The sequence below is a fragment of the Rutidosis leptorrhynchoides genome, chromosome 6, assembly GCF_046630445.1.
Source record: "Rutidosis leptorrhynchoides isolate AG116_Rl617_1_P2 chromosome 6, CSIRO_AGI_Rlap_v1, whole genome shotgun sequence".
In the NCBI taxonomy this organism is placed as follows: domain Eukaryota; kingdom Viridiplantae; phylum Streptophyta; class Magnoliopsida; order Asterales; family Asteraceae; genus Rutidosis; species Rutidosis leptorrhynchoides.
In genome coordinates, this window is record NC_092338.1 from 374,117,394 (window position 1) to 374,189,482 (window position 72,089).

Below are 72,089 nucleotides of genomic sequence, written 5' to 3' on the forward strand. Positions count from 1 at the left end.
ACTTTATAGATTTTGCCCACGTTTCGAATAGCCAAAAGATGTAGCAGGGAGCCAGAACCCTTTAAATCGGAAGCTCACAACTCAGCCACTAATAAATCCAACTATTACTACGAACCAGAAAATTTTGGATGTCTATCAATTTAATCACATAAAAAAAAAATTTCGTCAAAGTTTAAAGAAATTTTAAAGAAGAAATAGAAAATTCTATGTCCTAAAAACTAGAGCGTCGAGAAATAAGAAAGAAAAAGAGCGCGTCGAAAAACGTCGAAAAATAAAAGATCGAAAAATAATAAAAAGAACGTAGCGCGTTGAAACTTAAAAGTCTAAAAACTAAGAATTAAAAGTTGCGTCTAAAAGTATTAAAGCTTAAAAGGAATACTATATCCAAAACGGCAATAACTTAAAAGGTACTAAAATTTATAAAACGGCGTCACAAAATTCTAAAGCACCTAAATCTTAGTCTAAAGAAAAAGTACTTAAGGGATTTTACGGCAAAGCCTAAAAATCTAGAAATAAAAAGAACTACGGCAAAATAATAGACTTAAAACTAATTACGAGCGAAAAATATAAAATATTACGAATAAACGATTAAAAAGATACAAAATTTAAAAATAAAGCTTAAATTTATAAAAATACAATTTTTATAAAAATATTATTTTTATATTATTTATTTTATAAAAGTAATAAGCTTATATATTTAATAAAACTAATTTTAACTTAAAATACAAATTAATTAAAAACTAAAACTAAATAATTAAATAAGTAACCATAATTAGGGTTTTAATTAATAATAATAATAATTACTCCGTAATTAATGCAGAAGTGGTTCAACTCTGGCATGTCAGATCAGGCCATGCGATCGCATGGTCTTTGCGTTAAAAATCCATGCGGTCGCATGGAGTAGGGTTTCGGGCCAGAATCTGGGCTGCTACAGTGTAGCCCGATTACTTTTATATATATATATATATATATATATATATATATATATATATATATATATATATATATATATATATATATTTTTCTGTTTTATATTTAATTTTCTGTTTTTATAAAATATTTATATAAATAAAAACTTATATTTTAGGAACTAAAATAAAAATAAAGAAACTTTATAATTTTATATATATATTTAACAAACTATTAAAAATATATATTTTTTTTGTTTTTCTTTTTATATTTTTGTATTTTTAATAATTAAAACGTATTTTTACAAAAGCGTATTTTTACAAAAGTAAACTAAGAATCTTATATATATATATATATATATATATATATATATATATATATATATATATATATATATATATATATATATATATATATATATATATATATATATAGCGTTTCGCTTCCGGCGTTTAAGCAGTTCCCCGGCAGCGGCGCCAAAAATACTTGATGTTATGCGAGGTGTATACAAAATAGTTATATTTTTACTACAAAACACTATTAAATACGATACAATTTTACACAAGTTATTTATTTATTTATTTATAGAGTGGAAATACCTAAACCTTGCTACAACACTTATAGGCAGTGTACCTAATCGTACAATAGTGTAGTTTTTAGTAAGTCTGGTTCGTCCACAGGGAACTCGCCAAGTTAAACGCTATATTTTTAAAAACTATATTTGTATAAATATATATATATATATATATATAGGAGTCGTATTATTATTATAAAATGGGGTTTTTACCGTTTAATGACCGGTTTGTCGATTTTAAAACTTTAGTCGCAGTTAAAACCTAATGTAAAATATTAAAAATAAATATAACTTAATTTTAAGCGTAAAGTAAATAACGATAATGAAATTGCGATAAATAAAAGTGCGATAAATAAAATGACAATAAATAAAATTGAGATAATTAAAAAGTACAATAATTAAAATGACAATAAATTAAAGTGCGATAATTAAAAGTGCAATTAAATATGAAATAAAAGAATTATGCTTATTTAAACTTCCGTAATCATGATGTTTGACGTGTTAATTTTAGTTTATTGCCATGGGTTAATTGTCCTTTGTCCTGGATTATTCAATATGTCCGTCTGGTTTTTGTCCATAACAGTCCATCAGTCATAAATATAAAGTGCGAGTGTCCTCGTCAAATTATCCTTATATCCGAAGTCAAATATTCCAACTAATTGGGGACTTAAACTTTAATTACACCAAGTGTCCTTGTATATAATTCACCCCTGTTTTAATAAGTCCATTAACTATTAATCCATTCCCGTGTCCGGTTAAATGAACGATTATTAGTACTTATAAATATCCCGCCCATCGTGTCCGATCGAGTGTATATGGTTATTTATAGGTACGTCCAATTGTAAATCTTTATATTAAATTAACAAACTCTCATTTAATTAAACAAATATAAAGCCCATTAATAACCCATAGTCTAATTTCCACAAGTGTCGTTCTTTTGTCCAAACCCCAATTATGGTACAAAGCCCAATTACCCTGTCTTTAATATTTAGCCCAACATCACGATTACTTCGGCTTAAATAAGCATAATAATAACTTAGCTACGAGACATTAATTTAAAAAGGTTGAACATAACTTACAATGATTAATAATAGTGTAGCGTTACACGGACAGAATTTCGACTTACACCCTTACAACATTCGCTAACATACCCTTATTATTATTAAAATTAAAATTAAAATTATAATATACATATATATATATATATATATATATATATATATATATATATATATATATATATATATATATATATATATATATACGTTGAGAGAATGAAGAAAGAAAAAGATGTCTACATTCGTCCGAAAATGCTGAAATTTATAGATGTGGCCAGGTATCTGGTGCCATCCGATCGCATGGATTTTTCACTTCCAGGCCATGCGATCGCATGGCCTGATTTTCCAGCTCACATGAGTTTGTTTGCTTCTTGCCGACGGTTTTAAATAAATATATATAATATATAAATAATTTTAAGAATTATTTATATATTATATTATATTTATGTACATAGTTGACTTGTAATTTTTGCTCCGTTGCGTCGAGCGTTGAGAGTTGACTCTGGTCCCGGTTCTGGATTTTCGAGCGTCCTTTCGTACAATTTAATATCTTGTACTTTGCGTTTTGCGTCTTGTACTCTTGTAATTTTGAGACGTTTCTCATCAATAATTTGAACCACTTTGATTGTACTTTGTACTTTTGAGCTTTTTGGTCGTTTGCGTCTTCAATTCGTCGAATCTGTCTTTTGTCTTCACTTTTTATTATACAAACGAATATCACTTGTAAATAGAACAATTGCAACTAAAAGCTTGTCTTTCTTGAGGGATAATGCTATGAAATATATGTTCGTTTTTAGCATTATCAATGCACATTAAGTTATATATATATATTGTTCGTGAATCTTCGAGAATAGTCAAAGAATAATTGATTACATGATTATAGTTCCAAAACTTTGAGACTCAACATTACAGACTTTGCTTATCGTGTTGAAAACATTAAATCATTTAAAGATAAAGTTTAAATTTGGTCAGAAATTTCTGGGTCATCACATGATGATATGTTTGACTATGAAGAAACTATGATGTGTCTTTTCTGTTAAAACTGAATATTGTTATAATGTCACGTGACATCAGATGTATTAGTTTAATGCTAGCTGTCAAATAATTTGGATATGTAATTAAATATGTTTATGTTATTGAAATGGTTTATTTAAAATTAATGCTTCCGCCACATATTTAAAAAAAAAGAATTTAGCGGTGTCACAAGTTGGTATTAGAGCTTAGTTTGGCAGCATGTGCATTGTGATTTAAATGTCATGTTCCCAAACTTAGAAGAGTCATGTCAAACATAACATGCTGGGAATGGGTTAAGTGAGTGTTAGGACAAGTTACGTGTTAGTTATTAGTACTAACAGAGTTTATACTAAGCCTTGGTGCGAGTGTTGTGGTAGTGCAGTAATGGCAGATAATGAAGCAAACGCTACAGGCCCCACTGTCCCTCGAACTGGTACTTTCAGAGCTCCCGATGAAGATGGGCATGTGTCATCGGAAGAGGAAACCTCACAAGAAGTTATAAACCTTCAGAGTTGATTACTATAACGGCTAGAAAACAGTCATTAAACAACATAAGTCTGCACTGATCCACATCCGTACGGTTACAACACTATACGTACGGTTACACATGGTATCCATACGGTTACACTGTTCTAACCCGGTTACACTCACTCAGCTGCATCCGTATAGTTGCACCTTCATCCGTACAGTTGGACTCTCTATCCGTACGGTTACAAGCTGTAACCGTACGGTTACAGTTCATCTGCAGCAACAGCAGAACTCGGGGGTTTTCGAACCAAAATCAACCAATCTCATTATTTGACCTGTTTTAATTCCAAATTTTGACACCACACGTTTAGGAAAACATCTAGGGACATAAACCCTTTTGTTTTACACCAAAACAACAACCAATTTGGCGTTTTTATTCAAAACCTAATTTTGACAAAAACTAACTTTTAACCTACAAAATCGCTGATTTAGAGCATAAATTCGAACGAGTTATTACCTTTTGTTTATCACGAAATCAGTTGAAACAATTAACACAACACAAACACAACACAAATTCAATATTTGAAGATTTAAGGGTTTGAAAGTTGATAAGGATAACTTGAAATCATTCTTTTTTTGGAAAGTGAACCAAAAGGGATAAGAACCAGCTGTCCCAAGGCTTTTATAGGTGTAAATTCAAATACCTCACGACCCACGGGTATTTACCAGTTATCTGATAACTTTCATACTTCGTTTGGTGGCCCATACGGAGTTCGTTTTAAGCAATCAAACCTGTTATGTGACCAATTTTACAAACTGGTCTTTTCCTAACCATCAGATAACGTAAAATAATAATATAAAATAAACACATAATTTAAACCTAAGGGTAAAATGGTCATCTTACATCTAGCCCGGATTTCTGTCTGTTATAATAAAGTCGTCGTAAGTTTCTTTTATGTCTTTCCTAGCTTCTCGCTAGGGAATTTTTGCTAATAAAATTCTCTTGTTCCAAAAAAAAGTGAGATGAGTCATTTATTCAGTTAAATGATGTTTCAAGCTTTATTGGAGCTATTGAAATGTAAATATTCATAATTGTCAAAATACTTTGTACGTGTCATATTATAAGTATGTCTTTCTAAAATGTTCTTCTAACATTTGTTTTAAGTTTGTCTTTCTAAAAAAAATGCTCTTCTAACATATTTACTACTTAATACTGTTTTTAGAAATTGTTGTTAATTATTTTAATGTCATATAACGAACATTTTAGGTAGCTAGAATTTACTTGAAAAACAAAAATTGTCTAGTTATACTTAACAACGAGTTTGGAGAGTGTGGAGTGCACGCTAGTAAGAATTGACTAGATATTATCGCGTCCCTGGTGGGGTCCAAGGGGCAACAATCCAAAACTCTTAGGTACTATATGTTTTATCATAAAGTTGTCTACCAGCAAATATACTGCCAAAAATCATATGGTTTCGGTTAAAGACTTATTCCGCCAAATGAAGACTTACACCCTTTTGGGTTCTCTACCGAATATACATAATTTTCCCTCCTAAAAATCAGTTACATGTTTTTCATTCACAAACACAGAATACACACGTCCTCTTTAATACCTTATATTTGTATTGTTGTATCCTGCAATCAAATAATGTTCTTGTCTTATCCTAATTAGGATTTCGCGACATTTCGAGGCTTGTAGGGTCAAAATGCTTGATTAAAAAAGTAACTTCATGATTCAAGAATCAATCGGATTATCAACTAGAACCCTGTTTTTCTAGCAATTGCTAGTCATATGTCATATGAAAATAACATTAAACAAATTGAAATTCCAGTTAATTGACTGGAAAATGGTCCGAACATAAGTTACTCGGTTTGCCAATAAAGGTAATATGGGTTTTGCTTATGCCCGAAAAAGATTATGTGTTTCAGTTTTTGCTCGAAAATGATTATGATATGAAAAATGTGAATGTGCAATTGAGGTAATATCGTCAAATTCAGTGACAAACGTTAGTCAAATTTCGTTAAGTACTCACATGTGCTTGGCATGTGAGGGACAAAATTACACGGTTGGTTCATGAACATTATTAAAAAATTAAAACAATAACAAAAAAATAATAATAAAAATAAATAGAAAATTAATAAAATTAAAAAATTATTTCTTAGTTTGATATTTTTTTAAATTTTATATTTTTAAATTTTTTTTTCTTTCTTATTTTTATTAAAACATTATAAAACATCAATATTTATTTTTAATTATTATTATTATTATTATTATTATTATTATTATTATTATTATTATTATTATTATTATTATTTATAAGGTTCAGTGACCAATCGTGTAATTTTGTCCTTCACATGCCAAACACATGCGAGCACTTAATGAAATTTGACTAGCGGTCGTTAATGAATTTGACATTATTACTTCAATGGCGCATTTTTTCTAATTACAAAAAAAAACCTTTTGGGCAAAAATTGAAACACACAATTTTTTTCAGATTTCAGTAAAACTCATATTATCTTTATTGACAAATCGTGTAACTTATATTATTTTTTCGGATCATTTGTCCTTAATTAACGAGTACAACAATTACAAATGAAATGATACTTTTAAATGGTAAATGCTGATAGAAAATGAAGTTTTTTTTTTTTTTGAAAGGCAAGAAAACTTTTATAGAACACAAAGAAAGCGTACAAGAGGGATCAAAACGAAAGCCCCCGACACAATATAACATAACAACACGAATATTACAAAGGGGTTATTTAAGATGAAGTTAACACCTTAAACCATGTTGCTTGACTTTTATGGATTTTCAGGAGTTATTTAAGCTCATGGGGGCTTGAAATTTGTATATGCTACGAGATATGCTCACATGGAGGATCTAAAAGACCATGACCCTATATATCATTTGATCACGTAATAAATACAACTTACATTTCATCGCTAACACTTTTAAATTTGAATTTGATTAAATAATAATAATAATAATAATAATAATAATAATAATAATAATAATAATAATAATAATAATAATAATAATAACAACTAATCAAGCCAAAATTGACTTGAGTGCAAAATAACGGCTCTCACATATCTAACGATCTTGGTTAGAGTTATGGGGTGAAAGGGGTTGCAGTGACGGATCTAGGATTGGTAGTCACTGGTGTCACTGTTTAAAACCTTCAAAAAATTTCTACTAGATGCTAAAAAAAAAAATTTACACTATACAGTGATGTCACTTGTTAAAAAACCTAAACAAATTTTTCACAAATCGCGTATTTTAGTGTTGTCTCGTGCAACTACTAGAACTATACTATATCCGCCCCGAGGGGTTTTCATGATTGTTTGTCTTTTATTTGAGCCTCCAACTTATAATTGTTGATGGATGAAGTTCGTGAGAACAGAGTGTCATAACGTAGAATGTTAGTATATATGTAGAATAATTATTATAGGAACTCGTGTTAATGGTACATTTATAATGTTAAATTAAATCTTGTATTATTTTTTTTTTTTTTTTTTGAAAGATCAAATAATTTTATTAAAATTTAAATAACATATACAGTATACATGAAGATTTACAAGTAAGACCCGAGAAAAGGAGAACAAAACTAAGCTAGTGAAAAATGAACAAGGCTAACCCTATAAGAAAAATACTCGAATAAGGGAGGGAGAAAAAAAAAAAACCTCCCGCCCCACTAATTGTCCTTGATAATTACTACTTGAAATACAAGCCGGGATAGAGTGTCTGATACAGTGCTGAAAGAGACAGCGACACAACATCATCCAATCATCCCATTTAGACTCAACGCTGTGACGACCTGAAAATTTCCGAACAAATTTAAACATTAATCTTTACATTATTCTGACACGATAAGCAAAGTTTGTTAAATTAAATCTCAAGGATTTTAAACTATGTTCATACATTCATTTAACCTCGACCAAATTCCAATGATTCATTAACTATTATATGAACGGACATGATTATATGTATAAGTAAATATATTATAACTTGACACATTGACAAAGTGTTTAAATAAGTAATACCTAATGAATATATTTGTTTAATAATTATCGATGGAATTAGAAGATGTTATCAAATGATTGATTTAATAGTTACATTAAATTATGATTACGAGTCTCTGTTGAGAGGTCCACTATGATTTGAGAAATCTATTCTTTTTAACCCTATTCGGAAATTGATAAAGTGATTCTACAAATAAGAACAAAGTGTCGTTAACAAGAGTTAGTTAAAAGTTAGTAAACATTCTCATTTAAACTTCAAAAGTGTGCTTTACTTTGATTAACTCGTGTCCCTTGATAAATCAATTATTTAGTTTTCATATTAAAAATATTATTTGTTAAAATAACTACTATTGTTTAAAACGAGTTAAATAAAACGAACTTTGAAATATATTTGATTTTGAAAAACTAAATAATATATCATTAGTTGAAATATTTCAAATATATTTATTATGTACAAATTTACAATTCTAAATAAAAATATATATATATTTTTTAACTTAGTCATAAAACATCCTGATTTAAAATAATATATTTTGACAAACAACGAGTTACTGATTTATAGAAGCAAATGATCAAAACGCTCAATTTTATAAGTTACATTTTTTATAAGGAAATTTATTGAAGAGTAAGTCAAATTATTAATAAGGTTACATGTCGCGTAACGTAAAAGACTAGTTTTCTAAACGTACGAAAGTGCGCTCGAAAAACCGAAAGTGGTACATGAGTCGAGTGACAACGTCCGTGTCATTTGAGTAAAAATTACATTTCTACCATGCTCGTAAATATAATATATTATATAAATAATTATATAGATTAAATAATTAATTAATTATAATAATAATAAATAAGTGTGTCGGCAGTCCTTAATGAGTGGATATGTGCTGTAAAGATGCTTCATGCGATCGCATGGTGTAGCCACACCAAATCCATGCGATCGCATGGTGAAAGGTTGGTGACTACATACTTTAAAAACCAAACTCAACTCATTCTGGTTCATTTGCATCTTCTTTCTATTACGGAGTATTATGTACATTAATTAAATTAATATTATTATTATTATTAATCTTATTATTAGTATTATTATTAGTAGTATTTAGTATTATTATTAGTACATGTTATACATAAAATACTACGACAAGGGGTACGCGCGAGTTATCTTAAAACACGTTTTGGGAGCGGGATAGGGCTAAGGAAATTATGGGTTATGGCTATGGAGGTGATGGGTATGGTTCATGGGTATGCTCGTGAGGTCAAATTTAGTGTTGTCATCTCCGTTACGTCTACGTACCTTTCCTGCAATATTGAATCTCAATATTGATACGTGAGCACTCATAACTTAACTTTTATTTATTAATAGTGTATCCCTGACTAGTGCGCGAGTATTTAGGATTATGCATGCTTGTACTTTTGATATTGCCTTTAGTTAGGTTATGATGAATCCTGAATTAGTTATATATGCGGTTGAGATAAGGTATAAGATATGCATGTCGTTGGAAAGCTAGCAAAAAATTAAGAACTTTTCCTTTAGATATCGAATGGTTTCGATGAACGGATTTGAAGTTATAGTCAATCGAATTTTTGTATTATTATTAAAAATGATTATTATTATTATCGTCGTTATTATCGTCGTTCTAGTTTTATCTTATTATTATTATTATTATTATTATTATTATTATTATTATTATTATTATTATCATCATCATCATCTTTATCAATAAAAGTATTTATCATTAAAAATTGTTATTTTTATTATTATTACTATCGTTATTATCGTTAAAGTTATAATTATTATCGAATTATTATTATTATTATTATTATTATTATTATTATTATTATTATTATTATTATTATTATCATTATTAATATATATATCATTATTTAAAAATGGCTATTGTTATTGTTATTATTATTATTATTATATTATCATTAAAATAATTATTAGTATTATCGTTAATAATGTCATAGTAATTATCATTATTAGTATTATTAAAACTAATATTAGTAACACCTAATTATTTTGATTACTATTATTATCATTATTATGAACACGATATAAAAGTCGATTAGAAGCTATTAAATGAAAAGATTAGGAAATAATGAGTATGAGTATCTTGATTTAGATAAAATTATCGTTCTTATTATGTTTATTATTACTATTATTATTAAAAGTATCGTTAGTATTAAAACTATCATTTTAACAAAAATTATCATTTTAATAAAAATGTCATTGTTACTATAAAATATCATTATTATTATCATTTTAAATAAAATTATTATTTTAAAAATAATATTAAAAAGTATTGTAAATATTAAAGTTATCATAATTAGAATTATCGTTTTATCATAATGTCATCTTAGTAATTATAAATATGGATATTTTTATAATAATAATTATTATTACAAAATAATACAACTTTTACTTACTATTATTATAGATATTATTTTATCAAATAAATATGTGATACAAACATATTTTACTACGTGTAATAAATTACTTTAATAATACCTATCATATTATCTTTATGATATTAAATGAACTCTATAAATTTTATTACTTAATATATATAAAAGTATATTTTATTATATAAATTTTAATATAAAATTTTATTTATTAATAAATGAATTATATTATTTACTCTAATAGATCTTTTAAAAATATTTAAAAATAAAATGACGATATTTAAAATATATTATAATCATGTATAGATTTTGAAAATCATTTTGAGTAAAATTGATTTTTGTTGATTTTTGCATATTAGTCTCGAGCATTATGATTGTGGTACACTATGACCTGACCTAATTTATTAGACAAATATTGACCAACATATAAATATATATATATATATATATTTAATTTAGGTTCGTGAATCCGAGGCTAACCTTGCACATGTTCAATGACGTTATATGTATTTTTACAACGAAATATAGTATGGTGAGTTTCATTTGCCTTTTTACCCTTTATATTTTTGGACTGAGAATACATGCGAAATTTTTATAAATATTTTACGAAATAGACACAAGTAATCGAAACTATATTATATGGTTGAATGATCGAAGCCGAATATGCCCCTTTTTGCTTGGTAGCCTAAGAATTAGGGAACATCACTAATTTTGAGAATTAGTGCACGCCTAATTGACGCGAATCCTAAAGATAGATCTATTGGGCCTAACGAACCCCATCCAAAGTACCGGATGCTTTAGTACTTCGAATTCGTTTTTATCATGTCCGAAGGATTTCCCGGAATGATAGGGGATATTCTTATATGCATCTTGTTAATGTCGGTTACCAGGTGTTCAATCCATATGAATGATTTTTTTGTCTCTATGCATGGGACGTATATTTATGAGAACTGGAAATGAAATTCTTGTGGTCTATTAAAATGATGAAAATGAATGATTCTGATAAACTAATGAACTCGCCAACCTTTTGGTTGACACTTTAAAGCATGTTTATTCTCAGGTATTAAAGAAATCTTCCGCTGTGCATTTGCTCATTATAAAGATATTACTTGGAGTCTTTCATGGCATATTTCGAAGAACGTTGCATTCGAGTCATTGAGTTCATCAAAAATTATTATTAAGTCAATTTATAGTTGGATAGTGGATATTATAAAATGGTATGCATGCCTGTCAATTTTTGATGTAAAGAAAGTTGTCTTTTAAAAACGAATGCAATGTTAGTAAAATGTATCATATAGAGGTCAAATACCTCGCGATGTAATCAACTATTGTGAATCATTTATAATGTATATGAACGGGTCTTTTCAGTTGGTATCAGAGCAGTGATCTTAGCGAACCAGGTCTGCATTAGTGTGTCTAACTGATAACTCGTTAGGATGCATTAGTGAGTCTGGACTTCGACCGTGTCTGCATGTCAAAAGTTTTGCTTATCATTTCTATTCAGAAATCATCTGCTTATCAACCTTAGGAAATTACCTGTTTATCATTATTAGTCTAGACACGTCTTGCAACATTAATTGCATGAGTAGTGTATAGACAAAATTCATATCTTAGCGTATCTGCTAAATCATATCTTATCGTATCTGTTACTTTAAACTTTGCCTGACATATCCCGCAAATTCCTCCGTAATCTACGAAATCTTTTGTTCTATATCTATGGGTATTCTATGTAATTAGAATACCATCCGATAACCGAAAATCATTTCATATCGAAAAATCCTTATTCAATCGTACGAAATGGAATTCATCATTAATTCAAGTTCCTCGGATTCCGAAATGGAATCCCACTCCGGCTCCAAAAGCAGTGTGACTGGAATGGATCAACCAATTAGCTATCATCTATTCTGGATGAATTAGGGATGGGTTCGTAGCCTCCTCAATCATTGGAGATAAGAAGAAGGCGATCCCTTCCATCCACCACATTGCCCTCTTGACGAAGAACCTGAAGCACTTACCGGCGAACCTGTCCAAAACATCATTTTCTCTCTCATTTCCAGGGTATCTCATCACGATTACATACTACATCAAATTTTAGATTTTATTTATCCGCTCGTCCGAACCGACAATCACCCCGGTGTAATAGAAGAAGTCAACGAGCTTCGCGCTCGGGTAGTGACTTTAGAGAATATGGTGCAAAGGTTACAAACACCAGCAGCAGCACCAGCAGCATAACCAGTACCACCATCATCAACGCCAATAGTACCAATACCACCTTTAACCACAACTGCGTCGTAAACCTCAACTTCACAATCTGTCCCACGAGCATCAACGTCATACGCACCATAGATACCAAGGAGTACCAACAACAATAACTGACGAAGTATTAATTCATAACTTCATTGGAGAAACATTTCGCGGCGATTATGTAATCTCTAAAGTCTTAGAGATTATCTATTCTATCCCTAACCATAAATCAGTTAAGCGAACCAAAATGATAGAAGGAAGAGTAGAAACCCTGATAAAAATGGTGTGTGATTAACAAGTTAAACTTGTTTTACCAACAGCATCAACAGTATCGTCAGCGTCATCAGCATCGTCAGTACAGATAGCATCAGAATCAACAACACCAATGACATCACAAACTCCGTCAGTTCAAGAATCATTGTGGACATCATTACGAATCAATAACGCGTATATTGTATCAACGAGTTATGAAGAATTAACTCATTCCCTCTGAAGAAATTATATGTGTATTATATATATATATATATATATTTTGAAATAAAAATAAATCTTTCCGTGCTAAGCTATTGTGTGTGAATCTTAACCACTCAGTTAATTCATATTACAAATATGCAATAATGTACGTCCTTCGCCCGCGACTTAACTATCGTTAACTACAATCTCTATCTCAATTCAACAAATTCCAATTCCTAATAAATCAAGTATATATTTGATTTTACACTTCATCATTGATGTAACCAAAACTTTTCAGATAACATCATTCGTACTTTGCGAAGTTCACAAGAATTTAACGAAAACCAACATCACATCTCAACAAATAACGAAGTATTGATTCATAATTTCAATATTATTGAAGAAATACTTATGTAATCTCTAAAGCCTTCAAGAGATTATTCAATTCTGGTTTCAACCATACATCGAATGAGTTTAATTTAGTATTGACTCATTGAAATCTATATTACATCTGAAGAGAATATATACATATATATTTTTATAAAGACTGTAATAAAATTCTTTTGTACAAAATATTAATTGTGAAATTTTTTTAACGAGTAGGTAATACCCTAGAGATATATATATATTCACAATTAATATGTTACATTCTTCGAATCTGGTTAAGCAAATTATCAACTATACTTCCTACTTTCACAATAATATACATTCTTTCATAGCAATTAAAACAACAATACTCATTCAAACCCAATTACATATTCTGATTTTCAAACCTCAGAATTCAATACGAAATATAACCGGTACCATCACTTTTAGATTCTTACATCTTTCAAAGCTATACTTTGACTTCAAAACTGTGTTAGAACATCAAATGTATATTAACGATTACAATCTGTGTTCAAACCCTTCAAAAATTTCTGAAGACACTTCAAATAATGAGCAATCGAGATGATGATTCAACCACATATTACCCATAGTTATCTACTTAAAAAGCTCTCGAAACCAAAGTCATAATTCAACACGGATCTGTGTCAGATCCTTTGGCATTTATTAGCAAAAATAACTTTGCAATTCCTTTTCAAAGTAGCAAATTCTATCACAGCTCCAGCAAGACAAACTTCGATTTTTCATTCGGAGTAGCCTTATCATAATCTTAATATATATGATTACCCTTTTGTTACCGGAGAATCATTCATGTTTCACCACATTAGCAATAAACTTAATCACAACTTCATTGATCTTTGACCTTCCGAAGAATCATTATAATTACCGAAACCCCATCATTTACTCATTCGCATCTTGTAATGAGAATTGCCATACGAATCATCAGAAATTAGCAATCAGTATTTTTAAATCTCGCAGCATGTCTACGCCAATAGTTATATGTGTATATATAACGTCTATCTTCTATACTTAATTTGAATGTGAAGTTTCTGAAAAACATCTTGAACTGCGGAATAGTTCTCAAAATGTTGATGAAGCAGCAAAAACTATAAAACTACCTTAACAGTAAAAAGTTTGATGATAATGAATAGTGTGCTGGCAAAGCGCAGAAAAAGAGAAGTCTTGAAACTGGAAACCGGATTGAGCAAAGTATGAAGGAGGCTGTGGACAAATCACAAAGACTGAACCTGACTTCAAAGAATCCATATGATTCAGTATCTGCTGAAGTCATTAATGAATACCTTGCTTCTGACTCTAAACCCCTGCGGTCAATATCCTTCATCATCCTCTGATATTAGAAATCCTAAGATATCATCATATCTTTCATTATAAATATCCTCCATATTTATGAAGATATTTTCATAATTATTCTTATTTGAAATCATTTATCTCTTCGCGCTATCTGTATTACATCGTAAAAGAAACTATTTTAGTTTCTAAATTCTGAAACATTCGAGTTTAAAATAGGAACATTTCTGAAATAGTGTTGGGAGCTGAAGCATGAGTTAGTATAATATAATGACACTTGATCAACGTGATATATTACAGTAAGTCATGATGAGTTTCTAAATAGAACGTGATGATTCACAGATCATAACGTCATCATGTGCCATGTTACATGACTCCTGTATTCTATTTAACTTCTAAAATATCAAGAAAATATTTTTTGATGATTCGGTCTTTTTCAGGATATTCTGATAATTTAACGAATCAAGATCGTGCCAATACCATTCCCTTCCTAGAACATTAACAATGTTCATTTTAAAATTTATATCTGCGAATTCTGGACCATTACAAGAGATGACCAATCGCAAGAAGAAGAAATGAAGGGACAAAGCTCCGAAATAGAAATTGGAGTATAAATCGTAGCAAATAAAAGAGAGCATTAACTAGAGATGACAATGATTATCGAAGATAGAAGCAGGGAGTTCGAAATATAATGGAAGATATAAAACCTAACATAAATTATAAACCGTATATATCAATGCATATGGCAATATAAAGACACGGGAGAACTAGAAACACTATAAACCCAAGAGTATAGTAAAAGTAAATAGATTCTTCCGGAGGCAGATGAAAAAGAAGAACGACAGATATGAAAGTGAGGAATATATCAAGAAGTAGAACTGGATAAAGTATATTGATGAATGCTTTAAAATATGAATTGAGGAGAAGGAATGGAAGGTGTTAGTTGTAAGGAAACGAAGGAGGTGGATTTATAGTAAGATATTCTCCGACAGAGCAATCATAATGGATGATCGCATTTAAAGCAGGTCCTAATTTTCTTAATCAAATCTTATTACTAAGATCTTCTCTAAATCTCTTGAACTTCGGAAATCAACCTGTCTATGTCAAAAGATATGACGAAATTTTATCTTTCTCATCTCACTCTTTTACGATAGCTTCACTAATACTCATCGCGCAATCAAATTGTTCTATCCATAAAGATAAAACTCTATTTATCGACCTATATTGTCATGAAAACATTTTTATGATTAGCCATGACGACCACGATCAAATTTCGGGACGAAATTTCTTTAACTGGTAGGTACTGTGACGACCCGGAAATTTCCGAACAAATTTAAACATTAATCTTTACATTATTCTGACACGATAAGCAAAGTTTGTTAAATTAAATCTCAAGGATTTTAAACTATGTTCATACAATCATTTAACCTCGACCAAATTCCAATGATTCACGAACTATTATATGAACGGACATGATTATATGTATAAGTAAATATATTATAACTTGACACATTGACAAAGTGTTTAAATAAGTAATACCTTACATGAATATATTTGTTTAATAATTATCGATGGAATTAGAAGATGTTATCAAATGATTGATTTAATAGTTACATTGAATTATGATTACGAGTCTCTGTTGAGAGGTCCACTATGATTTGAGTAATCTAATCTTTTTAACCCTATTCGGAAATTGATAAAGTGACTCTACAAATAAGAACAAAGTGTCGTTAACGAGAGTTAGTTAAAAGTTAGTAAACATTCTCATTTAAACTTCAAAAGTGTGCTTTACTTTGATTAACTCGTGTCCCTTGATAAATCAATTATTTAGTTTTCATATTAAAAATATTATTTGGTAAAATAACTACTATTGTTTAAAATGAGTTAAATAAAACGAACTTTGAAATATATTTGATTTTGAAAAACTAAATAATATATCATTAGTTAAAATATTTCAAATATATTTATTATGTACAAATTTACAATTCTAAATAAAAATATATATATATTTTAACTTAGTCATAAAACATCCTGATTTAAAATAATATATTTTGACAAACAACGAGTCACTGATTTATAGAAGCAAATGACCAAAACGCTCAATTTTATAAGTTACATTTTTTATAAGGAAATTTATTGACGAAAAAGTCAAATTATTAATAAGGGTACATGTCGCGTAACGTAAAAGAATAGTTTTCTAAACGTACGAAAGTGCTCTCGAAAAACCGAAAGTGGTACATGAGTCGAGTGACAACGTCCGTGTCATTTGAGTAAAAATTACATTTCTACCATGCTCGTAAATATAATATATTATATAAATAATTATATAGATTAAATAATTAATTAATTATAATAATAAATAAGTGTGTCGGCAGTCCTTAATGAGTGGATATGTGCTGTAAAGATGCTTCATGCGATCGCATGGTGTAGCCACACCAAATCCATGCGATCGCATGGTGAAAGGTTGGTGACTACATACTTTAAAAACCAAACTCAACTCATTCTGGTTCATTTGCATCTTCTTTCTATTACGGAGTATTATGTATATTAATTAAATTAATATTATTATTATTATTAATCTTATTATTAGTATTATTATTAGTAGTATTTAGTATTATTATTAGTACATGTTATACATAAAATACTACGACAAGGGGTACGCGCGAGTTATCTTAAAACACGTTTTGGGAGCGGGATAGGGCTAAGGAAATTATGGGTTATGGCTATGGAGGTGATGGGTATGGTTCATGGGTATGCTCGTGAGGTCAAATTTAGTGTTGTCATCTCCGTTACGTCTACGTACCTTTCCTGCAATATTGAATCTCAATATTGATACGTGAGCACTCATAACTTAACTTTTATTTATTAATAGTGTATCCCTGACTAGTGCTCGAGTATTTAGGATTATGCATACTTGTACTTTTGATATTGCCTTTAGTTAGGTTATGATGAATCCTGAATTAGTTATATATGCGGTTGAGATAAGGTATAAGATATGCATGTCGTTGGAAAGCTAGCGAAAAATTAAGAACTTTTCCTTTAGATATCGAATGGTTTCGATGAACGGATTTGAAGTTATAGTCAATCGAATTTTTGTATTATTATTAAAAATAATTATTATTATCGTCGTTATTATCGTCGTTCTAGTTTTATCTTATTATTATTATTATTATTATTATTATTATTATCATCTTTATCAATAAAAGGATTTATCATTAAAAATTGTTATTTTTATTATTATTACTATCGTTATTATCGTTAAAGTTATAATTATTATCTAATTATTATTATTATTATTATTATTATTATTATTATTATTATTATTATTATTATTATTATTATTATTATTATTATCATTATTATTATCATTATTAATATATATATCATTATTTAAAAATGGTTATTGTTATTGTTATTATTATTATTATATTATCATTAAAATAATTATTAGTATTATCATTAATAATGTCATAGTAATTATCATTATTAGTATTATTAAAACTAATATTAGTAACACCTAATTATTTTGATTACTATTATTATCATTATTATGAACACGATATAAAAGTCGATTAGAAGCTATTAAACGAACAGATTAGGAAATAATGAGTATGAGTATCTTTATTTAGATAAAATTATCGTTCTTATTATGTTTATTATTAATATTATTATTAAAAGTATCGTTAGTATTAAAACTATCATTTTAACAAAAATTATCATTTTAATAAAAATGTCATTGTTACTATAAAATATCATTATTATTATCATTTTAAATAGAATTATTATTTTAAAAATAATATTAAAAAGTATTTCAAATATTAAAGTTATCATAATTAGAATTATCGTTTTATCATAATGTCATCTTAGTAATTATAAATATGGATATTTTTATAATAATAATTATTATTACAAAATAATACAAATTTTACTTACTATTATTTTAGATATTATTTTATCAAATAAATATGTGATACAAACATATTTTACTACGTGTAATAAATTACTTTAATAATACCTATCATATTATCTTTATGATATTAAATGAACTCTATAAATTTTATTACTTAATATATATATAAGTATATTTTATTATATAAATTTTAATATAAAATTTTATTTATTAATAAATGAATTATATTATTTACTCTAATAGATCTTTTAAAAATATTTAAAAATATAAAACGACGATATTTAAAATATATTATAATCATGTATAGATTTTGGAAATCATTTTGAGTCAAATTGATTTTTGTTGATTTTTGCATATTAGTCTCGAGCATTAGGATTGTGGTACACTATGACCTGACCTAATTTATTAGACAAATATTGACCAACATACAAATATATATATTTAATTTAGGTTCGTGAATCCGAGGCCAACCTTGCACATGATCAATGACGTTATATGTATTTTTACAACGAAATATAGTATGGTGAGTTTCATTTGCCTTTTTACCCTTTATATTTTTGGGCTGAGAATACATGCGAAATTTTTATAAATATTTTACGAAATAGACACAAGTAATCGAAACTACATTATATGGTTGAATGATCGAAGCCGAATATGCCCCTTTTTGCTTGGTAGCCTAAGAATTAGGGAACATCACTAATTTTGAGAATTAGTGCATGCCTAATTGACGCGAATCCTAAAGATAGATCTATTGGGCCTAACGAACCCCATCCAAAGTACCGGATGCTTTAGTACTTCGAATTCGTTTTTATCATGTCCGAAGGATTTTCCGGAATGATAGGGGATATTCTTATATGCATCTTGTTAATGTCGGTTACCAGGTGTTCAATCCATATGAATGATTTTTTTGTCTCTATGCATGGAACGTATATTTATGAGAACTGGAAATGAAATTCTTGTGGTCTATTAAAATGATGAAAATGAATGATTCTGATAAACTAATGAACTCACCAACCTTTTGGATGACACTTTAAAGCATGTTTATTCTCAGGTATTAAAGAAATCTTTCGCTGTGCATTTGCTCATTTTAAAGATATTACTTGGAGTCTTTCATGGCATATTTTGAAGAACGCTGCATTCGAGTCATTGAGTTCATCAAAGATTATTATTAAGTCAATTTATAGTTGAATAATGGATATTATGAAATGGTATGCATGCCTGTCAATTTTTGATGTAAAGAAAGTTGTCTTTTAAAAACGAATGCAATGTTAGTAAAATGTATCATATAGAGGTCAAATACCTCGCGATGTAATCAACTATTGTGAATCGTTTATAATGTATATGAACGGGTCCTTTCAAACGTAAGGATTCAGAGCAGGGGGAGTAAAAAAAAAACGCCTTAACCTTAGCCAATACCTTCCTTTGAAGGGGGGTTAGCATCGAAGAGACACGGGTTTGAAAACCAACTCAGCCAATCTAGCTGACCTTTCTTCGATCGATAAGACAACCACTCGAAGCATTTAAGTTGAATTTCCGAGACATTTTGACGGACTTTTTGAGATAAAAAATTTATCTAATGTGTAAATTATACGATATTGATGATTTAGACACAATTTATATATAATGACTTCAATTTAATTGATTAAATAAAAGGTTTAAACTTTCGTCACTTAATTAAATTTCATTTATCTATACTATACATTATAATAAAGTCATTATTGAGATATCACTAATTTAGACTTTTGATCATGACCATTGAATCAAGAAAAAGATGTTCCATACCCCTAATTTTCAACCATTAGATCATCTAAAATATAGGTATAACTCAATAACTAAAATATGTGCATTTTTTCCCTTTTTACCCTTACACTATTACGCTACATACAGACTGGGTTCAGTGAAACAACACAGATACAATCGAGAGTTTCAAAGAAATGCCTAAAATTCAACTGGTAACACAAAATCGATGAAGACAAACCTTGCAGCTGTTTACCATGTAAACCTTAATTCGATTTATATATCTACACATCTTCGTCATCTCTCAGATGAAGCAATCGTTTAATCAGTCGGTGCACAATCGTGTAAGTTAAATCGAATCCCAAATTCATTATTTTAGTTCATAGGTTTTCAAAAAAACTACTAATAATCTAAAATATTATTGATTTCATTTAATCAATTACTACGTAACTATTGTATTTACCACTTCGTAATCGTGTATTTCTAGGGTTTAGTTAAATTCTTGATACAATCGGAATAAAATCGAAAAATTCGGTTTCATTGATGATGGATGACGGTACCTTCGCTGCTAATTGCATCAACGGTATTGAATAATCCTTGATTTCATTCGATTTGTCGGATACATGGAATATTTAGGTTACTTTTTCAATTAGCAATTAAACCTTAACAATTAATATGAAGATTCAGACAATCACTAATAACATTTAGGGTTAATCCTTGATTGAAATGTTAAATTTGGTTGATACATGAATTCAGTTTAATTACTCATATACAATTTAGTGTAAATCAATAGATTTAATTGTTTGATTTCATGGATACTCAAAATTTCAGTGATATTTTTATTAATGATTATTATTAGTGAGTAGTATGTTTATGTGATTATGATATCTGAATATAATAGTATGTTTATGTGATTATTGACTTTTAAGGAAGTATGGAGAAATTAGTGCTTCAAGAGTTGAAGACTTGTGTTTCATCATAGATGACACGTATACTAAAAAGGAGGTATCTTCTTTCACTGCTACTACTAAATATTAGTGTAACGACCCGTCAAAATCGTTATTGACGCGGCACGTTAATCATTGATTCCACAGTGAGGTTTTGACCTCTATATGATACGTTTTGATAAAATATTGCATTCATTAAAATAAGTGACTTTCTAAACATAGAAAGTTATAAACATGTGGGCGAGTGCTTAGGTATAAGCAAAACCCCAAAATACATATGTCTTTAATTTACAAGTTGACATCACAGTCCAATTATTTATTACACAACGCAGTTTTATTTTGAATGCAATAAACTTTGTACACAGCATGAGAGACTCCATGCAGGCAACAAGCACATCACAGCGGAAGCAGTCTAAGGACCTGAGAATAAAACATGTTAAAAAGTCAATACGAATGTTGGTGAGTTATAGGTTTAATTGCTCGAGTCATAAACATATATAAAGATAGACCACAAGATTTTATCAAGAGTTTATCAATAGATTCTACGTAACAGAGCACCCTGGTAACTAAACTTTAACGTTATAATGATAATTACCCCATTCGTTTTAGTATACGCAAACCAACGTGTCATAAACTCAAATAACATACGTCCGTTAAAAGGCTAGCGCTCTAGCTCGGACGGGGATGTCAAGCCCTATGGATCCATATACAATTATTCGCGCCCACTGGTCCATATCCTATGTACTGGCAGCTACTAGTTACCAAAGCTAAGGGATTTTCGGTTTAACTCAGTGTAGAATTTAGTATGTACTTGTATCTTATTGCGTTTAAAATAAATTGCATGTATTCTCAGCCCAAAAATATTTAAAGTATTTAAAAAGGGAGACTATAAACTCACTGTTCAATATTGAGGTTCAATATTGTAGGCAAACTACGTAGACGTAAAGATAGTGGATGACTGTATGGTTGGTCTTGGATTCAAGAACAATACCCCGAACAATACCCAATATTTCCTTAGCTTAAAACGGTTTAAAACCCGAATTAAAAACACCCTCGTATATACCTTATTATTATTAAACTTAAATTTAAAATTATAATTATAATATAAATATTTATTACAGAGAATATATTTGTGTAAAATTTTTCGTCGAACAAGCTGGCCTTTTATAGGCATATTTCCTGAATTTGATCCCCATGCGATCGCATGGGTTTTCAGTGCTTTTGCCATGCGATCGCATGGCCGCCTGATCCGCTTTTGTTTGCTAGTTCGTCGACATCAAATAGTATTTATTGTAGCAAATAGTGTACTGTAGCAAATAGTGTTTTACTGTAGCAATAGTGTTTATTGTAGCAAATAGGTTTTTACTGTAGCAAATAACTGTAGCAAAGTCATTTTTACTGTAGTAAATAGTATTTTACTGTAGCAAAGTCGTTTTTATGGTAGCAATTAGTGTTTTACTTGTACATCTTATAATATATATATATATATATATATATATATATATATATATATATATATATATATATATATATATATATATATATATATATATATATATATATATAGCGGTTTACATAATATTAAATCACTGTAGAGAATTGGTTTAAATTAGTCGAAATTTTAAGGGTCATTACAGTACCTCCCCGTTAAAGAAAATTTCGTCCCGAAATTTTGAGTAGTACCTGTTTTATGAGCGATATCAGTGAACAAATGTGGATACTTTTGCTTCATTTGATCCTCACATTCCCAAGTAAACTCGGCTCCTCATCTAGCGTTCTAACGAACCCTAACTATGGGTATTTTGCTTTGTTTTAATTGTTTGACCTCACGGTCCATGATTTCAACAGGTTCTTCGATAAAATGGAGTTTATCATTGATTTGTATTTCGTCAAGAGGAATTACGACATCCTCTTCAGCTAAACATTTCTTTAAATTTGACACGTGAAATGTGTCATGAACACTACTAAGTTCTTGCAGTAGCTTTAATCGATAAGCAACTGCTCCAATTCTTTCAGTGATTTCAAAGGGTCCTACGTACCTAGGACTTAGCTTTTCTCGTTTACCGAATCGTACAACGCCTTTCTAGGGTGACACTTTCAACATGACTTTGTCGCCCACTTGAAATTCTAGCGGTTTTCTTCTTACATCAGCATAACTCTTTTGGCGACTCATGGCCATTTTCAATCGCTGTTGTATTTGAATGATCTTTTCGGTGGTTTCATGAATAATTTCTGGTCTAGTAAGTTGTCTTTCTCCTACTTCACTCCAATAGATAGGAGATCTGCACTTTCTACCGTAGAGTGCTTCAAATGGCGCTGCGTTGATGCTCATATGATAGTTGTTATTGTATGATAATTCTGCCAACGGTAAGTGTCGATCCCAATTGGTTCCAAAGTCAATCACGCATGCCCGTAACATGTCTTCCAATGTTTGTATTGTTCTTTCACTTTGACCATCTGTCTGTGGGTGATAAGCGGTGCTCATATCTAATCGAGTTCCCAATGCTTTTTGTAATGACTGCCAGAAATGTGATGTGAATCGGGTGTCGCGATCAGATATGATGGAGATAGGTACACCATGCCTGGAAACTACTTCCTTCAAATATAAGCGTGCTAATCTCTCCATACTGTCTGTCTCCTTTATTGGTAGAAAGTGAGCTGATTTAGTTAGACGGTCAACTATCACCCAAATAGTATCATGACTACTTGCAGTCCTTGGCAATTTCGTAATGAAATCCATAGTTATTCTTTCCCATTTCCACTACGGAATTTTTGGTTGTTGCAGTAATCCTGACGGCTTTTGGTGCTCAGCTTTGACCTTCGCACATGTCAAACATTTGCTTACATAAGTAGCAATTTCTGTCTTCATATTAAGCCACCAATAGAACTTCTTGAGATCGTGGTACATTTTTCCATTTCCTGAGTGAATTGAGTACCTCGTTTTATGTGCTTCATCCAGTACTAGTTGCCTTAGGTTACCATATTTTGGTACCCATATCCTACCAGCAAAATACAGGGTTCCATCGGCTTTTACTTCAAGTTGTTTTTCTAACCCTTTGCTCATTTCGCTTTTTTCGGTTTCTGCTTTTAAAGCCTCTAACTGTGCTGCTTGAATTTGCTTTATGAGATCAGTACGAATTGTAATGTTCAAAGCTCGGACCCTAAGAGGTTTTACTCTTTCTTTCCGACTTAGGGCATCAGCTACAACATTAGCCTTTCCGGGGTGGTAACGGATTTCACAATCGTAATCGTTTAACAACTCTACTCAGCGACGTTGTCTCATATTGAGTTGTTTTTTTATCAAAAATATGTTGAAGACTCTTATGGTCGGTGTACACTGTACACTTGGTGCCATATAGATAGTGTCTCCATATTTTGAGTGCAAAAACTACTGCTCCAAGTTCCAAATCGTGCGTCGTATAGTTCTTTTCATGAATTTTTAGTTGTCGTGAGGCATATGCGATAACTTTTGTGCGTTGCATTAATACATATCCTAAACCTTGGCGCGAAGCGTCACAATAGATCACGAAATCATCATTTCCTTCTGGTAATGACAAAATGGGTGCAGACGTTAACTTCTTCTTTAATAACTGGAATGAGGATTCTTGTTCCGTGGACCAATCATACTTCTTTCCCTTTTGAGTCAATGCAGTTAAGGGTTTGGCGATTCTAGAGAAATCTTGAATGAATCTTCGGTAGTAACCAGCAAGACCTAAGAATTGGCGAATTTGTGTTGGAGTCTTCGGTGTTTCCCATTTACTAATGGCTTCGATCTTGGCAGGGTCAACTTTAATTCCATGTTTACTGACAACATGGCCCAAAAACTGTACTTCTTGTAACCAAAAATCGCACTTTGAAAATTTTGCATACGATTCTTCTTTCTTGAGTATCTCTAGTACCAGTCTTAAGTGTTGCTCATGTTCTTCCTTGTTCTTCGAGTAAATCAATATGTCGTCGATAAAAATAATGACAAATTTGTTTAAATACGGTCTACAGATGCGATTCATTAGATCCATGAATACAGCTGGAGCATTAGTCAATCCAAAAGGCATGACTAAAAATTCATAGTGACCGTAACGGGTTCTGAACGCAGTTTTAGGAACATCTTCTTCCTTCACTCTCAGCTGATGATATCCAGAGCGTAGATCAATCTTAGAATAAACACTTGATCCTTGCAATTGATCAAACAAATCATCAATCCTCGGTAATGGGTACCGATTCTTGATCGTTAATTTGTTTAATTCTCGGTAATCTATGCACATTCTCATAGATCCATCCTTCTTTTTGACGAACAGAATAGGAGCACCCCAAGGTGAAAAGCTGGGACGAATAAATCCACGGTCCGATAATTCTTGCAACTGATTTTGTAATTCATGCATTTCTGAAGGTGCAAGTCTATATGGGGATCGGGCTACAGGTTCGGCTCCTGGTACGAGATCAATCTGGAATTCTACACCTCTGTATGGAGGTAGCCCCGGTAATTCTTCTGGTAATACTCCGGGATATTCTCTTACAACCGGCATGTCATCAATGCTTCTTTCTTCAGTATCGATCTTCTTTACCTGTACCAGAATAGCATAACAACCTTTTCTTATAAGTTTTTGGGCCTTCATACAGCTGATAAGGTTCAGCTTCGAGTTGCTCTTCTCCCCATAAATCATTAATGACGTTTCATCCTTACGAGGGATACGGATTACTTTCTCAGCGCAAACAACTTCCGCTCTTGTTTTGGACATCCAGTCCATCCCAACGATTACGTCAAAACTTCCTAATTCTACGGGTATTAAATCGATTTTGAAGGTTTCACCAGCGAGATTTATTTCGCAACCATGGTAAATTTTATCGGCTTTTATCAGTTTACCATTAGCTAATTCAATAGTATAATTATCGTCTAGAGGCAATGATGCACATTTTAGTTTAGAACTAAAGTCTTTACACATATAACTTCTATCAGCACCCGTATTAAACATAATAGAAGCTAGTTGATTATTAACGGTAAACGTACCCGTGACAAGATTAGGATTCTCACGTGCTTCACTGGCACTAACGTTAAATGCCCTCTCACGTACGGGTTCTTTGTTCTTCTCCTTATCAGGGCATTGATTTATAAAGTGACCAGACTTCCCGCATCCAAAATATTTCTTGACATCGGTCGATTTTGTCTTTACTTCAGAAACGGTGGCATAACAATCTTTCGCCACATGTCCTTTCTTGTTGCACTTATCACAGACTACTTGGCAATAACCTGCATGATGTGTGTAACAATTTTTGCAGAACGGAAGGGGTCCCTTATAGTTTGGACTAGCAGTTGCCCCATCTTGTTTACCTTTAAAAGTTTCTTGTTTCTTCAGGTGAGTACTTTTGCCCTTATAGTCTTCCCATTTCCTCTTTCCTTCAGTTGTCTTGACTTCGGTAATTGGTGCCTTAATCGAACTCTCTGTGATCTGGTCCATGAGGTGGTGTGCCATTGTCATGGCTTCCTGCAACGTATTCGGTTTGGACGATGTAACATTTCCTTTGATATTGATCGATAAACCGTCAATATACATTTCTATCTTTCGTTTCTCGTTTGGCACCAATTCGGGACACAACAAGGCTAGTTCCATGAAACGCTTTTCATAGTTATTGAGATTCGCGTCGAAAACCTTCAGATTATGTAACTCAGATTCCATTTTTCTGATCTCGTTTCGAGGACAGTACTCCTCGATTAGCATCTTTTTCAGTTCTTCCCAAGAGATATCATATGCCGTATCTACTCTTTCTGCTTTAGCATAATTGTTCCACCAAGTAAGTGCACCGTCTTGCAACGTGCACGAAGCATACTTTGACTTGTCTCCGTCTGCACAATTACTGATTTTGATAACGGACTCCATCTTTTCAAACCATCGGGTTAGACCGACTGGTCCCTCGGTTCCACTAAACGTCTGTGGTTTGCATCCTTGAAAAGTTTTGTATGAGCATCCGTTTCGTGAGTTTGTGTTTACGGCTGCTGCTTTGGCTGCTGCTTCGGCTGTTGCTTTTGCTGCCTCGGCTGCAGCAATTCTTTCATTCACACGTTTCTCGACTAGTTCCTCAAACTCAGCATCCGACATTTGAGACATGTTTCTTCAATAAACACAACAGAGATAATTTAATCATATAGAATATTATAGGTAAAATGAGTTGTCAATAGTTAATCGTAGCATATTAATAATATGAACCAATTATTATAAAAGCCTTTTCTTCTTATTAGCATTTTATAATTATTTCTAGGGTATTACCTACCCGTTAAGTTCATACATAATAGCTAGTACAAGGAATTAACTACTAAAATCCTAATAATATTCTACTATGAAAAATTATAGCGAGTTACTACGTTATTATGTAATAATAATAATAAGAAGTAGTAATAATACAAATAATCATTCCATGCATTTATTATTAGTAAACTAAAATAATACAATACCATACAATACCGATATTTTACATATGCTTATTCTACATAACAAGATAGAGTAGCACACATAAGCAATCGAATAGCGCATGGAAAATGCGATGTCGTTTATTCATAACTATCAGAAACTTCTTCCCATTTGGTTCTCTCTGCCAATTGTTTGTGTGCACTGGTCCGACAGACATTCTGGCAGTGTATTTAATTTTTGGTTGGGGTTTTGAGGTGCCCGATGCCTCAGTAGGTTTACTATGGTAAGGGTGGTGACGAACCGAATGGTCCTGTTCCTTTTTAATAATTAAGGACTTTTCATTATTGTGGTTGTTTTTATGATCTATAGCAAGTTGGAATTTCTCCTTAGTGACTTCTTTTATTTCATTAGCGAAATCCTCTTCCTCACCGATCTCGTCTGATGACGAATTGTCTGAGTCATGTGTAGGAGAATATGATGATGAACTGTCTGCATTATGTGTACGAGAATATGTACCGGTGGTCATGAACCGAAATCTGCCAGGCGTAATCTTCATAACCCGCCCGTCGGCGGTGTATCTGGCCCAATGTCCATGTTCATTTAGAAATGGACGATCCTCGTTTATTCCAGGGATCATGGGTCCATGCCAACGATACTGTGGCTCCGGAAAACTAGAGTTGGGTGGAGCTGGAACCTCCTCTGGGTTTATCGGGAGTTGAGATTCCCCGGCTAACACAATTTCTTCTTTAATATGTATTGGAACGCCCTTTTCAGTTGTGGATAGAATAGATTCAGTGTCTGATTCCGAGTCGTACAAAATGATAGGATTAGAAGAAGTCATCTATCACATAATTGAAACAACAATTACGTTAGTATATAAATATATCACATATAATGTTTTTGAAAAAATGATAAGCAAAAATCGATAAAAACAGATATGGTCATAGTCCAGACTCACTAATGCATCCTAACAATTACCAGTTAAACACACTAATGTAATTTCTGGTTTTCTATGACCTCAAGCTCTGATACCAACTGTAACGACCCGTTAAAATTGCTATTGACGCGGCACGTTAATCATTGATTCCACAGTGAAGTTTTGACCTCTATATGATACGTTTTGATAAAATATTGCATTCATTAAAATAAGTGACTTTCTAAACATAGAAAGTTATAAACATGTGGGTGAGTGCTTAGGTATAAGCAAAACCCCAAAAATACATAAGACTTTAATTTACAGGTTGACATCACAGTCCAATTATTTATTACACAACGCAGTTTTATTTTGAATGCAATAAACTTTGTACAAAGCATGAGAGACTCCATGCAGGCAACAAGCACATCACAGCGAAAGCAGTCTAAGGACCTGAGAATAAAACATGCTAAAAAGTCAACACGAATGTTGGTGAGTTATAGGTTTAATTGCTCGAGTCATAAACATATATAAAGATAGACCACAAGATTTCATCAAAAGTTTATCAATAGATTCTACGTAACAGAGCACCCTGGTAACTAAACTTTAACGTTATAATGATAATTACCCCATTCGTTTTAATACACGCAAACCAACGTGTCATAAACTCAAATAACATACGTCCGTTAAAATGCTAGCGCTCTAGCTCGGACGGGGATGTCAAGCCCTATGGATCCATATACAATTATTCGCGCCCACCAGTCCATATCCTATGTACTGGCAGCTACTAGTTACCAAAGCTAATGGATTTTCGGTTTAACTCAGTGTAGATTTTAGTATTTACTTGTGTCTTATTGCGTTTAAAATAAATTGCATGTATTCTCAGCCCAAAAATATTTAAAGTATTTAAAAAGGGAGACTATAAACTCACTGTTCAATATTGAGGTTTAATATTGTAGGCAAACTATGTAGACATAAAGATAGTGGATGACTGTATGGTTGGTCTTGGATTCAAGAACAATACCCCGAACAATACCCAATATTTCCTTAGCTTAAAACGGTTTGAAACCCGAATTAAAAACACCCTCGTATATACCTTATTATTATTAAACTTAAATTTAAAATTATAATTATAATATAAATATTTATTACAGAGAATATATTTGTGTGAAATTTTTCGTCGAACAAGCTGGCCTTTTATAGGCATATTTCCTGAATTTGGTCCCCATGCGATCGCATGGGTTTTCAGTGCTTTTGCCATACGATCGCATGGCCGCCTGATTTGCTTTTGTTTGCTAGTTCGTCGACATCAAATAGTGTTTACTGTAGCAAAATAGTGTTTATTGTAGTAAATAGTGTTTACTGTAGCAACTCACTGTAGCAAAGTCGTTTTTACTGTAGTAAATAGTGTTTTACTGTAGCAAAGTCGTTTTTACGCTAGCAATTAGTGTTTTACTTGTACATCTTATATATATATATATATATATATATATATATATATATATATATATATATATATATATATATATATATATATATATATATATATATATATATATACCGGTTTACATAATATTAAATCACTGTAGAGAATTGGTTTAAATTAGTCGAAATTTTTCGGGTCATTACAATTAGCTACTTCTATCATTTAATGATACAAGCTTATACATTTTTCTTTAACTACGCAAGTGATTGCTACCGTCGAAATGCAACCCCTATTTTTCTATATGTATTGTTTTGGTAATGCACATTGTTGGATTTTTCAGTTTTTTATACAATAAACGTGAAACTGCTTCTTGCTAATCTTATTAAGTACTGGACATGAAGGGTCAAGTTCTTGATGTGTTAAACTTTCACCTTTATGTTCCAATTGTATAAATTTTCCTTCGGTAAAACTCAACTTTAACTTTCCCTTGATATAAAAGTAATCAAAAACTGGAGTTTGTACTATTGTATTACTGGCATTGCAGTTTGAAGTCAAACAATGTGGATCGGGCACTTTTCAATAGAATATGAGAAAATGGGCGTGTAATAGTGTCGCTTCTTCTGGTATGTAATCACAACTCACTTAATAAAATTTTCTTAGGTAACATGGGCGTGTAAGAGGTTCTAACATCGTGATACTAAAATTAAGAAACAACCCATCTTCATTTAATACCATGAAAACAATTGCAAATATTAAGGTTGTGCATTGCCGTATATGTAATGCCCCTAATTCTGTTCCTCATCTTGCCTTTATCAAATTTACTGATGTAGCTATCATGTATGACTTATTTGTCTTCAAACTATGTTTTTCCAGTTACATTTAAAATTGTAGTGGCTACTTTGTTGGTTCCATTATTACAACAAAGAAGAAGATGGCGGGTATGACGCACTTGACTGAGCTTGTGGAGAACTTTTTTGTTATGAATATGCAATTGTCCGCTTATTTATACGAGTCATGTGTTTTTATTACCTTTGTTGTACATTGCCATTTGACTTGATATGTTCCAATTTAGTCTTATATTACCAAGGCTTTTTCTGCCTTTTTGAGGTCGGGTGATGAGGTAGCACCAAATTTTCTTACTTCAAGTCTTCACATGGTTCTATCTTTTGTACAATTTTCCCTTACGAGTATCTAAATGATTGATTCGGTTTCCAACTTCAATGTTGTTGCATGTTGCATGCTCTACCTTCTTCGGTATTTCGTTGTTGCAGGTGAACATCTTGAACTTTAATTAATGTGCTGATGTTAGATTTTCTAACTTGTGTGAATATACATCTGAAGTGCATAGGCACATTTACCGAATTTATGTTCATTATCTAACAGAACAAAAACATAACTGAACACACAAAGGCACACTCTAAAGTTTAATATATGTTGTTTTCGTAATCTAAAATGGTATCCCCCGAGTTTTATTTTATACTCAAGTAATAGATACATGATGTCCACTAGTGTATGCAATTTTGTAACTATTGTTATCATTGTGTTTAATATTTATACTTTAAAGTGTTTGTTTAACGAGGATATTGTCATTATTAAAATTGGTAGTCATTCCATTGGTTTGAGACAAAGTCTTTTTAAATATCTCAGCTACATAGAAAATTCAAAGTTCATTCCCAATAGTCTACATAAACTGTAATAGATGTGTATGTGGGTTATATTTCCAGTTTTGACTTGGGTTATATTTTCAGTTTTGACTTGAGTATTACATGGGCATAACAAAACCATGGACGTAATTGTTGATCTTCATTGCATTAACTATTATGTATAGGATGGCATATGCTAATTATTTGTCAATTATATTTATTATCTAAACTTACAAAATTAATGCATAAGCAAGTTCATGAGTTTACTTATATAAATAAAAAACATACATACTTGACTTGTATAAAAACCAATACATAATTACAAAAAAAAAAAAAAAAAAAAAAATATTAAAATAGCCCAATCGAAAATTATTTCACATCATCATTTAAACATAGATACATACATTGAAAGATGGATTAAGTGAAGGAAAGTAATTAGACTGAAGGTATGTATCAAAGCAAAGTTTCACGTAAGGAAAGTTTTTAATTTTAATAAATACTTGGTCAACATCTATAAGTGACTAATTTTAATCCTCATTTGTAGATTAACAAATTGAAATCAGTCATCAAAACTTGATATGTTTGATTTGTACAGTATTAAGTTGGTCGACAACAGGATTCAGTTTTATATGTTTGTTATAATTTTGATATCGATTATGGTTTGTATAACTTTCAAGCTTGAAGTCAAAACTTTATAATCCATTTTTTGTCTCAAGTTTTGTTTAAATATTTTGATATCAACAGGCTCACGTATTTTTGGGTTTAACATACATGTTAACTTCGTAAGATCTTGGTTTTTTAATCGAAATCAAATCATGATATAGGTGTAAGTAATTTATGAGTCAACAAGTGGTTGTCAATATCAAAGTGTTTGAATCCAAATTCAGTCGGGTCAAACTTATAAATTATTGTACATGACTTTTTAGTCGCAAAAATAGTATATTGCTTTTATGCTATTATTATTCACTATATAAACGTACAGAGACATCCAAAGTAAAGGTGGCTAATGGACGGGTCTGATGCGTTGAGTATAGGGCAAAATTGGCGCATTCATAGTGAGTAGAACTCTCAATAGGGCTAACATGTCAAGTTAGCAGAAAAAATTTGAGGAAGGGTGTCGACCCACCCAACCAAATCTAACCTAGAGTTAAGCCAACCCGTTGGATGCTTTCAGAAAATCAAACTAAGCAGAGGCTGTTAATGTGTGTCCAAGAATTTGAGTTTGTCTAAAATATAAAAGTGCTATTACTTATGAAATCGGAGTAACCATCACTTATGTGTTTTTGCAGATCCAAGTATTCTCAAAGTAAAGCAAACAACGTTCGCGGTCTATACAATTCATCAACATGTAAAGAGACTGGAATAATGGAGTAAGTTGTAGGAAAGTGGCCCCAAAATTTAACTACAAAGTCTTTGGTTCTTAGCAATTTTATGGTGAGATGATTAACTTTGCAGGTAGATGGATTGCACGCTCTTAACTTGAAGGAGATTCAAGTATACTCAAAATAAAGCAAATAGCGTTCGCGGCCTGTATAATTCATCAAGAGATAAAGAGATTGAAATTATGGAGTAAGTTGTGGGAAACTCGCCAAAAAAATTAACTACAAAGTCTTGCTTCTTAGCAATTTTATGGTGAGATGATTAAATGGTTGGATTATAGGTGAGATGATTAACTGGTTGGATTAAATGACTACTTCAAACGATTGACACTTAATGATTACTTCAAACGATTGATTGCGTTGAATAATTTATGGGAAAGTTGACAAAGAGAAATATTTAACTAAATGATAATGATCTATTATCAAAACCTCAAACTACAACTAAATATCCAACGTTGAGTAATAGATTATCTTTTTTTTAACCATATAGACTTTGGTTATATTTAGTTTTTTAATAATACTTAATTTATATCTACAATTTTGTTCAACTTCATGCTTTGCCTTTATTTGTTTCTTATATACAATTTTTTGTCGCTCATGAATAATATATTATATTTGTAATTTTTATTGTCGAAACCCGCAAATTTTGCGGGTCTTGAGCTAGTTAGTCACTAAAAAACTAAGGAAATAGGACTCCTTGTCCCCAATTAAAATCCGCTCCCATCAAACCATACTAACATAAAAATACACTCCGTAATTTGACACACGATATATATATATATATATATATTTTGTCTTTTAGCAAGAAAATATAGTAGTACTACGTAATAAGGAAGGGTTGTGAATGTTATAATTCAGTAGGCTTATAACTACCTTTAGAGGTTTGATTCTTGATGTTATAATTCAATAGGCTTATAACTACCTTTAGAAGTTTGATTATTGATTAAGAATGCTAATAATGAAGTGTAAGAACAAAGATGATAATGGAGAGAAAGAAAGAAACACTTTGTAAGTGTGAGAAATGGTGCAAGTTTAATTCTTGCATTCATGGCTATTTATAGCAAAAATATCACAAGTTTAGGTAATACAATAATATTACTTTTGTGTACCAATAATTGACTATCCATTTATATATATATTTATATATTATAACACTCCCCTTGGATAGCAATTTTGTTTGTTGAAGATCAACTGTAAGTTATTGCCTCGTTAAAAACCTTGCTAAAGAAAACCCAGTGGGAAAAAACTTTAGCTAAGGGAAAAAGAGTGCAGCATGGAGTTGACTCCTCCTCAAGTAGACATCGCTTCAGTTGTTACATCTTTTGAACATGTCTCATGCCAATGTTATGAACGCGTGTTCTGAAAATAGCAGTTGGAAGTGCTTTCGTGAAAAGATCAGCAGAGTTTTTGCTGGATTGAACATATCTCATTTCAATCTCGTTGTCCTTAATGAGATTTTGAGTGTATGAGAAGAATCTAGGAGGTATGTGTTTGGTTCGGTCACTTTTGATATACCCTTCTTTCATCTGTGCTATGCAAGCTGCATTATCTTCATAGATAATTGTTGGACTTTTATCGCATTTTAGTCCACAAGAATCAGTAATGATTTGTGTCATTGATCTCAACCAAAAACATTCCCGAGTAGCTTCATGTAATGCAATCACTTCGGCATGATTTGATGATGTAGCAACACGTGTTTGTTTTTGAGAACGTCATGATATTGCAGTACCTCCATTTAGGAATACATATCCAGTTTGAGATTTAGCTTTATGTGGATCAGATAAATAACCTGCATCAGCATAACCAACCAAATCTTGTTTTGATTCGTTAGAATAAAATAATCCTAAATCCGTAGTTCCTCGAAGGTATCGAAATATGTGTTTGATCCCATTCCAGTGTCTTTTGGTAGGAGCAGAGCTGAACCTTGCCAACAAATTAACTGCAAAAGAAATGTCAGGTCTTGTACAATTTGTAAGATACATAAGAGCTCCAATTGCACTAAGATATGGTACTTCTGGTCCAAGAATATCTTCATGATCTTCACATGGACGAAATGGATCAGTTTCAACATTGAGTGATCTAACAACCATAGGAGTACTTAATGGTTTTGCCTTGTCCATATTGAAATGTTTCAAAATCTTTTCAGTATATGTTGTTTGATGTACAAGTAAACCATTAGGCATATGCTCAATTTGTAAACCAAGGCAATACTTGGTTTTTCCGAGATCTTTCATTTTAAATTCTTTCTTTAGAAGTTGAATGGCTTCATGGATCTCTTTATTTGTACCTATGATGTTAAGATCATCAACATAAACAGCTATGATCACATATCCGGATGTTGTTTTCTTAATGAAAACACAAGGGCAAGTAAGGTTATTTGTATACCCTTTGCTTATCAAGTAATCACTTAATCGGTTATACCACATACGTACCGATTGTTTTAACCCATATAAAGATCTTTGTAATTTAATCGAATACATTTCTTTGGGTTTTGCATTTGATGCTTCTGGTACCTTAAATCCTTCAGGTACCTTCATATATATATATCACTATCAAGTGATCCATATAGATAAGCAGTCACAACATCCATGAGATGCATTTCTAAATTTTTAGAAACTGCCAGGCTGATTAAGTATCTAAAAGTAATTGCATCCATAACAGGAGAATAAGTTTCTTCATAATCAATTCCCGGTCTTTGAGAAAAACCTTGAGCTACAAGTCTAGCTTTATACCTTGTAACTTCATTTTTCTCATTTCTTTTTCGAACAAAAATCCATCTGTATCCTACAGGTTTCACATCTTTAGGAGTGAGAATGATGGATCCGAAAACTTTTCTTTTATTGAGTGATTCTAATTCAGCTCGTAATGCTTCTTTCCATTGAGCCCAATCATGTCTATTTTGACATTCAACCATAGATGTTGGTTCTGGATCATCATCATTATTCATGATGTCATATGCAACATTAAATGAAAATTTCTCATCAAGATTTTTCATTTCATTTCGGTTCCATAATATTTTTGAATGTGCATAATTGATTGCAATTTCTGTATTGACATCATCAATCTCCTCTGCAGTAGGAGTACTGATTTGTGGTTCTTCTTGAACACTTTCTTTTACCTTATTATCAGCTGATTTTCTTTTTCGAGGATTTTTATCTTTGGAACCAACTGGTCTCCCACGTTTCAGACGTGGCATAGATTCTTGAGTGACTACATTATCAGTTTTCCGATTTGGAATCTCAACTCGAGCTGGAGTATTAACTGCTGGTATATATGATTTAGTCACCCTTTTTGTATCTGTGAATGCATCAGGTAATTGATTTGCAAGTTCTTGTATATGCATTATCTTTTGAACTTCTGTCTCGCATTCTTTTGTGCGAGGATCAAGATACTTTAATTGAGGTTCACACCATGAAACATCATTTTCTTTATATTTTATTTCTCCCCCTAATCTAGGAAACAATGTTTCATTAAAATGACAATCAGCAAAACGTGATGTAAAAACATCACCTGTCATAGGTTCAATATACCTTATGATTGAAGATGTTTCATATCCAACATATATTCCCAACCTCCTTTGAGGACCCATTTTTGTACGTTGTGGTGTCGCAATTGGAACATACACTGCACAACCAAATGTTTTAAGATGGGAAATATTTGGCTCTTGACCAAAAGCAAGTTGTAGGGGGGAATATTTATGACTTGCACTTGGTCTGATGCGAATCAATACAGCAGCATGTAAAATTACATGACCCCATATAGATACAGGGAGTTTTGTTCTCATTATCAATGGTCTAGCGATTAACTGTAAACGTTTAATCAATGACTCGGCTAAACCATTTTGTGTATGCACATGAGCAACAGAATGTTCAACAACAATTCCTATAGACATGCAATAGTCATTAAATGCTTGAGATGTAAATTCACCAGCATTATCAAGTCTCACCCTTTTAATGATGTAATCAGGAAAATGAGCTCTCAATTTAATAATTTGGGCAAGAAATTTTGCAAATGCCACATTACGGCTTGATAACAGACAAACATGAGACCATCTGCTAGATGCGTCTATTAGAACCATGAAATATCTAAATGGTCCACATGGTGGATGAATTGGTCCACATATATCACCTTGAATTCTTTCAAGAAACATTGGTGATTCTTTCTCAACCTTAAGTGGTGAGGGTCTAGTTATCAATTTTCCAATAGAGCAAGATGTACATGGAACCATTGTATCATGATGGATTTTTCTATCCTTTAGTGGATGTCCATGAGTACATTCAATAATCCTTTTCATCATTGTTGATCCTGGATGGCCTAATCTGTTATGCCATAAACTGAATACACCAGGATCAATATATTTTTCGTTAACTACCATATGTATTTCTGGTACATTTATATATGTATAATGTAATCCAGAACTAAGTCTTGGCAGTTTTTCAACCACATGACTCTTGTTAGTGATACTTAAATATTTCTCATTTTCTGTTGTCACTGACTGATAATCATACCCGTTAAGGTATATGTCGGAGAAATTCAATAAATTTCTGCTTGACTTGGGAGAAAATAAGGCATCATTTATTAAAAATTTTGTACCATTTGGTAGTATGAAATTTGCCTTTCCTATTCCTTTTATCAAGTTAGCAGGTCCTGATATTGTATGTATAGTTCCTTCCGTTGGTTTTAGATCAATAAAATATTTCTCGGATTTAAGTATAGTGTGTGTAGTTCCACTGTCTGCTATACAGAGATCTCCACCACTTAATTGATGTTGTATTCCAGCAAAATTCATATTGAACTTCATATATAAGAAATAAATAGTGAGTACATTAATATTACACAATATTTTACACGCAAATAGATAGTACTGAAACATTTAGCAAACATAATGACAAAGACAGACGATATTAAATCGTTTATTTTTCGAAAGACACACAACTTAAACATTCAAGAAATCTTCATATAAATCAGATGGTTTCTCAATGACTGTAGGATCGACGTTATCCACAAAGTTTACTTCCTTTTCTTTATCTTTCAGCGAATCCTGATACATCTTAACAAGATGTTTAGATGTTCGGCAAGTATTAGCCCAGTGGCCCATTCTACCACATCTGTAGCAAGATTCTTCAGAATTTTTAGAAGAATTTTCTTCAACATCTTGTTTAGTGGGCTTGTTTTGTGGTTGATATTTATATTTTCGTGGATTATTATTTCTTTGACCACCACGGCCACGATCACGACCACGTCCTCGCCCATTACCATTACCATAAGGATGGTTTCTACCATAGTTATGGCTTTTGGCATGATGATGGTGATGGTTATTATAACCACGACCTTGCCCGCGTCCTTGTCCCTGTTTATAATTATTTGCAGTATTTGCTTCAGGGATTGCAAGTGTACCAGTAGGACGGGATTGCTGATTTTTCATTAATAGCTCATCATTTTGCTCTGCAACTAAGAGATATGAATTAAGTTCAGGATATGTTTTGAACTTTAGCATTCTCAAATTTCTTTGCACTGTGATGTTTGCAGCATTCATTGTTGGAGAAAGTTTTCTCCACCATGTCTGCATCACTTATTTCATGTCCACAGAATTTAAGTTGTGAACATGTATTATACAGAGCTGAGCTATATTTATTTACTTTCTTAAAGTCTTGGAACCTTAATGTTCTCCATTGTTCCATAGCAGCTGAAAGTAAAATTTCTCTTTGATTATTGAATCTGCTTTTGAGACCTTCCCATAAAACATGGGGATCTTCTACAGTCACATAATTATTTTGTAAGCATTCATCAATATGTTGATGAATAAAGCAACATGCCGTTGCTTGTTCTTTTTCAGAACAAGTGTTGTTTCCATTTATGGCTTCAAGAATGCCCATTGATTTAAGATGCATTTTTACTTTTATAACCCATGGCATGTAGTTGTTTCCAGTTGATTCTAAAGGAGTAAATTTAAGCTTTTCCAGATTCGACATTTTCTATTAAAACAAACAACATGATAAATTATAGTATATTCATAAGTATATAAACATTAAACATAAATTTAATATAACATAAATGATAAGTAGGTGACAGTGTCGACCATATGTAAGCAATCATTAATAAATGTTATATAACATAAATATAAATATTAGTAAACATAAATGATAATTAGGCGACAGTGTCGGCCATATAAATGTTAGATAATAGAAATATAAATGTTAGTAACATAAATGATAATTAGGCGACAGTGTCGGCCATATAAATGTTAGATAATTGAAATATAAATGTTAGTAACATAAATGATAATTAGACGACAGTGTCGACCATATATTATTCAGGTGGTATAACCGACCATATATCATTTAGGTGGCAGAGCCAACCATAATTAGTATTAAGATTATCGTGCTGATAACGTGTTATAATTCAGTAGGCTTATAACTACCTTTAGAAGTTTGATTCTTGATGTTATAATTCAATAGGCTTATAACTACCTTTAGAGGTTTGATTATTGATTAAGAATGCTAATAATGAAGTGTAAGAACAAAGATGATAATGGAGAGAAAGAAAGAAACACTTTGTAAGTGTGAGAAATGGTGCAAGTTTAATGCTTGCATTCATGGCTATTTATAGCAAAAATATCACAAGTTTAGGTAATACAATAATATTACTTTTGTGTACCAATAATTGACTATTCATTTATATATATATTTATATTTATATATTATAACAGTGAATTGAATTTAGCCACTTAAGATTTGTTTTTTGCTGCATTATAAATACTCAACTAATCATGTCAATTAGCCAACTGTTAAACAATATATAAAGTAAACCAAGTCATTTGCCAATTTCTTGTCAACACTCCTGAATGGCCCCACTCTTTGGTTGCCAGGAGGTCATGAAGAAATATCAACATTTTTCTTTTACTAAAATTCTATAACAACATATACGTAGTATATAATTTTAAAATTTTACATTTTTAGTCAATCGTAAGAAAAAAAAACTTTGAATAGAAGTCGGTTTCCATATTAATTCACTCCACGTTAGTTATTACTCCGTAATTATTAATGAAAATATATAATGTATTGAAAACTATGTAACACGTATAGAATCTTAATGGTCATTTTACTATTTTAGTACATAACTTTGTTTATCCCATGTTACAAAAAGGTATATATTTTTTATTTTTTATTATATATATATATATCATGTGAAATATTTGAAATAAAAGGCATTATACATTTGTTTATTGACAAAAATAAAAATAAAAAATAATTTCCTTCCCTCTTATAAACCCCTCAATCTCACCCTCCATTATCCTTCCCTCCCTTTTGTTACAAAATCAAATCTTTTTCATCTTTTTAGTTTCAAGCTTTTGACTTAATCGACACTTTGAACCAAGATATCATGGTTCGAACACAACAGCGATATCGCGGAGTCCGGCAACGACATTGGGGTTCTTGGGTCTCCGAAATTCGTCATCCTTTATTGTAAGTTCACATTCCCAAGATGCTTTTGTGACTTGTACATTGTGCACATAATTTGTACATTTTGTTAACATTTTGTTTGTGTACCAAAAACAGGAAAACAAGAATTTGGTTAGGAACTTTTGAAACAGCCGAAGATGCGGCTCGAGCTTATGACGAAGCGGCCAGGCTCATGTGCGGGCCACGTGCAAGAACAAACTTTCCATATAACCCTAACATGTCACAAACAACTTCTTCTAAGTTGCTATCTGCTACTTTAACTGCCAAACTTCATAAATGTTATATGACTTCACTTCAAATGAGCAAACCATCAATCAAACAAGAACAACAACAAATGTTAAACCAGAAACTAATGTGTCCCACATCTCTTTCGGGCGAATCTTCACCCGAGATGAAACCAACGGGTGTGATTCAACCACAAGTTGAGAATCAACATCAGTTTTTTGCAAAACTTGAAGATCAACATATTGAACAAATGATTGAGGAGTTACTTCATTATGGATCAATCGAACTTTGTTCCATCGGTCCATCGCATAAATAAAGTGCTTCGATCGTGTTTCTAACTCAAATTCACACATATCGACGGATTTGTATAAAAGTTGACTAGGCAGACGTTTAAACTGACATTTTAAAACATTTATTCTGGATAAAAGGTTATCCAGAATAAGTGTCTTAAGAAACAGTTTAAAACGACTGTTTGTTGAATTTGAAGTACATACTAATGATATGGTGCGAAAATTGTATTAATATTAACTCATTCATCTGGAGCTTCTGTTTATGAGGCCTATATATTGGTGTAGGTTAGATCATTTGTAGTTTCAAATGTTTTATATTATCTTGTTGATATACTCCTTATGATATATCAGATGATATAGAATATTTGAAACAAATGCATTGTAGATGGCAGAGACATACAGGGGCAATGAAGGAAAGAAAGAGTTAACCGACCGTTCATTGTAAACGAAACATTTGTTTATTAATTTTGTATCACATAAATAAAAATTATGTGCTATGAACAAGGTAGAATTCAAGTGTTCGAAACTATGATGAGTTTACGGTTGTAACTTTTTTGGGATTGAATAAACCATTGATTATTTTATGTGTATATTGCATTGCATTGTATAATTTATACGTAATCGGGAATTAATCAAGATGTTCTTTTTTCAAATGAATAATGGCAAATATTAATTATTGAATTTTATTTATTTAAGTTTATTTCTATTTTTTTTTTTTTTTTTTTACCCTTGCCATTTGAACACTCTTGCGAATGATAAATTGCCTTTACGATAATTATGACTTCTAAACTTTGAAATGATATTAATTCTTAACCCCAATTTATCACTACTGCTTTTTAATTCATGTATTTTTTAAGATCTCTTTATTGGAAAACTACTTGTTGAGATTTATATATTAGGATATATATTAAATAAATAATTTTACCCCAGATCAGTTTCCTAGTTGTAGACATATTGGGTTTCCTTAATATTGTAGGTCTCTTAATTGGGTATATATACCCATCTCTGTAATCCTCTTCTATATATCGATTATTAATAAAATACCATAAGAATTCATCTTCAATCAATTTTTATATGGTATCTAGAGCAAAGATCCTATAAACCAAATCCAATTTAACAAATCGATTAAACAAACCCAATAAAACCCAAATCCCTCAACGATCTAACAAAATCAAAATTCATAAATCGTTTAACAAACCCTAAATCGATTTAAACCCTAAATCCTTCAACGAGCAGTCATGGCTGGAGATTCCAGTAGCACAACTCCAATCGACATATATTCACCCTATTACCTCACGCTTGCAGATCATCCTGGACAAAATTTGGTGGGTGATAACTTGCTCAAGGATGAAAATTATAGTGATTGGAAAAACGAAATTACCAATGCATTGCTTGCCAAGAACAAGATCAGTTTCGTTGATGGAACACTTCCTATGCCTAAAGAAGGATCGCAAGATGTCATGAACTGGAAAAGATGCAACGCTATGGTGCGCGGATGGTTGATTAATTCAATGGAAAAGGAAATCAAATCTAGTGTTAAATATGCCGCTACTGCTCGTGACATATGGGTCGATTTGAAAGAGAGGTTTGATAAAGAAAAAGCACCCCGTGCGTATGAGTTGCGAAGAACGATCACCACCATCCACCAAGGTAATTTGTCTATATCCGCTTATTACTCTAAATTGAGATCGATATGGGATGAGATCCAATCAGTTACTCCAATACCCATGCCATGTGCATATGCAATGGATGTTCTTGTGATCTTGGATAATCTTTTGTTGCTATGAGAGACAAAGAAAAACTATATGATTTCTTAATGGGCCTTAATGAGGAATATAATACAATTAGAACACAAATCTTGAGTAGCAACCCTTTATCTACTGTTACTGCTGCCTTCCACCTTGTAAATCAAGATGAGAAACAAAGACACATTGGTGCATCTAGGGATAGTAATACCTACATTAACGATAGCTCTGCCTTCCAAAGTTATGGGCGGAATACTCGTATGACAGGAAAACCAAATAATCAGAACTACTACAGAGAGAATGAAGCCAAAACATGCACTCGTTGTCAAAAATCTGGTCATACGGTTGATGGTTGCTTCGAGATTGTTGGGTACCCTGACTGGTGGACCAAGAAAGCAGCAAGTTCAAAAGGCCAATCAAATCGTTTTAAAAATCAACCTAGGGATGCAGCAGTACACGATGACAAGCAGGCCGCAAACCTTTCGAGGGAAGATGTTGAACAGTTACTACAACTACTAAAGGCATCAAAGGTCAAAGATACAAAACCGAAAGCTAATACCACAGGACTTACGTTCGAGGAGCCTGATTGGGATGGGTGATCATTCAAAAAAAAAAAGGAAACAAAAATCAAAAAAGAAAAAGAAAAGGAAGAAGACGAATATCGGCGTGGGGATGAGCCGCCTAGCTTGACTAGGTTCCAAACCCCGAGAAAAAAAAACAGAAGAAGGATTCTCCATGGCGAACCAAACAAGGTTCAAGTCGAACTGGGTTCATATCTCGAGACTGAATGTTCCAAGCGAACCAAACAAGGTTCAAGAAAGAACTGGGTTCATGTTTGGAATCTAAATATCCTAGACGAACCAAACAATGTCCAAGATGGACTGGGTTCAAGTCGGGAAGATGAAAACTCCGGGCGAACTAAACAAGGTTCAAGAATGAACTGAGTTCCAGTCCGGAGCTTGATGATCAAAATAAACAAACAGAGTATTCGTCTCTGATCATGAACCAAATACAATTTGATGATAGAAAGAAAAAAAAACATAGAGGTTCAAGTCGGGAATCGACTGAACAAGATTGAAATCTAGCTCGTGATTGACTAGTCAACAGAAGACTCCTCAACGATGTATTTGGAAAGCTTACTTCAAGTTGTGGAAACTGATATTTTTCAAAAGCCTAAGGATTGGATCGTTTTGAATTCTTGCGTGCCAAGTTGGATGTTCGAGATCTACACATTCCAACTTGCCGGGGAGAGTTGAGATTTATATATTAGGATATATCAACAACAACAACAACAACAACAACAACAAAACTCAATCTCATATGTATGGGGTATGTGGGAGGTGGGACGTAGACAATCCTTCCTCTATCCTTGAATAAAGAGAAATCATTTCTCCACCTCGAGTGAAACACTCACAAGAGTAGAGAGAGTCATCCCTCTCTCGATTCACCGGATAAAGAGATTGCTTCTAAGCGGACCTTCGGCCAAAACGTAGAGGGGATTAAAAAAAATAGATAAATAAATAAATAAATAAATAAAGAAGCCATGAAAATGGTAGAATCAAATTTTCATGGGTTTAGAACATGCCTGGAGTTCAATTTAGGCTCTAAGCACAGTCAAGACGCCAATAAGTCGACGCTTGCTATTACCTCACTTAGTAGAGCCGTAACAAAAAGTGAATATATATATATATATATATATATATATATATATATATATATATATATATATATATATATATATATATATATATATATATATATATATATATATATATATATATATATATATATATATATATATGGAAACGTACATTAGGCTGCTGAGAGTTGCTTAAGGCATACCGGGAAAAGCTCCACTAAAAGAACAATAACCATAAAAGGTAGACATACCTAAACATGCAAAACAACATACATACCTACCCCATAACCATCCATAAATACGACATACATACAAACCTACATTAGAACCGACATATACACAACACATACATATATGGGACATACCTGCGTACATACCAGCACACATACATACATACATACATGCATACCAGCACACACACAAACATACATACACATATACACACATACACACACACACATACATACATACATACATACATACATACATACATACATACATACATACATACAAACTAACATACCTACATACGCATACATACATATAAAAAAAACATACGAACATACGTCCATAAAGAAACATAGATGCAACCAAATAAGCACACATACAAACGTTCACGAGCATACCCAAAAAAAAAAAAAAAAAAAAAACATACATACATAGACATGCATGTATCCATACCTTGAACCCTAAACATGCGTTCAAACAAACACAAACACCCATACAAACAATAGCATAAACATACCCAATACCAAAGGGGGTCCTGGTAGAAAACAAAGCGCGGCAATACACAAAACAAGAAGGAACAAACTATCAAAAACAATCATGCAAAGAACACTCTAAAAGAAGACACCAACACACATTTACCCATACCCATAAACACAAACATACAAACCCACAAACACACCTACGTACCAAAACCTACTCGTCTACTCTAATTGTAACGACCCGTCAAAATCGCTATTGACGCGGCACGTTAATCATTGATTCCACAGTGAGGTTTTGACCTCTATATGATACGTTTTGATAAAATATTGCATTCATTAAAATAAGTGACTTTCTAAACATAGAAAGTTATAAACATGTGGGCGAGTGCTTAGGTATAAGCAAAACCCCAAAATACATAAGTCTTTAATTTACAGGTTGACATCACAGTCCAATTATTTATTACACAAAGCAGTTTTATTTTGAATGCAATAAACTTTGTACAAAGCATGAGAGACTCCATGCAGGCAACAAGCACATCACAGCGGAAGCAGTCTAAGGACCTGAGAATAAAACATGCTAAAAAGTCAACACGAATGTTGGTGAGTTATAGGTTTAATTGCTCGAGTCATAAACATATATAAAGATAGACCACAAGATTTTATCAAGAGTTTATCAATAGATTCTACGTAACAGAGCACCCTGGTAACTAAACTTAACGCTATAGTGATAATTACCCCATTCGTTTTAATACACGCAAACCAACGTGTCTTAAACTCAAATAACATACGTCCGTTAAAAGGCTAGCGCTCTAGCTCGGACGGGGATGTCAAGCCCTATGGATCCATATACAATTATTCGCGCCCACCAGTCCATATCCTATGTACTGGCAGCTACTAGTTACCAAAGCTAAGGGATTTTCGGTTCAACTCAGTGTAGAATTTAGTATGTACTTGTGTCTTATTGCGTTTAAAATAAATTGCATGTATTCTCAGCCCAAAAATATTTAAAGTATTTAAAAAGGGAGACTATAAACTCACAGTTCAATATTGCGATTCAATATTGTAGGCAAATTGCATAGACGTAATGATGGTAGATGACTGTATGGTTGGCCTTGGATTCAAGAACAATACCGCGAACAATACCCAATATTTCCTTAGCTTAAAGCGGTTTGAAACCCGAATTAAAAACACCCTCGTATATACCTTATTATTATTAAACTTAAATTTAAAATTATAATTATAATTATAATATAAATATAAATAACTTACAGAATAAGGAAAAGAGTTTGTGAAGAAAATCGTTGAGCAAACTGGCGTATTTATAATACTTTTCGATTTACTGTAGCTCATGCGATCGCATGAGTTTTCAGTGTTTTTGCCATGCGATCGCATGGCCACCTTTCCCGTTTTGTTTGCTAGTTCGGCGACATCAAATAGTATTTACTGCAGCAATAGTGTTTACTGTAGCAAATAGTGTTACTGTAGCAAACAGTGTTTACTGTAGCAAATAGTATTTACTGTAGAAAATCAATGTAGCAAAGTCGTTTTCTCTGTAGCATTGTAGCAAAATACGGTTTCACTGTAGCAAATAGTGTTTCACTGTAGCAAATAGTGTTTACTGTAGCAAATAGTGTTTTACTGTAGCAAATAGTGTTTTACTGTAGGAAAGTCGTTTTTTACTTATACATATATATATATATATATATATATATATATATATATATATATATATATATATATATATATATATATATATATATATATATATATATATATATATATACATACATATAATTGTTCATTAATCGTCGAGAGTAATCAAAGGTAATTGTATATATGAAACAGTTCTAAAATTTTGAGACTCAATCTAACAGAATTTGTTTAACGTGTCAAAATAATAAATCGTATAGAGAATTGGTTTAAATAAGTCGAAATTTTTCGAGTCATCATAGTACCTCCCCGTTAAGGAAAATTTCGTCCCGAAATTTTGAGTAGTACCTGTTTCATGAGCGATATCAGTGAACAAATGTGGATACTTTTGCTTCATTTGATCTTCACGTTCCCAAGTAAACTCGGGTCCTCGTCTTGCGTTCCAACGAACTCTAACTATCGGTATTTTGCTTTGTTTTAATTGTTTGACCTCACGGTCCATGATTTCAACAGGTTCTTCGATAAAATGGAGTTTATCATTGATTCGTATTTCGTCAAGAGGAATTACGACATCCTCTTCAGCTAAACATTTATTTAAATTTGACACGTGAAATGTGTCATGAACACTACTAAGTTCTTGCAGTAGCTTTAATCGATAAGCAACTGTTCCAATTCTTTCGGTGATTTCAAAGGGCCCTACGTACCCAGGACTTAGCTTTCCTCGTTTACCGAATCGTACAACGCCTTTCCAGGGTGACACTTTCAACATGACTTTGTCGCCCACTTGAAATTCTAGCGGTTTTCTTCTTACATCAGCATAAATCTTTTGGCGACTCATGGCCGTTTTCAATTGCTGTTGTATTTGAATGATCTTGTCGGTGGTTTCATGAATAATTTCTGGTCCAGTAAGTTGTTTTTCTCCTACTTCACTCCAACAGATAGGAGATCTGCACTTTCTACCGTAAAGTGCTTCAAATGGTGCTGCGTTGATGCTCGTATGATAGCTGTTATTGTATGAAAATTCCGCCAACGGTAAGTGTCGATCCCAACTGGTTCTAAAGTCAATCACGCATGCCCGTAACATGTCTTCCAATGTTTGTATTGTTCTTTCACTTTGACCATCTGTCTGTGGGTGATAAGCGGTGCTCATATCTAATCGAGTTCCCAATGCTTTTTGTAATGACTGCCAGAAACGTGATGTGAATCGGGTGTCGCGATCAGATATGATGGAGATAGGTACACCATGTCTGGAAACTACTTCCTTCAAATATAGGCGTGCTAATCTTTCCATACTGTCTGTCTCCTTTATTGGTAGAAAATGAGCTGATTTAGTTAGACGATCAACTATCACCCAAATAGTATCATGACTACTTGCAGTCCTTGGCAATTTCGTAATGAAATCCATGGTTATTCTTTCCCATTTCCACTGCGGAATTTTCGGTTGTTGCAGTAATCCTGACGGCTTTTGGTGCTCAGCTTTGACCTTTGCACACGTCAAACATTTGCTTACATAAGTAGCAATTTATGTCTTCATATTAGGCCACCAATAGAACTTTTTGAGATCGTGGTACATTTTCCCATTTCCTGAGTGAATTGAGTACCTCGTTTTGTGTGCTTCATCCAGTACTAGTTGCCTAAGATTACCATATTTTGGTACCCATATCCTACCAGCAAAATACAGGGTTCCATCGGCTTTTACTTCAAGTTGTTTTTCTAATCCTTTGCTCATTTCACCTTTTTCGTTTTCTTCTTTTAAAGCCTCTAACTGTGCTGCTTGAATTTGCTTTGTGAGATCAGTACGAATTGTAATGTTCAAAGCTCAGACCCTAAGAGGTTTTACTCTTTCTTTCCGACTTAGGGCATCAGCTACAACATTAGCTTTTCCGGGGTGGTAACGGATTTCACAATCGTAATCGTTTAACAACTCTACTCAGCGATGTTGTCTCATATTGAGTTGTTTTTGATCAAAAATATGCCGAAGACTCTTATGGTCGGTGTACACTGTACACTTGGTGCCATATAGATAGTGTCTCCATATTTTGAGTGCAAAAACTACTGCTCCAAGTTCCAAATCGTGCGTCGTATAGTTCTTTTCATGAATTTTTAGTTGTCGTGAGGCATATGCAATAACTTTTGTGCGTTGCATTAATACATATCCTAAACCTTGGCGCGAAGCGTCACAATAGATCACGAAATCATCATTTCCTTCTGGTAATGACAAAATGGGTGCAGACGTTAACTTCTTATTTAATAACTGGAATGAGGATTCCTGTTCCGTGGACCAATCATACTTCTTTCCCTTTTGAGTCAATGCAGTTAAGGGTTTGGCGATTCTAGAGAAATCTTGAATGAATCTTCGGTAGTAACCAGCAAGACCTAAGAATTGGCGGATTTGTGTTGGAGTCTTCGGTGTTTCCTATTTACTAATGGCTTCGATCTTGGCAGGGTCAACTTTAATTCCATGTTTACTGACAACATGGCCCAAAAACTGTACTTCTTGTAACCAAAAATCACACTTCGAAAATTTTGCGTACAGTTCTTCTTTCTTGAGTACCTCCAGTACCAGTCTTAAGTGTTGCTCATGTTCTTCCTTGTTCTTCGAGTAAATCAATATGTCGTCGATAAAAACAATGACAAATTTGTCTAAATACGGTCTACAGATACGATTCATTAGATTCATGAATACTGCTAGAGCATTAGTCAATCCAAAAGGCATGACTAAAAATTCATAGTGACCGTAACGGGTTCTGAACGCGGTTTTAGGAACATCTTCTTCCTTCACTCTCAGCTGATGATATCCGGAGCGTAGATCAATCTTGGAATAAACACTTGATCCTTGCAATTGATCAAACAAATCATCAATCCTCGGTAATGGGTACCGATTTTTGATCGTTAATTTGTTTAATTCTCGGTAATCTATGCACATTCTCATTGATCCATCCTTCTTCTTGACGAACAGAATAGGAGAACCCCAAGGTGAAAAACTAGGACGAATAAATCCACGGTCTGATAATTCTTGCAACTGGTCTTGTAATTCTTGCATTTCTGAAGGTGCAAGTCTATATGGAGATCGGGCTACAGGTTCAGCTCCTGGTATGAGATCAATCTGGAATTCTACACATCTGTGTGGAGGTAGCCCCGGTAATTCTTCTGGAAATACTCCGGGATATTCTCTTACAACCGGCATGTCATCAATGCTTCTTTCTTTAGTATCGATCTTCTTTACGTGTGCCAGAATAGTATAACAACCTTTTCTTATAAGTTTCTGGGCCTTCATACAGCTGATAAAGTTTAGCTTTGAGTTGCTCTTCTCCCCATAAATCATTAATGACGTTTCATCCTTACGAGGGATGCGGATTGCTTTCTCAACGCAAACAACTTCCGCTCTTGTTTTGGACATCCAGTCCATGCCAACGATTACGTCAAAACTTCCTAATTCTACGGGTATCAAATCGATTTTGAAGGTTTCACCAGCGAGATTTATTTCGCAACCATGGCAAATTTTATCGGCTTTTATCAGTTTACCATTAGCTAATTCAATAGTATATTTATCCTCTAGAGGCAGTGATGCACATTTTAGTTTAAAACTAAAGTCTTTACACATATAACTTCTATCAGCACCCCTATCAAACATAATAGAAGCTAGTTGATTATTAACGGTAAACGTACCCGTGACAAGATTATAATCCTCACGTGCTTCACTGGTACTAACATTAAATGCCCTTCCACATGCAGGTTCTTTGTTCTTCTCCTTATCAGGGCATTGATTTATAAAGTGACCAGACTTTCCGCATCCAAAACATTTCTTGACATCAGTCGGTTTTGTCTTTACTTCAGAAACGGTGGCATAACAATCTTTCGCCACATGTCCTTTCTTGTTGCACTTATCACAGACCACTTGGCAATAACCTGCATGATGTGTGTAACATCTTTTGCAGAATGGATGGGGTCCCTTAAAGTTTGGACTTGCAGTTTCCCCATCATGTTTACCTTTAAAAGTTTCTTGTTTCTTCAGGTGAGTACTTTTGCCCTTATAATCTTCCCATTTCCTCTTTCCTTCAGTTGTCTTGACTTCGGTAATTGGTGCCTTAATCGAACTCTCTGTGATCTGGTCCATGAGTTGGTGTGCCATTGTCATGGCTTCCTGCATCGTATTCGGTTTGGATGATGTAACATTTCCTTTGATATTGATCAATAAACCGTCAATATACATTTCTATCTTTCGTTTCTCGTTTGGCACCAATTCGGGACACAACAAGGCTAGTTTCATGAAACGCTTTTCATAGTTTTTGAGATTCGCGCCGATAACCTTCAGATTACGTAACTCAGATTCCATTTTTCTGATCTCGTTTCGAGGACAGTACTCCTCGATTAGCATCTTTTTCAGTTCTTCCCAAGAGACATCATATGCCGTATCTATTCCTTCTGCTTTAGCATAATTGTTCCACCAAGTAAGTGCACCGTCTTGCAACGTGCACGAAGCATAATTTGACTTGTCTCCGTTCGCACAATTACTGATTTTGAAAACAGACTCCATCTTTTCAAACCATCGGGTTAGACCGACTGGTCCCTCGGTTCCACTAAACGTCTGTGGTTTGCATCCTTGAAAAGTTTTGTATGAGCATCCGTTTCGTGAGTTTGTGTTTACGGCTGCTGCTTTGGCTGCTGCTTCGGCTGTTGCTTTTGCTGCCTCAGCTGCAGCAATTCTTTCATTCACACGTTTCTCGACTAGTTCCTCAAACTCAGCATCTGTCATTTGAGACATGTTTCTTCAATAAATACAACAGAGATAATTTAATCATATAGAATATTATAGGTAAAATGAGTTGTCAATAGTTAATCGTAGCATATTAATAATATGAACCAATTATTATAAAAGCCTTTTCTTCTTATTAGCATTTTATAATTATTTCTAGGGTATTACCTACTCGTTAAGTTCATACATAATAGCTAGTACAAGGAATTAACTACTAAAATCCTAATAATATTCCACTATGAAAAATTATAGCGAGTTACTACGTTATTATGTAATAATAATAATAAGTATTAATAATACAAATAATCATTCCATGCATTTATTATTAATAAACCAAAATAATACAATACCATACAATACCGATATTTTACATATGCATATTTTACATAACAAGATAGAGTAGCACACATAAGCAATAAAATAGCGCATGGAAGATTTATGGTTGCGAGGTCGTTTATTCAGAACTATCAGACACTTCTTCCCATTTAGTTCTCTCTGCCAATTGTTTGTGTGCACATGGTCCGACAGACATTCTGGCTGTGTATTTAATTTTTTGTTGAGGTTTTGAGGTACCCGTTGCCTCAGTGGGTTTAATACAATAAGGGTGGTTACAGATCGAATGGTCCTGTTCCTTTTTAATAATTAAGGACTTTTTATTTTTGTGGTTGTTTTTATTATCTATAGCAAGTTGGAATTTCTCCTTAGTGACTTCTTTTATTTCATTAGCGAGATCCTCCTCGTCACTGATCTCGTCTGATGATGAACTATCTGAGTCATGTGTAGGAGAATATGATGATGAACTGTCTGCATCATGTGTACGAGAATATGTACCGGTGGTCATGAACCAAAATCTGCCAGGCAATATATTCACAACCCGCCCGTCGGTGGTGTATCTGGCCCAATGTCCATGTTCGTTTAGAAATGGACGATCTTCTTTTACTCCAGGGATCATGGGTCCATACCAACGATACTGTGGCTCCGGAAAACTAGAGCTGGGTGGAGCTGGAACCTCCTCTGGGTTTACCGGGAGTTGAGATTTCCCGGCTAACACAATTTTTTCTTTAATAGGTATTGGAACGCCCTTTTCAGTTGTGGATATAATAGATTCCGTGTCCGATTCCGAGTCGTACAAAATGATAGGATTAGAAGAAGTCATCTATCACATAATTGAAACAACAATTACATTAGCATATAAATATATCACATATAATGTTTTTGACCAAATAATAAGCAAAAATCAGTAAAAACAGATATGGTCATAGTCCAGACTCACTAATGCATCCTAACAATTACCAGTTAAACACACTAATGTAATTTCTGGTTCCCTATGACCTCAAGCTCGGATACCAACTGTAACGACCCGTCAAAATTGCTATTGACGCTGCACTTTAATCATTGATTCCACAGTGAGGTTTTGACCTCTATATGATACGTTTTGATAAAATATTGCATTCATTAAAATAAGAGACTTTCTAAACATAGAAAGTTATAAACATGTGGGCGAGTGCTTAGGTATAAGCAAAACCCCAAAATACATAAGTCTTTAATTTACAGGTTGACATCACGGTCCAATTATTTATTACACAACGCAGTTTTATTTTGAATGCAATAAACTTTGTACAAAGCATGAGAGACTCCATGCAGGCAACAAGCACATCACAGCGGAAGCAGTCTAAGGACCTGAGAATAAAACATGCTAAAAAGTCAACACGAATGTTGGTGAGTTATAGGTTTAATTGCTCGAGTCATAAACATATATAAAGATAGACCACAAGATTTTATCAAAAGTTTATCAATAGATTCTACGTAACAGAGCACCCTGGTAACTAAACTTAACGCTATAGTGATAATTACCCTATTCGTTTTAATACACGCAAACCAACGTGTCTTAAACTCAAATAACATACGTCCGTTAAAAGGCTAGCGCTCTAGCTCGGACGGGGATATCAAGCCCTATGGATCCATATACAATTATTCGCGCCCACCAGTCCATATCCTATGTACTGGCAGCTACTAGTTACCAAAGTTAAGGGATTTTCGGTTTAACTCAGTGTAGAATTTAGTATGTACTTGTGTCTTATTGCGTTTAAAATAAATTGCATGTATTCTCAGCCCAAAAATATTTAAAGTATTTAAAAAGGGAGACTATAAACTCACAGTTCAATATTGCGATTCAATATTGTAGGCAAATTGCGTAGACGTAATGATGGTAGACGACTGTATGGTTGGCCTTGGATTCAAGAACAATACCCCGAACAATACCCAATATTTCCTTAGCTTAAAGCGGTTTGAAACCCGAATTAAAAACACCCTCGTATATACCTTATTATTATTAAACTTAAATTTAAAATTATAATTATAATATAAATATAAATAACTTACAGAATAAGGAAAAGAGTTTGTGAAGAAAATCATTGAGCAAACTGGCGTATTTATAATACTTTTCGATTTACTATAGCTCATGCGATAGCATGAGTTTTCAGTGTTTTTGCCATGCGATCGCATGGCCGCCTTTCCCGTTTTGTTTGCTAGTTCGTCGACATCAAATAGTGTTTACTGTAGCTATAGTGTACTGTAGCAAATAGTGTGTTACTGTAGCAAATAGTGTACTGTAGCAAATAGTTTTACTGTAGCAAATCATTGTAGCAAATTTCGTTTTCATTGTAGCACTGTAGCAAAATACGGTTTCACTGTAGCAAATAGTGTTTTACTGTAGCAAATAGTGTTTTACTATATCAAATAGTGTTTTACTGTAGGAAAGTCATTTTTTACTTGTACATATATATATATATATATACATACATATAATTGTTCATTAATCGTCGAGAGTAATCAAAGGTGATTGTATATATGAAACAGTTCTAAAATTTTAAGACTCAATCTAACAGACTTTGTTTAACGTGTCAAAATAATAAATCGTACAAAGAATTGGTTTAAATAAGTCGAAATTTTTCGAGTCATCATACTAATAATAGTCCTCCACGCATTCCTATTAGAAGTCATATCCTCGGTTAATAAAAGCTCCTTCAAGTCGAGCTTTATTCTGTCCTCCCACCTACTTGTAGGTCTACCCCTTCTCCTTACACCGTCAACCGTAAGTGCCTCGACTGTCCTAACAGGTGCAGTGAGAGGTCGCCTCCTCACATGCCTAAACCATCGAAGCCGTTCCTAGTTGTAGACATATTGGGTTTCTTTAATGTTGTAGGTCTCTTAATTGGGTATATATACCCATCTCTGTAATCCTCTTCTATATATCGATTATTAATAAAATACCAGAAGAATTCATCTTCAATCAATTTTTATACTACTAACGATCCAAATAAATTTTAATATTCAACCGCATAAATGTGTGACTTAGGATTTGTGTTATTTATTTAAATTTACCGGAGGATATCGCGTAATTTTACTCAATTTTTGTTGTAAAGTTACAGAATTATATAGTAAAATTTTAGATAACAAATTATAAGGGGTCAAAGTACGTATAAAGGTCAAAATCAATAAAAAGGTCAAAATTGAAGGTTAATGAAGTCAAAGTTAAAATAAAATTGGGTCAAACCACCAACATATGGATCTTGGAGAAAAATAATCAATTTAAAAAAAATTTGACTACTAAATCGAAGCTAAGAGAGATTTCAATTATTTTTAAAGAAACTTAGCACAATTTAATACTCCATCTGTCTCATTCCAATAGTCCACTTTCTTTTTTTTTAATTCTTTTGTATTAAACTTTGACTCAAAATATTTTTGTTTGTGTTATATATTATTCAATGAAATTTATATGAATGAATTAATATTCAAATGTGTTTTCATTGGTATAACTTTCATCAAATAATATATAACACAAATAAAGTTATTTTAGGTCAAAGTTGAGAAAAAAGATCTTAAAAGTCAAAACTGGACTATTGGAATGAGACGGAGGGGGTAAAAACTTGATAATGTTCGTACCGTTCTATTCGCAAATTGGAGAACTCATTTATAACGCATATTTTTAATGTGATTTGCGAATGGCCTAGATTTCTATATATATATATATATATATATATATATATATATATATATATATATATATATATATATATATATATATATATATATATATTTTAACAAAAAACAGAATTAAATTTATAGAATCTTTCACCAAAATGTGAAAAATTCCTTAGTAACAACTTCAAAAGACAATTTGTAAATTCATAATGGCCTTAAGTTGCAAATATTTTTATTTTTACCAATTGTGAGGTCATTTTTGAAAACTTTTTTTGCAAGGCAAATTGTTATAGTCTTTTTTTTTTAAATTTTTTTAATAGCAAAATAAAATTTAATATACTTTTTAGCAACATTTTGGGATCATTCAGAGGGACTAAGCCACTCACGTTTTCATCCTCCGTAGTTGCATAACCCGCCCCAACTGTTGCTCAGGAAGAAACCCGACCCAATCCGAAAGCATGGGCGGTAAAACCCCCTTCCCCCACTGCCCCCGCAATGCGATGTGCGGAAGGCACCATCGGGTGGAATTCAAGGGTTAATGGGCAATCTTGTGTGCAATGTTGCACCTCACAAGAGTCGAACTCTTAACCTCTCACTAAGAGATGCATGCCACTACCACATGTGATACAAAACAAGCTTTTAGAAACTAAAATTTAATATTAATATTAATATTAATACTATAATAATTACAAATGTACAATTGAGCAAATTGTTATAGTACATTTTGAAAAAGAGCATTTTAGTTACTCTCTCATCAAGGATTTAATATTTATAATTACATTATATTATATATAAGAGCGCTCCCAACGGTTAGCCCAGGTCCACCGCCCAGGCTCGCCCACCCTGGTCGCCGTTGGCACCACTCCCGCCCAGCTCGCGTCCAGCCTCTTTTGAAATGTTCCGTTCTTATTGATTAAAAACGTTCCATATTAATTGATTTCGTTGCGAGGTTTTGACCTCTATATGAGACGTTTTTCAAAGACTGCATTCATTTTAAAACAAACCATAACCTTTATTTCATCAATAAAGGTTTAAAAAGCTTTACGTAGATTATCAAATAATGATAATCTAAAATATCCTGTTTACACACGACCATTACATAATGGTTTACAATACAAATATGTTACAACAAAACATGGACTCCAAATCTTGTCCTTATTTTAGTATGCAACAGCGGAATCTCTTAGTATTCACCTGAGAATAAACATGCTTTAAACGTCAACAAAAATGTTGGTGAGTTATAGGTTTAACCTATATATATCAAATCGTAACAATAGACCACAAGATTTCATATTTCAATACACATCCCATACATAGAGAGAAAAATCATTCATATGGTGAACACCTGGCAACCGATATTAACAAGATGCATATATATGAATATCCCCATCATTCCGGGACACCCTTCGGATATGATATAAATTTCGAAGTACTAAAGTATCCGGTACTTTGGATGGGGTTTGTTAGGCCCAATAGATCTATCTTTAGGATTCGCGTCAATTAGGGTGTCTGTTCCCTAATTCTTAGATTACCAGACTTAATAAAAAGGGGCATATTCGATTTCAATAATTCAACCATAGAATGTAGTTTCACGTACTTGTGTCTATTTTGTAAATCATTTATAAAACCTGCATGTATTCTCATCCCAAAAATATTAGATTTTAAAAGTAGGACTATAACTCACTTTCACAGATTTTTACTTCGTCGGGAAGTAAGACTTGGCCACTGGTTGATTCACGAACCTATAACAATATATACATATATATCAAAGTATGTTCAAAATATATTTATAATACTTTTAATACATTTTGATGTTTTAAGTTTATTAAGTCAGCTGTCCTCGTTAGTAACCTACAACTAGTTGTTCACAGTTAGATGTACAGAAATAAATCGATAAATATTATCTTGAATCAATCCACGACCCAGTGTATACATATCTCAGTATTGATCACAACTCAAACTATATATATATTTTGGAATCAACCTCAACCCTGTATAGCTAACTCCAACATTCACATATAGAGTGTCTATGGTTGTTCCGCAATATATATATATAGATGGGTCGACATGATAGGTCGAAACATTGTATAAGTGTCTATGGTATCTCAAGATTACATAATATACAATATAAGTTGATTAGGTTATGGTTGGAATAGATTTATTACTAACTTTCACGTAGGTAAAATGAGTAGTTTTTATCAATCTTGTTTTACTCGCCATTTCTTCGTTTCTAATCCGTTTTGAGTGATTCCAGTGGCCACGGTTTCGTATTGAACTTAACTTTATGAATCTAAATAGAAAAAGTATAAGTTTATAGTCAGAAATACAAGTTACAAGTCGTTTTTGAAAGAGGTAGTCATTTCCATCGAAAGAACGACATCTTGATGACCATTTTGAAAAACATACTTTCACTTTGAGTTTAACCATGATTTTTGGATATAGTTTCATGTTCATAAGAAAAATAATTTTTCCAGAAGTATAGCTTTTAAATCAAAGTTCTTCTTAGCTTTTAATTATCCCAACCAAAACATCCCCCGGTTTTACTACGACGACGTATATCCAGTTTTATGGTGTTTATCGTGTTTCCGGGTTTTAAATCATTAAGTTAGCATATCATATAGATATAGAACATGTGTTTAGTTGATTTTAAAAGTCTAGTTAGAAGGATTAACTTTATTTGCGAACAAGTTTAGAATTAACTAAACTACGTTCTAGTGATTACAAGTTTATAACGTTGAATAAGACAGATTTTTATGTATGAATCGAATGATGTTATGAATATCATTACTACCTCAAGTTCCTTGGATAAACCTACTGGAAATGAGAAAAATGGATCTAGTTTCAAAGGATCCTTGGATGGCTTGAAAGTTCTTGAAGCAGAATCATGACACGAAAACAATTTCAAGTAAGATTTCCACTCGAAATAAGATTGTTATAGTTATAGAAATTGAATTAAAGTTTGAATATGATTATTACCTTGTATTAGAAAGATAACCTACTGTAAGTAACAAAGGTTTCTTGATCTTGGATGATTACTTGGAATGGATTTAGAAAACTTGGAAGTAAACTTGCAATCTTGGAAGTATTCTTGATTTTATGAAACTAGAACTTTTGGAATTTATGAAGAACACTTAGAACTTGAAGATAGAACCTGAGAGAGATCAATTAGATGAATAAAATTGAAGAATGAAAGTATTTTTAGGTGTTTTTAGTCGTTGGTGTATGGATTAGATATAAAGGATATGTAATTTTGTTTTCATGTAAATAAGTCATGAATGATTACTCATATTTTTGTAATTTTATGAGATATTTCATGCTAGTTGCCAAATTATGGTTCCCACATGTGTTAGGTGACTCACATGGGCTGCTAATAGCTGATCATTGAAGTGTATATACTAATAGTACATACATCTAAAAGCTGTGTATTGTACGAGTACGAATACGGGTGCATACGAGTAGAATTGTTGATGAAACTGAACGAGGATGTAATTGTAAGCATTTTTGTTAAGTAAAAGTATTTTGATAAGTGTCTTGAAGTCTTTCAAAAGTGTATAAATACATATTAAAACACTACATGTATATACATTTTAACTGAGTCGTTAAGTCATCGTTAGTCGTTACATGTAAGTGTTGTTTTGAAACCTTTAGGTTAACGATCTTGTTAAGTGTTGTTAACCCAATGTTTATAATATCAAATAAGATTTTAAATTATTATATTATCATGATATTATGATGTATAAATATCTCTTAATATGATATATATACATTAAATGTCGTTACAATGATAATCGTTACATATATGTCTCGTTTCAAAATCATTAAGTTAGTAGTCTTGTTTTTACATATGTAGTTCATTGTTAATATACTTAATGATATGTTTACTTATCATAATATCATGTTAACTATATATATATCCATATATATGTTATCATATAGTTTTTACAAGTTTTAACGTTTGTGAATCACCGGTTAACTTGGGTGGTCAATTGTCTATATGAAACCTATTTCAATTAATCAAGTCTTAACAAGTTTGATTGCTTAACATGTTGGAAACACTTAATCATGTAAATAACAATTTCATTTAATATATATATAAACATGGAAAATTTTGGGTCACTACAGTACCTACCCGTTAAATAAATTTCGTCCCGAAATTTATAGCAGTTGGAGGTGTTGACGTATCTTCTGGAAATAAATGCGGGTATTTCTTCTTCATCTGATCTTCTCGTTCCCAGGTGAACTCGGGTCCTCTACGAGTATTCCATCGAACCTTAACAATTGGTATCTTGTTTTGCTTAAGTCTTTTAACCTCACGATCCATTATTTCGACGGGTTCTTCGATGAATTGAAGTTTTTCGTTGATTTGGATTTCATCTAATGGAATAGTGAGATCTTCTTTAGTAAAATATTTCTTCAAATTCGAGACGTGGAAAGTGTTATGTACAGCCGCGATTTGTTGAGGTAATTCAAGTCAGTAAGCTACTGGTCCGACACGATCAATAATCTTGAATGGTCCAATATACCTTGGATTTAATTTCCCTCGTTTACCAAATCGAACAACGCCTTTCCAAGGTGAAACTTTAAGCATGACCATCTCTCCAATTTCAAATTCTATATCTTTTCTTTTAATGTCAGCGTAGCTCTTTTGTCAACTTTGGGCGGTTTTCAACCGTTGTTGAATTTGGATGATCTTCACGGTAGTTTCTTGTATTATCTCCGGACCCGTAATCTGTCTATCCCCCACTTCACTCCAACAAATTGGAGACCTGCACTTTCTACCATAAAGTGCTTCAAATGGCGCCATCTCAATGCTTGAATGGTAGCTGTTGTTGTAGGAAAATTCTGCTAACGGTAGATGTCGATCCCAACTGTTTCCAAAATCAATAACATATGCTCGTAGCATGTCTTCAAGCGTTTGTATCGTCCTTTCGGTCTGCCCATCAGTTTGTGGATGATAGGCAGTACTCATGTCTAGACGAGTTCCTAATGCTTGCTGTAATGTCTGCCAGAATCTTGAAATAAATCTGTCATCCCTATCAGAGATAATAGAGATTGGTATTCTATGTCTGGAGATGACTTCCTTCAAATACAGTCGTGCTAACTTCTCCATCTTGTCATCTTCTCTTATTGGCAGGAAGTGTGCTGATTTGGTGAGATGATCAACTATTACCCAAATAGTATCAAAACTACTTGCAGTCCTTGGCAATTTAGTGATGAAATCCATGGTAATGTTTTCCCATTTCCATTCCGGGATTTCGGGTTGTTGAAGTAGACCTGATGGTTTCTGATGCTCAGCTTTGACCTTAGAACACACCAAACATTCTCCTACGTATTTAGCAACATCGGCTTTCATACCCGGCCACCAAAAATGTTTCTTGAGATCCTTGTACATCTTCCCCGTTCCAGGATGTATTGAGTATCTAGTTTTATGAGCTTCTCTAAGTACCATTTCTCTTATATCTCCAAATTTTGGTACCTAAATCCTTTCAGCCCTATACCGGGTTCCGTCTTCCCGAATATTAAGATGCTTCTCCGATCCTTTGGGTATTTCATCCTTTAAATTTCCCTATTTTAAAACTCCTTGTTGCGCCTCCTTTATTTGAGTAGTAAGGTTATTGTGAATCATTATATTCATAGATTTTACTCGAATGGGTTCTCTGTCCTTCCTGCTCAAGGCATCGGCTACCACATTTGCCTTCCCTGGGTGGTAACGAATCTCAAAGTCTTAATCATTCAACAATTCAATCCACCTACGCTGCCTCATATTCAGTTGTTTCTGATTAAATATGTGCTGAAGACTTTTGTGGTCAGTATATATAATACTTTTGACCCCATATAAGTAGTGCCTCCAAGTCTTTAATGCAAAAACAACCGCGCCTAATTCCAAATCATGCGTCGTATAATTTTGTTCGTGAATCTTCAATTGTCTAGACGCATAAGCAATCACCTTCGTTCGTTGCATTAATACACAACCGAGACCTTGCTTTGATGCATCACAATAAATCACAAAATCATCATTCCCTTCAGGCAATGACAATATAGGTGCCGTAGTTAGCTTTTTCTTCAATAACTGAAACGCTTTCTCTTGTTCATCCTTCCATTCAAATTTCTTCCCTTTATGCGTTAATGCAGTCAAGGGTTTTGCTATTCTGGAAAAGTCTTGGATGAACCTTCTGTAGTAACCAGCTAGTCCTAAAAACTGGCGTATGTGTTTCAGAGTTTTTGGGGTTTCCCACTTTTCAACAGTTTCTATCTTTGCCGGATCCACCTTAATACCTTCTTTGTTCACTATGTGACCGAGGAATTGAACTTCTTCCAACCAAAATGCACACTTTGAAAATTTAGCGTACAATTCTTCCTTCCTCAATACTTCTAACACCTTTCTCAAATGTTCACCGTGTTCTTGGTCATTCTTTGAGTAAATAAGTATGTCATCAATGAAAACAATGACAAACTTGTCAAGGTATGGTCCACACACTCGGTTCATAAGGTCCATGAACATAGCTGGTGCATTAGTTAAACCAAACGGCATGACCATAAACTCGTAATGACCGTAACATGTTCTGAAAGCAGTCTTTGGAATATCATCTTCTTTCACCTGCATTTGATGATACCCGGAACGTAAGTCAATCTTTGAATAAACACACGAGCCTTGTAGTTGATCAAATAAGTCGTCGATTCTCGATAGTGGGTAGCAGTTCTTGATGGTAAGTTTGTTCAACTCTCGGTAGTCGATACACAACCTGAATGTACCATCTTTCTTCTTGACAAACAAAACAAGAGCTCCCCACGGTGATGTGCTTGGTCGAATGAAACCACGTTCTAAAAATTCTTGTAATTGGCTTTGCAGTTCTTTCATCTCGCTGGGTGCGAGTCTGTAAGGGGCACGAGCTATTGGTGCAGCTCCTGGTACAAGATCTATTTGAAATTCAACGGATCGATGTGGGGGTAATCCCGGTAATTCTTTCGGAAATACATCGGGAAATTCTTTTGCGACGGGAACATCATTAATGCTTTTTTCTTCAGTTTGTACTTTCTCGACGTGTGCTAGAACAGCATAGCAACCTTTTCTTATTATTTTTTGTGCCTACAAATTACTAATAAGATGTAGCTTCATGTTGCCCTTTTCTCCGTACACCATTAAGGGTTTTCCTTTTTCTCGTATAATGCGAATTGCATTTTTGTAACAAACGATCTCTGCTTTCACTTCTTTCAACCAGTCCATACCGATTATCACATCAAAACTCCCTAACTCTACTGGTATCAAGTCAATCTTAAATATTTCGCTACCCAGTTTAATTTCTCGATTCCGGCATATATTATCTGCTGAAATTAATTTACCGTTTGCTAATTCGAGTAAAAATTTACTATCCAACGGCGTCAATGGACAACTTAATTTAGCATAAAATTCTCTACTCATATAGCTTATATCCGCACCCGAATCAAATAAAACGTAAGCAGATTTATTGTCAATAAGAAACGTACCCGTAACAAGCTCTGGGTCTTCCTGTGCCTCTGCCGCATTAATATTGAAAACTCTTCCACGGCCTTGTCCATTCGTGTTCTCCTGGTTCGGGCAATTACTAATAATGTGACCCGGTTTTCCACATTTATAACAAACTACATTGGCATAACTTGCTCCGACACTACTTGCTCCACCATTACTCGTTCCGACACCATTTGTTCCTTTCGTTCTGTTAACCCCTGGTCCATAGACCTCACACTTCGCCGCGCTATGACCATTTCTTTTACACTTGTTGCAAAATTTGGTGCAGAACCCCGAGTGATACTTTTCACACCTTTGGCATAGCTACTTCTGATTGTTGTTGTTGTTGCGGTTGTTATTGTTATTGGGATGATTGTTGTAGTTGCTGTTGTTGTTGTTGTTGTTGTTGTTGTTGTTGTTGTTGTTGTTGTTGTTGTTGTTGTTGTTGTTGTTGTTGTTGTTGTAGTTGTGATTGATGTTGTGATTGTTGGGATAATTGTTGCGATTATTGTTGTAATTGCTGTTGTTGTTGTATTGGTGATTCTTATCACCGTTTTCCTCCCACTTTCTTTTGACTTGCTTCACATTGGCCTCTTCAGCAGTCTGTTCTTTAATTCTTTCTTCAATCTGGTTTACTAGTTTGTGAGCCATTCTACATGCCTGTTGTATGGAGGCGGGCTCGTGTGAACTTATATCTTCTTGGATTCTTTCCGGTAATCCTCTCACAAACGCGTCGATCTTCTCTTCCTCATCTTCGAATGCTACCGGACACAATAGGCATAATTCTGTGAATCGTCTTTCGTACGTGGTAATATCAAATCCTTGGGTTCGTAACCCTCTAAGTTCTGTCTTGAGCTTATTGACCTCAGTTCTGGGACGGTACTTCTCGTTCATCAAGTGCTTGAATGCTGACCATGGTAGTGCGTAAGCATCATCTTGTCCCACTTGCTCTAGATAGGTATTCCACCATGTTAACGCAGAACCTGTGAAGGTATGCGTAGCGTACTTCACTTTGTCCTCTTCAGTACACTTACTTATGGCAAACACCGATTCGACCTTCTCGGTCCACCGTTTCAATCCGATCGGTCCTTCGGTTCCATCAAATTCCAAAGGTTTGCAGGCAGTGAATTCTTTGTAGGTGCATCCTACACGATTTCCTGTACTGCTAGATCCAAGGTTATTGTTGGTATGTAGCGCAGCCTGTACTGCGGCTATGTTTGAAGCTAGAAAAGTACGGAATTCCTCTTCATTCATATTCACGATGTGTCGAGTAGTCGGTGTCATTTCCTTCAAAATAGTCAAATGGAACAAGTTAATCATACAGAATATTAAGAGTAGTTAATAGTATTTCGTAGCATAATATGAACTCATTTATAAAAGCTTTTTCTTCATATTAGCGTTTTATAAGTTTAAATTCGGGTAGTACCTACCCGTTAAGTTCATACTTAGTAGCTAATATACAATTCAACTACTACAATTCTATATGAAAAACTGATTATAATAATATTTCGCGTTCAAACTTTTATACAATATTTTACAAACTTACAATACCGCTTATTTTACATAAAGCATGAAATATAGCACACAATAACTTTGATACAAGATAGTTGTGAAGATAATTCTAGCTAGTACACAAGTCGTTCAGCAAAGGCAATAAAGACACGTAATTCATACGTCCAGAAACAAGTCATGCATTCTGGTTTTACTAGGACTACTTCCCATCCTTGGTCTTGTGGAACATAACCGTTATGGCCGTTGATAAGACAGCGTGTTGTAACGTCGCCAAAGGGACGAGGGTTACGTAATGTCCAACAGTCCCGTAACAATCTAAAAACCTTGTTTCTCACCCCAACTACTGAGTCCGTTACTTGTGGAAATATTTTGTTTAATAGTTGTAGCCCGATGTTCTTGTTCTCACTTTGGTGAGAAGCGAACATTACTAACCCGTAAGCATAACATGCTTCTTTATGTTGCATGTTAGCCGCTTTTTCTAAATCATGAAGTGCTATGTTCGGATACATTGAGTCAAAATAATTTCTTAACCCGTTGCGTAAAATAGCACTTGGGTTCCCCGCAATATATGCGTCAAAGTAAACACATCGTAACTTATGGGTTTCCCAATGTGATATCCCCCATCTTTCAAACGAAAGTCTCTTATAAACTAAGGCATTCTTGGAACGTTCTTCGAATGTCTTACAAACTGATTTCACCGTAAATAGTTGTGCCGAAGAATTCTGACCGACTCTAGACAAGATTTCATCAATCATGTCTCCGGGTAGGTCTCTTAAAATATTGGGTTGTCTACCCATTTTGTGTTTTTATACTGTAAAATAGACAAGAGTTAGATTCATAAAAAAATACTTATTAATACAAGCAATTTTTACATATATCATAAAGCATAAGCACACTATATTACATATATTACACCATACGAATACAACTATCTTATTCCGACTCGCTCGTTTCTTCTTCTTCGGTTTTGGTTCGTTTTGCCAAGTTTCTATGGATATATGATGTTCCCCTAATACTAGCTGTCATTTTCCATAACGGTTTAGAAAAACCTGGTGGTTTAGAGGTTCCCGGGTCATTGTTACAACTTAAGGACTTCGGGGGTTGACGATACATATAAAGTTCATCGGGGTTGGAATTAGATTTCTCTATTTTTATGCCCTTTCCCTTATTATTTTCTTTTGCCTTTTTAAATTCGGTTGGGGTAATTTCTATAACATCATCGGAATTCTCGTCGGAATCCGATTCATCGGAGAATTGGTAATCCTCCCAATATTTTGCTTCCTTGGCGGAAACACCATTGACCATAATTAACCTTGGTCGGTTGGTTGAGGATTTTCTTTTACTTAACCGTTTTATTATTTCCCCCACCGGTTCTATTTCCTCCTCCGGTTCCTCCTCTTTCGGTTCTGATTCTTCTTCCGGTTCTGATTCTTCTTCCGGTTCCTCTTCGGGAACTTGTGAATCAGTCCAATATATATTCGACTCTTCGTTATTATTAGGTGAGTCAATGGGATTTGTGCTAGAGGTAGACATCTATCACACAATATCAAACATGTTAAGATATTAATATATCACATAATATATACATGTTAATAATATATATTTTCCAACAAAAATGTTAAGCAATCATTTTTAAAGAAAACACGGTCGAAATCCAGACTCACTAATGCATCCTAACAAACTCAATAAGACACACTAATGCAAATTTTCTGGTTCTCTAAGACCAACGCTCGGATACCAACTGAAATGTCCCGTTCTTATTGATTAAAAACGTTCCATATTAATTGATTTCGTTGCGAGGTTTTGACCTCTATATGAGACGTTTTTCAAAGACTGCATTCATTTTAAAACAAACCATAACCTTTATTTCATAAATAAAGGTTTAAAAAGCTTTACGTAGAATATCAAATAATGATAATCTAAAATATCCTGTTTACACACGACCATTACATAATGGTTTACAATACAAATATGTTACATCGAAATCAGTTTCTTGAGTGCAGTTTTTACACAATATCATACAAACATGGACTCCAAATCTTGTCCTTATTTTAGTATGCAACAGCGGAAGCTCTTAGTATTCACCTGAGAATAAACATGCTTTAAACGTCAACAAAAATGTTGGTGAGTTATAGGTTTAACCTATATATATCAAATCGTAACAATAGACCACAAGATTTCATATTTCAATACACATCTCATACATAGAGATAAAAATCATTCATATGGTGAACACCTGGTAACCGACATTAACAAGATGCATATATATGAATATCCCCATCATTCCGGGACACCCTTCGGATATGATATAAATTTCGAAGTACTAAAGCATCCGGTACTTTGGATGGGGTTTGTTAGGCCCAATAGATCTATCTTTAGGATTCGCGTCAATTAGGGTGTCTGTTCCCTAATTCTTAGATTACCAGACTTAATAAAAAGGGGCATATTCGATTTTGATAATTCAACCATAGAATGTAATTTCACGTACTTGTGTCTATTTTGTAAATCATTTATAAAACCTGCATGTATTCTCATCCCAAAAATATTAGATTTTAAAAGTGGGACTATAACTCACTTTCACAGATTTTTACTTCGTCGGGAAGTAAGACTTGGTCACTGGTTGATTCACGAACCTATAACAACATATACATATATATATCAAAGTATGTTCAAAATATATTTACAATACTTTTAATATATTTTAATGTTTTAAGTTTATTAAGTCAGCTGTTTTCGTTAGTAACCTACAACTAGTTGTCCACAGTTAGATGTACAGAAATAAATCGATAAATATTATCTTGAATCAATTCACGACCCAGTGTGTACGTATCTCAGTATTGATCACAACTCAAACTATATATATATTTTGGAATCAACCTCAACCCTGTATAGCTAACTCCATGGTATCTCAAGATTACATAATATATAATATAAGTTGATTAGGTTATGGTTGGAATAGATTTATTACTAACTTTCACGTAGGTAAAATGAGTAGTTTTTATCAATCTTGTTTTACTCGTCATTTCTTCGTTTCTAATCCGTTTTGAGTGATTCCAGTGGCCACGGTTTCATATTGAACTTAACTTTATGAATCTAAATAGAAAAAGTATAAGTTTATAGTCAGAAATACAAGTTACAAGTCGTTTTTGAAAGAGGTAGTCATTTCCATCGAAAGAACGACATCTTGATGACCATTTTGAAAAACATACTTTCACTTTGAGTTTAACCATGATTTTTGGATATAGTTTCATGTTCATAAGAAAAATCATTTTTCCAGAATTATAGCTTTTAAATCAAAGTTCTTCTTAGCTTTTAATTATCCCAACCAAAACAGCCCCCGGTTTTACTACTACGGCGTATATCCAGTTTTATGGTGTTTATCCCGTTTCAGGGTTTTAAATCATTAAGTTAGCATATCATATAGATATATAACATGTGTTTAGTTGATTTTAAAAGTATAGTTAGAAGGATTAACTTTATTTGCGAACAAGTTTAGAATTAACTAAACTATGTTCTAGTGATTACAAGTTTATAACGTTGAATAAGACAGCTTTTTATGTATGAATCGAATGATGTTATGAACATCATTACTACCTCAAGTTCCTTGGATAAACCTACTAGAAATGAGAAAATGGATCTAGCTTCAAAGGATCCTTGGATGGCTTGAAAGTTCTTGAAGCAGAATCATGACACGATAACAATTTCAAGAAGATTTCCACTCGAAATAAGATTGTTATAGTTATAGAAATTGAATTAAAGTTTGAATATGATTATTACCTTGTATTAGAAAGATAACCTACTGTAAGTAACAAAGGTTTCTTGATCTTGGATGATTACTTGGAATGGATTTAGAAAACTTGGAAGTAAACTTGCAATCTTGGAAGTATTCTTGATTTTATGAAACTAAAACTTTTGGAATTTATGAAGAACACTTAGAACTTGAAGATAGAACTTGAGAGAGATCAATTAGATGAAGAAAATTGAAGAATGAAAGTGTTTGTAGGTGTTTTTGGTCGTTGGTGTATGGATTAGATATAAAGGATATGTAATTTTGTTTTCATGTAAATAAGTCATGAATGATTACTCATATTTTTGTAATTTTATGAGATATTTCATGCTAGTTGTCAAATGATGGTTCCCACATATGTTAGGTGACTCACATGGTCTGCTAAGAGCTGATCATTGGAGTGTATATACCAATAGTACATACATCTAAAAGCTGTGTATTGTACGAGTAGAATTGTTGATGAAACTGAACGAGGATGTAATTGTAAGCATTTTTGTTAAGTAGAAGTATTTTGATAAGTGTCTTGAAGTCATTCAAAAGTGTATGAATACATATTAAAACACTACATGTATATACATTTTAACTGAGTCGTTAAGTCATCGTTAGTCGTTACATGTAAGTGTTGTTTTGAAACTTTTAGGTTAACGATCTTATTAAGTGTTGTTAACCCAATGTTTATAATATCAAATAAGATTTTAAATTATTATATTATCATGATATTATGATGTATAAATATCTCTTAATATGATATATATACATTAAATGTCGTTACAACGATAATCGTTACATATATGTCTCGTTTCAAAATCATTAAGTTAGTAGTCTTGTTTTTACATATGTAGTTCATTATTAATATACTTAATGATATGTTTACTTATCATAATATCATGTTAACTATATATATATATATATATATATATATATATATATATATATATATATATATATATATATATATATATATATATATATATATATATCCATATATATGTCATCATATAGTTTTTACAAGTTTTAACGTTCGTGAATCACCGGTCAACTTGGGTGGTCAATTGTCTATATGAAACCTATTTCAATTAATCAAGTCTTAACAAGTTTGATTGCTTAACATGTTGGAAACACTTAATCATGTAAATAACAATTTCATTTTAATATATATATAAACATGGAAAAGTTCGGGTCACTACATCTTTCGCCCAGCTTGTTTACTATGTTGAGCATTTTTGTGGACGAAAATGGGAGAGGAAAAAAAAATCGAAAATACATATAACGGCTAGTTGAACGGCTATTTTTTTTTTTCTTTTTTACACTATATATACACACCAAACAACTCATTTTATATACACAAACATACACTATCATTTCATATTTTCTACCCCATTCATCATTTTTATACTCAAATAAACAAAATGAGTTCCGACTCCGAGCCCGACGTAAATATGGTATTATCGATCAGAAATACGACTACGAATCGAGCACTCGAAGCCATTGACGTGCTAGATGAATTAAGTGATAACGAAGAAGTAGAACAAATACCACGGGCACCTAGAAGATATTTACATAGAGATCGTCAGGGTCGTGCATTGGCTTTATGGAATGATTATTTCTCCGACAATCTCACATTTTCGGACGATTATTTTCGTAATCGTTATCGAATGAGCAAACCTCTATTTCTTCGTATTTGTCAAGGTATATTGAACTTTTCTCAAACTCCGGTTCCTAAATATTTTAGTTATTTTATTAAAAAACGTGATGCTACCGGATTACTTGGTTTTAATATTGTTCAAAAAGTAACATCCGCCATACGTCAACTAGCTTATGCCGCTTCGGCCGATGTTTTTGATGAGTATTTGCATATGGGTGAACAAACCTCATATGATTGTTTAAACAATTTTTGCAAATGTATTTTCCACTTGTACGGTCCCGAATATTTGAGACGACCAACTGCACAAGATGTGCAACGTTTGACCACTAAACATGCTCAAATACATGGTTTTCCGGGGATGTTAGGAAGTATTGATTGTATGAATTGGAGATGGAGAAATTGTCCGGCACGTTGGAAGGGTCATTATACACGAGGTGACCATGGTTACCCGTCAATTATGCTTGAAGCGGTAGCATCGTACGATGGATGGCTTTGGCATGCTTTTTTTGGAACTGCCGGATCAAACAATGATATCAACGTGCTAAATCAATTCGACTTGTTTAGTGAGTTATTAGCCGGTGAAGCACCACCATGTACGTATACGGTTAACGGATGTACGTTTACTAAGGGTTATTATTTGGCGGATGGAATTTATCCGGAATGGTCTACAATAGTTAAGTCGTTCAAAAATCCGATAGACCCGAAACAAAAAAAATTCAAAAGGTATCAAGAATCGGCAAGAAAAGATATTGAACGAGCATTTGGAATACTACAAGGCCGATGGCAAATTGTTCAACGTCCGACACGACCGTATTATATCCGCAAAATTAGAAGGATTTTGTTGTCATGTTTGATATTAAATTATATATGATAACCGAGGACAACGGCCGTGCATTTTGTGGACTCGAGGAGAATTATCGTCCGGTTCGACGACCAACGAGATCATTCCAAGAAAGAGTTGAAGCGCATATGCGAGTGGACGCGGAAATAAGAGATGCGGGCATTCATCAACTACTAAAACATATGCTTGTAGAACACATACATAATCTTCCACCAAATTATCGCATACGACATGATCCCACAAGAAATCCAAACAACCAAGATGACGCCGGACCTTCACACATTCCCGATGACGAGGATGAAGAAGATCACGAAGAAGATCAAGAAGACGACGATGAAGAATAGGTCTTTTAATTGATGTTTTAATGTAATTTTATTTTTAATTGTATTTTTATTTTAATTGTATTTCTTATTTTAATGTACTTTTTTATTTTAATTATTGTAATGTTTTTTAATTTTTAATAAAAGTTTAGTTTTATTTAAATCAGGGCCGTCTCAACAATATAAAGGCCCTAGACGAAAATAAAGATGAGCCCACATATACGTTAAAATTTTTACTATGCATAAAAATAATACTCCAATTTATCTATTTATCTACTTACATTGTATTTAACAATTAAAAACAAGGTATTTTAAATGTAATTGACAATTTTTTATTTGAATTAATTAAATATATTAAGGAAAATATTTACATATTCAAAATTTTAGACCCTTCTGAATTTTTGGGCCCTAGGCGGTTGTCTATCTTGCCTATGCTCGAAGACACTTCTGATTTAAATAATTGTAATTTTTTGATAATATACAATAATTCAAAAAGAAAATAAAAAAATGGAAGGAGGAGTGTCTTTGTTGGGAGTGTTTAGTCCTGGGAAGAAAGTGAGATGAAGGTGCTGATGTGGCGCTGAATAGTTGGTTAGTCCTGAAAGACATTGTGTCATGGTTTGGAGCACTAATTTATAATTGCAATAAGTGGGTAAATGTAAAGATACGGAGTATTATTTAATATGGTTCAGACATTTGTAATTGTACTACGAGTAATTTAATATTTAGGTTAAAGAAATAGTAACTCTTCACTAAAAAATCATTCACTTAACGGTATCGAAGTTGCTATTTAAAACGAGGTTATAGTTTCAACTTTCAAGTCCTAATTTGGTCATATATATTCATTTGA

The 72,089-nt window shown here is 32.9% G+C and overlaps 2 protein-coding genes across 2 annotated transcripts; both read left to right on the plus strand.

Moving 5' to 3' along the window:
* The first annotated feature begins 40,572 nt into the window (after positions 1-40,572).
* LOC139855100 (ethylene-responsive transcription factor ERF003-like) lies at positions 40,573-41,193 on the plus strand. The gene is made up of 2 exons (XM_071844349.1): positions 40,573-40,655; positions 40,749-41,193. The coding sequence occupies exons 1-2, from the start codon at positions 40,573-40,575 to the stop codon at positions 41,191-41,193; spliced, it is 528 nt and encodes a 175-aa protein (XP_071700450.1).
* A 1,212-nt stretch (positions 41,194-42,405) lies between these two features.
* Positions 42,406-42,954, plus strand: LOC139854909 (uncharacterized). Its single transcript, XM_071844181.1, has one exon. The coding sequence runs from the start codon at positions 42,406-42,408 to the stop codon at positions 42,952-42,954; it is 549 nt and encodes a 182-aa protein (XP_071700282.1).
* Positions 42,955-72,089: the final 29,135 nt, after the last annotated feature.

Bases quoted from the DNA above. Each gene is read 5' to 3' on its own strand.
- LOC139854909 (XM_071844181.1), top strand. From the start codon at position 42,406: ATGGCTGGAGATTCCAGTAGCACAACTCCAATCGACATATATTCACCC.
- LOC139855100 (XM_071844349.1), top strand. From the start codon at position 40,573: ATGGTTCGAACACAACAGCGATATCGCGGAGTCCGGCAACGACATTGG. The intron at 40,656-40,748 runs GTAAGTTCACAT...TACCAAAAACAG, and splicing joins GAAATTCGTCATCCTTTATT to GAAAACAAGAATTTGGTTAG.